The sequence below is a fragment of the Chenopodium quinoa genome, unplaced genomic scaffold (genome assembly GCF_001683475.1).
Source record: "Chenopodium quinoa cultivar QQ74 unplaced genomic scaffold, ASM168347v1, whole genome shotgun sequence".
Classification (NCBI taxonomy): Eukaryota; Viridiplantae; Streptophyta; class Magnoliopsida; order Caryophyllales; family Amaranthaceae; genus Chenopodium; species Chenopodium quinoa.
This window is the reverse complement of record NW_018744062.1, coordinates 602,978-655,637: the sequence shown is the minus strand read 5'-3', so window position 1 is coordinate 655,637 and position 52,660 is coordinate 602,978. Positions and strand designations below refer to the sequence as shown.

The window sequence follows — 52,660 nt, the reverse complement described above, 5'->3', positions numbered from 1 at the left end:
TTTGTTGTCTAGAGACTATTGAGCCTAGACACTCCATGTTTTAGCATGACTAAAAGGATCGAGAGCTTACATATCCTTATTTTCCCTCTTTGCTGTTATGCTGTGAATTGAGTTCTTTCCGTAGTTATTACCTTATATATGCATCATTATCGTCGTGAAGTTATTATAATGTGACTATTGTATAAACAGAAAGTAATTTCATAATGTGATGTTGTGGTTAAGGTTTTGTCTTTGATTTGTGATGCTGTTAGTTTAGCTTCCTTTTGAAAGAGTAGTAGTTTAGGCAGTTTCAAAGGCAATACTGATGTGATGTAGAAAATTGGAAAAAAAAAAAAGAAAAAGAAAAGAAATTTTTGTTAATGTTGATTTTTTTTTTTTTGTTTTTTTTTTTAAAAAAATATGGATGTTAGCTTTACTTCAGCAACATGTGACACACATTTTAGAAAATTCCTTCATCTTCAATCTCAAAATTTAGTTCCTGCTGTCTTAGAATATCTAATACCCTTTGCTTACCCTTTCCCCCCCCCCAGAAAAATACGTGATCTGTTTATGGTTTGGAATTTCTGTTTGCAGGTTAAGCTTGTAAAATGCCTGGTACAGAATATTGTTGTAGACATATCGTTTAATCAAATAGGAGGGTTGTGCGCGCTATGTTTTCTTGAGGAGGTCCGTTCTTCTTAACCTTTGAGATTTCTAATGTCTTATGAGTCTGGAATGCAAATTTCTGTGAAAAGAGTATATGTTGTGAAAAGAGTATACAATCTTTCAAGCCATTTTATTATATCCAATTGAAGTGCACAATTCATTTTTGGGGTTCCTTGGACATGGATACTTATGAAGCATGGAGATTCCCATGAAGGTCATGTTTCCAGTTTCCCAAACTTGGAACTCAAGGAAACTGTGGGGGTAAACATTTTCTTTGAATGAGTAGAATCGTTCAAGGATATTCAGTCGCCCAAAATGATGATTTATTTCTGAAGTCTTTTTAATTAGATTAGCTTTCATGCCCTTTGTCTCACAATATTTGTGAAAATTATACAAACCATTTTGGATTTTAATCAATTTTTTTAATTTTATTTAATGCTTTAGTTTTTGCATTTCCACGTTTATAATTGTAAGGAAATCTCGTTTCCATGTTTCTACGTTATTATTTTCATTAACTCGTCTCTGAAGTACATACCACTGGGCTGCTTAGCTCATTCTTGGGTGAAGAGCATAAGTTTGCATACGTCTTAGTATCCCACTATCAATCTATCATAAAAGGTTGCTTTGATTGGAACCTCAATGTGATGGTAGTCGGCGATACAAAATTTATGGTATCATTAGATGTATTTTGGTTCCCTTTTCTGCCAAGAAACTATAACAAATGATTATCATTTTGTTGGTTAAATCTTGAAAGATTACTTTTAAAAATCTAGAATCCTCCATTTTCTGCCAAGAAACTATAACAAATGATTATCATTTTCTGCTTTTTATACTAGAGTTGCTATTATTTTTGCATACTTCTCTGAGGACATGTCAATTAGTTATATTTAACTCAAATGTAAGGTGCTCACTTACTTGTAGGATAGTTCAACTTTTTTGTGTCGTGATTTTTATTGACATAAATTGACTTCTTGATTCGTTGTGACATTGTTTACTTCATATAAATTTATATTGATATCATTGCAGGTGGATCGATTAATTGGCAAAGATCATCTATTTAAGCGCAGTATCATTTTGATTAAGGCCTGGTGTTATTATGAGAGCCGTATACTGGGTGCACATCATGGTTTGATATCTACATATGCCTTGGAGACGCTGGTTTTGTACATTTTCCATCTCTTCCATTCATCTTTGAACGGTCCTTTGGCAGTAAGTCAATCATGGATTAAAAGTTATTTCAGGGCATTGCCTTGTGGTGCATACTAAATTAATTTGACTATTTTAGGTTCTACATAAATTCCTAGACTACTTCAGCAAATTTGACTGGGAAAACTTTTGTGTGAGCTTAAATGGTCCAGTACATGTATCCTCGTTGCCGGAAATAGTGGGTAAGAAGCTACAAATGGGTATTCTGCTAACCGTAAATGTCTTAGGTCATTAGAATGCTCATTCTTGTAGTATATTGGACTTTGCAGCTGAGAGTCCAAAAAGCAGCGGGGATGATTTATTGCTGAGTGATGATTTTTTGAAGGAGTGTGTGAAGAAATTCTCTGTCCCCTCCAGAGGAAATGAGACAAATTACAGGACATTTATGCAGAAGCATCTTAATATAGTTGACCCTCTTAAAGAAAATAACAACCTTGGCCGCAGTGTCAGTAAAGGTATATGACTTTTTTTTTTTTGTCAGTTCATTATTTTATTTCATTCTGCTGAATAATATGAAAATCAGTCCATTCTCTACAGAACCTCAACTAGAATTCATATGCTTCTGCTGATAAATTTTGCATGTAGAAATTCATGGCATCTAAAATCAGCATTTCACTTAATTTTACAATTAAAGGATTAAATCTTCTTTTGTTTTTACCTCTTCTATTTTGACTGAATTGCCTGTATTGTTTGTTTGACAAGCTCTGGAACATAAGTAGCGTTAAACTGTTGGATTCCTGGCTACTACATATTAATATGAGAAGAATATCTGTGAAACTATAGGACATTTGAGACACTTTTGGTGCATGCATGGAAGTGAAAGTGATGACTTCATATTGAGGGGCTGCCTTGACAATTCGATATATCTGGAGCTGTTGGGATACAGATTCTGAAATTGCTCTATATTGGTGTGTCTGAATTTCCTATTATGATTTTCTATAATTTGACATTGCCTGCTCAATTTGTGCAGGGAACTTCTTCCGCATAAGGAGTGCTTTCACATATGGAGCTCGTAAACTTGGTCAAATTCTGTTGCAGCCTCAGGAAAGCATAGCTGAAGAAGTCCGTAAGTTTTTTACTAACACACTGGATAGACATGGAAAAGGACAGAGACCTGATGTTCAGGATCTTGTGTTAACACCTGGGTGCAATGGGTTTGCCCCGGAGGTTTTCATATCTGTTGCTGAGTCCAGGTTAGATGATACTTGTGCTCTTGAAGAAGTACCTGTCGATTTCAATGACCAGTCCACTGGATATTGTATAGGATCTTGGGATACACGACATGGTGTAGTCAGTAAATTTAGAAGGCCTGGAACCTATATGGAGAGGATTGAAATTGAAAATCGTAGGGGTGTAAATGGAGCAGATCCTTGTAGAACTCTGCCAGCATCTCAGTCATCTGAGAATGAACTTTCTGCTTCTGCAAGCCGTCATTCTGGTGATGCCATTGATCTTGCAACATATGGGATTCAGGATCTTAGAATAGCTGATCATAGTCATAAACCTTCCCCATATACAGAAGAGGATAAAAAATCTCCTTTACCTAACATAGATCATGCATCTAATTCTAACCTAATTCCTTCACAGCCCTTTGAGAATGGAATGATGGAAAATGGATATTTAGATGATGAGCGGCCCACAGATTCTTCTCTTTCAACTATCAGTAAGAAATTTACTGGACGACCACACACATGCCATGATGGTAGAAACTTAGCATCTGGGGAGCAGGAAAATATTCATTTATGCAATAACCTGGTGTCAGACTCTAGTTATTCATCTATGAACGTGAGTGCTCACTGCTTGGGAGATTCACATTATGTTTATCGGAATAAATTTTCCTCTAAGCCTGCTGGAAGCCATGAAGCAACGATACTCCACCCTGACCTATCAGGGGACGTTGACAGTCATCTTGAAAATCTGGGATATGGACGGTGGTGGTTCGATCATGGGTTGCAAATGACCATGCAGCCCATTCATCTGACCCTGCCTCCTGTGTTCCCACCCAAAATTCCGTGGGATGTAATTCGGCATTCGGTGCATTTCAGGCGGGATGTTGTCCCACAAATGAATGCCTCCAGACCTGCCTTCTTTCCCATGAATTCTCAAGCAGTACATGGTACTTATAATGTGGATGAGATGCCAAAGGCTCGAGGGACTGGAACATATTTTCCCATAACGGTATACACAGTTTAGCTTCTGGATTATTATACTTCATATTTGTTAGTTTATTTGCTACACGGGGACATATTTCCACCGATATCAATGTCATTGTCTACTCTTTTTTCTCTGTTTGTCGAAACTGATTCTTGCTTCATCATTTTGCAGAACCATCACTCATACAGAGAAAAGCCCTTTGTAAAGGGAAGGTCTCAGGGACAATTGAAGTCTCCTAGGACCAATGGCCGTGGTCCAGCATCTCTAGATAGAAGCTCACAGGTACAATCTCCCGGTCGTCCTGGCGTTGGGAGGCCGAAGTCTTCGGATTACTTTGAAAGTTCACCTAGGGGTAAGGTCTACAAAGAAGTCAATGGATTTGTTCATGCTTCTGAGAAGGCTGTTGAATCTCTTGCTCCTGGGCACCCGCCATTGGAAGCCGCCTTCCAAGATACAGAGAGTTGTGAGCCACTCGATTCAGTCCCCTCTCCTGGAAGCCAAAATGGAGAGAGTGTGTTTATTGTGAATGGTGACAGGTACTTGAATCTCTTCCAACAAAATCAACAAACTTAGGGTGTGTTCCTTATCAATTCCCCTATTTCTATTCTTAAAACTTTTTTTTTTCTTTTTTGGAAAAGAAAAAGGTTGATTTTAGATTTTGTCATCAGTTTGTCAAGTTAACATTATAGACTAATTTCCAGCCTGTTACACAGCTAATATCATACAGCTTTTGAAATACTTAAAATCAGCAGTTATATCAAACTAGTTTGGCAAGAAAGCTCGCTGTTAATAATATTATTTTTCCTGTGTTGGAACTTGTAGGCTCACTCTGCAGTCTTACCACCTTAAAGACGATGAGGACTTCCCCCCTTTGTCTGTTTGACAGTGGCGTAGCTGAAAGCTTGAAACCTCATAGCAGAAACTAGAGGTTTTTCAGCCAGGGGTTTAATTAGAGGCATTTTTGTACATTTTACGAAATTGTGTTGCATTATGTTGAGTTTTCGTAGCTCACAGTTAAAGAGCTATATTACAGTTAGGAACCTAGTTGATGATTCTAACGCCGTTTTTGGTAATCCTTGTTGCATTTGTAAATAAATTTTGAAATGCAAATCTTGTAGATGTTTAGTGTATAACTTCATATACGAGTATCGAAGGAGTGTATTCTTTCTGAAGCTGGAATACTGCTTACAAACCCTTTGATCAATGTGCTGATAATAGTGAGTTTGGGTGCCACTTCCCTGGCTTTTACCAAAGTTTCCTTACAATTTAGATTTGAGACACTTCTATTCCAAATAAATCCCACAATTGCATTATTGTTTTTTTATCAAAGAGCATTTTCAGTAGATTTGTGACACTTCTGCTCAGATTCATGACTGAATTATAATGCTCGTGTCGCGAAAACATTGGTCGAACACTATATTAAATGTTGATCATTAATCCTTTGTATTACATACATTTTATTAAGGACTGTCAATGAATTATTGGACCAACATTATAAAATAAAATGCTTAGTAAACAGATCTTCCTTCACACAACAATTCTTTTATAGTGAAATAAAAATAATTTTTTGAGTACACATCTTCCTTCACACTACAATTCTTTTATAGAGAAATCAAAATTATTTATAAAAAACACTAATAATATACTACATTAACTTTTGAAATGTTGGGCTGAAATTCATATATTTGACCTTTGAGAATTATAATGTTTTCTCAAAAATTATTAGGAGTCTTTTTCTGGTAGAAAATATTCCTCTATTTTAATTTTAATGACATGCTTATGATCATCAATTAAAAATAGCAGGATATACTAAAAAGTCCAATCAATATAATTATAAGTTATAAAACGGCTCTTCCATAAGATATAGGACCTCTGTATGGATCGTTTTAAAGTATTCTTACTCCCATAATTGGGGGATAATTAGTATTATAATGTACAGAATATATAATATCATTATGACTAATACAAAGCTGCCATGTATATTAGTATATATACTTTCCTTGGATTAAATTAGGGTAATCATACTTACGAATATGAATTTTTCCTTATTTTTATTTTTTTGAAAACAGGTATTTTTTATTTTTATTTTTTTTAAACAACTACGATTGATAATAGAAGAGTTATAGACCAAATTTCACCTCTACCATCAATCCTATGAAGGAAGTTTAATTTTAGGGAAAATACAAGTTAATCTACCAGATAATCAAATTTTTGTTAATATATTGAAAAAGCAGGGTCATTTATTCAGTACTTTTGGTGAGCTGTTCAATCACTGTTTGCAACTTGATTTTACTGTTTGGTGAGGAAATTACACATGTACCCCTCAACTAATACATGAAAAGACGCATATACCCCTCCACTGGTACTTGAAAAGACAATTATACCCCTAGATAAACAAATTTTGTTTATCTGGGGAATTAACTGGGTACAGCTCCTAATTTTAAGATCAAATAAATATTTTAAATGATTGGCACAGCCAATGAGGTTTTTTTTTTTTTTTTTTTTTTTTTTTTTTGACAAGAGCAAAATCCTAAATTAAGGGCTTGTTTCGATTGACTGAACTCAGCTGAACTGAACTGAACTGAACTGAATTGAGCTGAACTGAACTTATTAATTAGTGATTTTTAACTACGGATTAGTGATCTTTGATTATTTATTACTATACATATGTGTATATACAAATGTACATATTATTATTAATATTATTATTATTATTAATTATTGATTATTATTATTATTATTATTATTATTATTATTTATTGATTATTATTATTATTATTGTTATTATTATTATTATCATTATTTATTGATGATTATTATTATTATTTATTGATTATTATTATTATTATCTATTGATTATTATTATTATTATTATTTATTACTTATTGATTATTATTATTATTGTTGTTGTTGTTGTTGTTGTTGTTATTATTGTTGTTGTTGTTGTTGTTGTTGTTGTTGTTGTTGTTGTTGTTGTTGTTGTCGTCGTCATTGTAATAAGAGCTTAAAAGAATGAAATTTGGCTTTATCTCATTATCAATATCATTAGACGTAAATTAAGAGCTGAGCTGAACTGAACTGAATTTCAACGGAAGAGAACATGCCCTAATTATAAACTAAATTACACATTAGAACATTAGGGATAGAAAATGAGGGATTATTTTTGTTGTTGATGTATCTTCTTGGTTGAAAGTTGAAACTAATAAATTATTTTCTTAAAAAAATTCAAATACATTCTTTATTCTATCTCAAACTATAATTACAGACTCTACACTTTTATTAAAGTACTCCATATATACTTTGTATGACAATTCTATCAGCATAATTATTATAGTAAAAAATATACACTTTTAAAAAATTTACACCTTTTTTTCACCTTTGCTCACATAAAATTGTTAGTTTTAACGTCTACAAATATATATTTGTAGAAATTTGGTGTTTAGAAAGTATACACCTAGAGACAAAACTAACAAGATTTTATATGATTATATTATTTATTTTTATATAAAATATATGTTAATATGTATCACAAACGACTTGACGAGGGTAGAGTTTGTGACCGATACAAATTACAAAATCTCAAGTATACTACTCCGTATTTGTGAAGAATAACGATTTTGTTTCTTGTATTAAAAAATAAGCCGTGAGTAAAGAAAATTTATAAGCCAAATTTTATACTCTACTTTTGCGCAGGGCCTCAAAAAAGATTGGGACGAACTTGTATATGTATCACAAACAACTTGACTAGGATACAAATTACAAAATCTCAAGTGTACTACAGTATTGTTTTGATTTTGAAACAAATAGATAAACGCTAAAATTGAATCTCTAAAAGTAAAAGGATTTTGTATTATAGGTAGAGCAATAATCCAACATGACAAATTTCACTTAGTTTTTAGATTCTCCAACCCTTAAAATCAAAAAGTTTGAAGTATTATTGGTGGTTGTCAATTTATCAAGACAAATGGGTCCAAACACAGTTAAAGTAAACCAATAAATAAGTCAAAAACATTAAGAGAATACTTTTGAAAAAAAAAAATATATAGATTTTTATAAAATGTGAAGGTTCACCTACCAAATGTATTGCAAAATTAGATGTAGGCCATATTTGGCAAATGTCACAAACAACTCGAGTGGAGAATACTATTTTTAAGTCACTTACTACGTGTTTATTCATAGTAGCATCCATGTTTATGTTCATAGATTCTTTTCAATAAAAAACATTAATTAGAAATATACCACCTGCCGGCAATTTATGCGTATAATTTATATCTATTTGTTTATTTTCGATAAGATAATGTGTATAATTTATTGCTAATGAAAGAATTTTTTTTTTTTTTTTGAAAGAGTTGATGAAAGAAATTATAAATTTGATTTAGTGATTTTGACAATTATTATTAATTTTCACAATTTTTTTAGATACCATCCTTTTCATTTAATTGAATACTAAATTGGTATGGTAATAGTGTCCAAGTGTCCAATTTTATTTTTTAAAAAATATTTTGATTTAAAAAAAAAATTAATCAAATACCCCTTAGACTTTAATTTGAAATATTATACCACCAACATTTTTTAAATCCACCATATAACCATCAGTTTAACAAGAATTTCATCACATACCATAAGTGACTAACGACGTTAGTTTCGCTAGTAATCAAGTTTAGTTATGCCATGTAGCAGTCTATGATTGGTTGTCATTAAATTATTTAACTAATTAATTATTTAATTTTTTAAGAAAAACCCCACCATCGTGCCTAGCCCTCTTCCCCACTCCGGCAGCCGACCACCGCCCTGCTCCCACACCTCCAACTCTCAGCAGGCCCCTCCCCCACTTCGGCGACCGGCCACACCAGCTTTTCACCGTTGGCTCACCCCCTGCCTTTCCTCCTTATGTCGACCCTCCCTTTCCCTCGTCGCGCCACAAGCCAAACCCTAACCTGTCACCCACGCACCCTAAAAACCACCAACTCTCCCTCCAAAAACCCTCCTCTAGCATCGGTCGACGCCTAAACCCCCCTCACCAGCGTCAGCGAACATAATTTACCCCTGCTCGTGCCATCTCCACCCCACTGAACCACCACGTATGCCAAAACCCTAAAACCGAAATTTTGGGTTTCTATTTCAATGTTTTAGGGTTTTGGGGTGATGGTTTATACTAAGTAGGCGGCGATGACGTGTGGGAGGGGGTATGGGCTACCGACGCAGGGATTTCGGCTAAGGTGGAAAGGTGAGGAGGGTTTTTTTGGGTTCAAGGGGGGAGGGAATTTAAGGAGAGGTGTGGTGGGGAGGGGGAAGGGAGAGGGCTAGGGTTCGCGGTTGTCACTGGGGGGGGAGAATGGATGGGTGCTAGCCAGCCGGGAAGTGGGCTAGGTACCGCCCTACCAGGGGTAGGAGTAGGGGACGGCTGGGCTGGCCGACTAATGATGTTTTTTTTTTTTTTATAAAAATTTGTTTATAACTTTCTATATTCGAATTATTTCTAGTTAAACAAATAATATTATTAAGAATCAATTACAAATTGTCACGTGGCATAATAAACGTTAATGACTAACTAAGTTAACGAAAATGACATGTGGTGACATTTTCGTAAAATTGATGGTTATATGGTGAATTTGAAAAATATTGATAGTATTTGATCAATTAAGTTAAAACTCATATGGTATTTGGTAAAAAAAAAAAAACGATTAATTAATTACTAATGGTTGTTGATTTAAGTTTTCAAATTCTTATATGTGGCCACTTTACATATACTTCGTAAGACAATTAAATAAATAATAGGGGTTACGGTGATGAGCAAATGGGGTTACCTTGACGTATGTGGGTTACTTAAATGAAAAAAGGGTTACTCTCTTACCTAAGTGGATTCAGTCTTTCAATTTTTTTTAGGCGTTACTCGAATGAATAAATGAGGTTACTTATTTTAAATTAGTTGATATTACTCATATAATGAATTGGAGTTACTTTAATAGACAAAATGAGGATACTCTTATGGATAAATAAGGTTACTCATATATATATAAATAAGGGTCTGTGTGGCTAGTCACATACATGACTTTTATTTTCTTGAAAAAAAAAATGTTGAAATATTATATTGCAAAAATTTGGGAAGTAGCAAGTACAAAGTAATCTAAAATTTGTAATACAACGTATGGATTGTTTGTTATTATCTAGTAAAAAAATACTTAAAAAATTCTTGAAGTAACAAATAATAATGATAAATCCCATGTCATAAGAATTTATTGCCATCGTTATTAAATTTTTCTTTCCGAATAATCCAATCTTTAGTCTTACTAGGAAAAAATATCTACAATATTGTTCATTATCGCTTTCTTATTAATGTGCAATTCACACCGAGCCAAATCTTCACAAATGGCTTGATCATCAAGTGGATCCAAACGGTTAAACATGGAAATATCGAGTCAATCTAAGTATGGCATGCTAGAATATTGATTATCTAAGGGCCTGATCTCATACGTTTATTTTCAATTCATTTCAGTTCAGCTCAGTTCACTTCAGTTCAGTTCAACTCCTAATTTCCTTCTCTTATAAAATATTCATTTTAGTTTAGTTCAGTTCAGTTCAGCTCCTAATTTCCTTCTCTTATAAAATATTCATTTTAGTTTAGTTCAGTTGAGTTCACCTGATTTCAGTCAATGAGAACAGGCCCTAAGCCATACTAGTTCGTTTAGCCCCTTTATCTAAGTGAAACTTTCTACAGAAAATGTACTCTTTCTGTTACTTATTACTTGCAACAAAGGGGTACTATTTGTGAGACATAAAATATTCCTTTGTTGCGAGTAATATGTAACGGAAAGAGTATAATAATAACATTGTCAATCAAACAAATATCTATAGATTAAGAATTGTAAGTGTAAAATTAATGTATAAGTTCCTAATGTAACTTTGTGCATCCAATCAAATGATCGCCATATCACCTAAATGCTAAAACAACTTGTTTCAAGAAAACAAGTTCAAAGTTATTTTAATAAGTTTATACTTTGTACTTGTACAAGTTTTTGTTGTCACAACGAGATTCATTCATAATTATAATAAATACTCCATATAATATAAAGTTGTGGTTTTTGAAGTGGTATCCAAAATTTTGTTTATGTGTAATGTAGTCCATTATTGTCTTACGTAGTACTTCTATTTATTTGCAATTTGTAGCTCTCTTACTCTCTAGAGTTTTGTACAAGATGTCATGTTAATATACTTTTATAACTTTTATTCCAATCAAACCCAACATTTAGGTTTTACCCTATTTATACATTAATAATTTGAAACAGACAAAGTACTTGATAGTTTAATATAATAATCTAAGCTGAGGTGTCAAAATCTGACTCGATCGACCTAAATTAAGTCTTTAAAACGGACAAAGTACTTGATAGTTTAATATAATAATCTAAGTTGAGGTGTCAAAATCTGACTCGATCGACCTAAATTAAGTCCAACCCAAAAAATATCCGATTCAGCACATGAACACAATAATTTGTATATTATGATTGAAGTTTAAAATTAGATCGAATCCAACTTTACTGAATTCCATCCGAACACCCGAATCAACTCCTCTAAATCCAAGTGGTGGGATCCCACATCCAACAAAGATTAAAATAAGGCCCCACACAATGCCAACGTAGAAAGATTACCTGCTATTTCAATCGGTTTCTATAAACACCTTCACACCGCTACTTCATTCTACTCCTTTCTCTTTTTCTGGTTGCCTCCTCTAAATTCCTATGAATCAGACAAATTTCCTGTGAAATTATTCTTCAAAATTCCAAAAAGATAAAACCTTTTCTCTGTTTTTCTTTCCACTTTTTCGGTTTTTAAGCAATCCACAAATGGCACTTTTTAATCGAGGTCGCAGATTTTTCAAGTTCAGGATTCCATGTTTTCTGAAAAATTAGTATAAACCCACAAAACCCTTTTGAATTTTGACCTTAAATTCTTGTAATTTAGAAAAAAATTCGTATTTTATCATCTGGGTTCTTTGAATTTTATGGCTTTGATTCATAAAATCAGTGCTAATAGCTACAATTACTCACCTTCAGTAGTAGAAATGGCGAGAAATTTGCTAATAATTAATTATTCGACGCTTTTCTGGTTGTGGTTGGGCGTTTTCTTCTTTGAATTTCATGAAGGAAAAACCCGGATTTTCTAGTGTTTTCTCACTTTATTTTTCTTATTAAAATTCCACTGAAAATTAATTAGATACATATATAAATACTTAGCAATTAAAAATTAGTTAAAATTGTTTGATATATAATCATGTACAATATGAGAATTAAGATTCAAAGTGGAGGAGCAAATTCTCATATGAAGTATGTTGAAGTAGATCCATCTGGTCGTTATGGACGTGTAAGTTTCTCATTTTTCCAATTTATTTCTGAGTAATTTGTGATTTATTATGTTAATTAGTCATATTGCATGTAATTGATGTTTGCACTTGATTCTTTGTAGAATTGGAACTATTTGTTTGATGTGTCTTGTTATGTTATGTTATTGGTGTATGATCTTGTGTTTTGTTCGATAGAGTAGAGGTGGCAAACGAGTTGTTTGGACATAGATAGAGTAAATTTTATAGGAAATTATTAGTTTTTCTTTCCCTTTATTTCAAGGGGATTGATTCTTGTATGGTATTCTTATGAGTTACCATGTCTTACCTTGTTCTTTGTTAAGTTTCGTAAAATCGAAAGATGGAAGTGATTAGAACTTTGTGAATTGGATGAAGATGGGAAGTGTGTAGAACTTTATGGAACGGAGGGAGTACGTTCTTGACTTAAATATTCTTCATTAGAGACAACTTGAAGTAGGTAATGAGTTTGACTTTGAGAAGATGATATGATGTATGGCTTACCATGGTTGGTGCAAGTGAGCTAACATTACAAGTTGGGATGTTAGTATCAGACTTTTTTTAGCTTAATAAAATAGGGGCTAAAACCGTTTTATATATTCTCATTATGCCTTGAAGTCGCAATCATCAATAAAATATGTATCTAGTTGTTGCTTGTTTGTTTTGCTGCTGATATGGGATTATATGACAAGGCTTTTCTGGAATGAATAATTTGGTGCAAGTGCTGGTTATTCGTATCAATGATACGGTTCTGCTATACTATTGATGTGGATCTATATGTTTGCTAATTGCTATCAATAAGTGGTGTCCTGAGAAATCAACTAGCATGATTAAACCACAAAACTTTGCAATAGCATGTCAATCTGACCTTATTTTATTGTTGTCAACCAGCAGCATAATATATTAATATCACAAGTATTGGTGGAAAGTTGGTTATTGTTGTAATAGAAGAACCCTTCCATTGTACTGCCTTTGTTTCTCAATAGATACAGCATTTTAACTTTATACGTTATTCCTACACTATATATAATAATTAATTTCGTTATTGTGGAGTTATTCAATGTATATTTTCATAATATAAATTTATTATAATTTTTATCAAAGCATAATTAAAGATGTTAATGCTCAAAGTAGTGTGTTGGAAAATGTGTACAGTTAAAGTGATGTTTCTATTGAGAAACAAAGGTGGTATGTATCTTAATGTTTCACAACTACACTTTGAATGTCAATTATGCAGTATGTTCATCTTGTGTTAATTGAGGGAGGTGAAAGTGATTATTTTGTTCTGCTTGATTCGTTGCGTACTTGTCAATTGTCATAGATGGATCCTTTGTGGGAGTCTGGGAGAGGTGGGTATTTCATTGCTAAATCTGTTGTGTGTGATTGATAAGTTATGATGATAATCTTTGTATTCAAAGCTATAGATCATACAATTGGTAGTTGTTTTTGGTTGGTTAACTGATATGTAGATGTTTGGCTGTCAAATTACCGGCAGTTCAAAGACATTCTTGGCAAAGGAGCCATGAAGACTGTCTATAGAGCATTTGATGAGGTGCTTGGAATGGAGGTAGCATGGAGCCAAGTGATGCTGAATGATGTTCTTCGTTCTCCGGATGAACTGCAACGACTCTACTCTGAAGTTCATTTGCTGAAGAACCTTAATCATGATTCTATCATACAATTTTACAACTCGTGGATAGATATTGATCGGAGAACCTTCAACTTTATAACTGAAATGTTCACCTCCGGCACTTTGAGAGAGTAATCACTAACTCTTTCCTTTGATTAATATGTGGATCTGTAGTAGGACTTATGCAGTTGTTCTCAATCTCTTTCCAATACTTTTTTAGACTTATTCATTTGAAATACGTCATTGAAGTGTATACAATAAGATAATATTTTTGAGATTAAGGAAAACTTCACTGATTCTGACAAGTAGCATTACATTCACATTACTACAGATAAGTAATTTACAATGGTTTTTTTACTTGACCAAATAAGTGTCTTAGAAATGGCATTTTTACTACATAAATCTCATGTATTAAATTACTAAAAATATTTTTGTGGCATCTTAGTGTTTCTAGATTCTTCAATATTTATGACATCAGAAAGATTATAGGCTACAATGAGATTAAGAATAATTATATAAATTAGTAATTTGATCAAGCATACTGTGATAGATACTAACCCATTCAACTCCACATCTTATATTATAGGATACCATTAATAACTAAAGCCTAAAGGCCACTAATTAATGCTTTGTGTTGTGGCACTTTGATCACAGATATAGGCAGAAGTATCAGCAAGTTGATATTCGAGCTATCAAGAATTGGGCCCGTCAAATCCTCTGTGGTCTCGTCTATCTGCACAGTCATGATCCTCCGGTGATACATAGGGATCTCAAATGTGACAACATTTTTGTCAACGGCCATCTTGGACAGGTGAAGATTGGTGATTTGGGGTTAGCAGCGATTCTTCGCTCAAAACATGCCCACAGTGTTATAGGTCAATCTCCTGCTCATATCTGTTATAACTAGCTCTGACACATGTATACAATTGGGAGGGTTTTAGGGAAGACTGCGAATGGAACTTGAACTTTCAATTGGCTTTTTGCCATCCTCTGTCTTAAGGATACTTCTCATTTTGATTTTATATGAATTTACACTAAGTTACTCAGAGGTTTTAACCTGTTAAGCTCTAATTTTAATTGATTTACTCAAACTAATGCAAAGTATAATATTTCTAACTACTCTTCTATTCTTTGTTATGTTTTAAATGACATCATTATACAACACTTCTTTTGCTAGTAATTCTGTGGACTTTAAGCTGTATTTCACTGACTTGTTTATAATTTTATTTGACAGGGACTCCAGAATTCATGGCACCAGAACTATATGAGGAGAAATATAATGAGCTTGTAGATGTATATTCTTTTGGAATGTGTGTCTTAGAGATGCTCACTTCTGAATATCCCTACAGCGAATGCTCAAACCCAGCCCAAATCTACAAGAAGGTGACATCGGTGAGTTTTCATGAGGGCTTTTCTACTGTATTTCTATATTTATTTTCCACTCCTCTGACCCATTCCCTTATTGAATATTCCAGGGAAAGAAGCCTGAAGCTTTTTACCGCATCCAAAATATTGAAGCCCAGCAGTTTGTTAGAAAATGCTTGGAAACTGTTTCAAAGAGGTTATCTGCTCAAGAGCTACTGTTGGATCCATTTCTGGCGCCTGATGAGGATCTCATGCCAGTGCCGGAGCAACCTCTTCAAATATACTCCCCAAAGGGTGTTTTAGTCGATATGCCTTTTCTGCTTGATAAACCTATTAGGAGTACTGAAATGACAATCACTGGAACTGTGAATCCAGAAGATAGTACCCTTTTCCTCAAGGTGCAAATCTCTGACAAAGATGGTATGTTTTTATCTATATTTATACTTCTCCTTGTTCAGTCCTTTGTCTATTGGGCATGGCTCCAACTAATCTTAGAGCCTGCCAATTAGGTAACCTTAGTGTCACGGTCCGGGAGTTTGGACCCCGAAACGTGCGGCGCGCTCTAGCCTTTTGGCGGCAAGAACACTAGCCTTGAGCGGAAGAGGGGCTTGTGAGCACAAAGCAACACAAGCGGGCAATAGAATCTCAGGAGCACTCACGTCTATCTGGGCGACGGAGTGCGGGTGGTCGGGGCTTGTGACGGCCGATACTTCAAAGAGGGCACAAGCGGGTCCGAACCACGAGTCCTTAGCGCATCAAGTTGGGTTGGAGGGGAGCTAATATGCAAGTAAGACGCAATATCTATAAAGGTCTAACAACAAACAAGCATAAAAGCAAGGCAACACTTGGTAGAAGACTTTAAGATTTCATTAATCATTCGCCCTCTAAAGAGCTTTAAATGACATACAAGGAGAATCCCTAGTGAACACTGATCTGACAGTAACACAATAATGAGACCTCAAGCTAAGAAAACATAACCTAAACTCTAGGAAAGCACTTAAATGGAATCTAATACATCAAAAGGAGTTGGATTCTAACATCCTCCCCCACTTAAGCTGTCGACGACCTCGTCGACTTACAAAAGTTACAATCAAAATTAGAAAACCCTAAACTATCTCAAATTTCGGATGCGCCGTTGGTGCGGCTATCTTCTGGAATCTTATAGCTGGATCTTCTTTGTTGACGAGGAGCTTGTCTCTGGAGTCGCTCGGCTCGAACATCTTGTTGAGAGCTTCATCTCTAAATTTCCTCCTGGGAGTGGAATCTGTTGAATTAAGGGGGACAGCTGCTTCCACCATCATCTGTTGGGGAGCTGCTTCCTTGAGACTGTGGTGGAGAGCTTCTAAGTTGTGGCTGGTGCCTCTTGGGTGACCATTTTCTTTGTAATCCCTTGCACGCGCCCTGCGTTGTTTGCTCAACCACTGTTTTTCCTCCCTCTTGGGAGGTTCTTCTTTGGTGTCTCCGGGCTCATCGCTCTTTGCTTCGAACCTGTGACTGATTCTGGTTTTGGCGGGTGTATATCTGGGATGTTGCCAACTCCATGGGCTTCATCTCCCGCTTCTCTGGGTTTCTGGTGCGAGCTTGTTTCTTCGATGTTGCCTTCTTCTCAGGCTCCATCACTCGCATTGCCGAAAGATATCGGACTTCTGGTTCTTCTTGAGGTGCTATCATTCTCATAGCACTCAGGCGTCGTATGGAACCCATCCTATATGTGGGCTCCTCATCGCTGCTAGTCTCTTTTGTGGCCTCCTGAACGGACATGGATGACAATCTCTTTTGGATCTTGTCAAGTTCTTCTTTATGCTCGCAATCCCACCATTTGTGTGGACCTCGACAAAGTATGCAGTTTATTGCCCTTGTGTTTGCCGAGGATGCGCCGACCCTCGAGTTTCCTGAGTTGTGGGAGGGGGTAGATGTTTGTCTCTGGGCATCACCTCCTCCACTTCTTCTATGATATGTATTAATGGTGTTGGACGATACTCGTGAGCCGTTCTCTGTACCCGTTGGAGAGCTTGGAGACGGACTGTTACAGTGTGTTGACGTCCCACTTGAATCCTTCTTGGATTGACGACCCTTCCCGACTGAGTAGTCCATCAATCTCTCAGCAGCACACATAGCAACAGCGAGGGTATCAATATTCTGCCTCAAAATCTCTCGTTGCGCCCATTCCTTTAACCCGTTGACAAAGTTGAACACACGATCTTTCTCATTCATGTCTGTGATGTCCAACATTATCGCCGAGTATTCTTTAACATAGTTGCGAAGAGAACCCTTCTGGCGGCACTCTTGCAACTTCATCCGTGCAACAAATGCTGTGTTTACGGGGTAGAATTGTTCTTTGAGTTCCTCTTTGAACTCCGCCCATGTATCAATCTTGATCCTTCCTGCTTCGATGTCTGTGTGCTTGGTGCGCCACCACAGCTTAACATCTTCGGACAAGTACATGATGGCAGTATCCACCTTCTGATCGTCATTTAGTTGACATATTCGGAAGTACTGCTCCATGTCGAAGAGGAAGTTATCAACTTCTTTCGCATCTCTAACGCCACTGTAGTCGCGAGGTTTGGGCGGCTTTATCTTCGCCGCACCAACACCCAGTGCATCTCTGCCCACAACGCGCGTTAAGGTAGCACATTTCTCAAGTGCTTCGTCGGCTTTTTTCCTTGAACAAATTGCAATTGTTCGCGGAGGGCATCTCTGTCAGCCATCAATTTCACAATTTGCTCGGCTTGCTCGTGTACAATGACTTGGAGCTCGGCCCATTTGTCCGCCTTCTCCTCGAGCCAAGCGAGCCTTTCTTCTACGAATTCCATCTTCGTGTAGCCCTCCTTGGTGCCTACACGGGTTGCTTGCGACGAGGTTTGAGCCTCGGCTCTGATACCAACTGTCACGGTCCGGGAGTTTGGACTCGAAACGTGCGGCGCGCTCTAGCCTTGAGCGGAAGAGGGGCTTGTGAGCACAAAGCAACACAAGCAGACAATAGAATCTCAGGAGCACTCACGTCTATCTGGGCGACGGAGTGCGGGTGGTCGGGGCTTGTGACGGCCGATACTTCAAAGAGGGCACAAGCGGGTCCGAACCACGAGTCCTTAGCGCATCAAGTTGGGTTGGAGGGGAGCTAATATGCAAGTAAGACGCAATATCTATAAAGGTCTAACAACAAACAAGCATAAAAGCAAGGCAACACTTGGTAGAAGACTTTAAGATTTCATTAATCATTCGCCCTCTAAAGAGCTTTAAATGACATACAAGGAGAATCCCTAGTGAACACTGATCTGACAGTAACACAATAATGAGACCTCAAGCTAAGAAAACATAACCTAAACTCTAGGAAAGCACTTAAATGGAATCTAATACATCAAAAGGAGTTGGATTCTAACACTTAGACATATTTTAGTTTACGTCGGAATAGCAAGTCAATCTTGTTAAAAATGCTTAAATCTCTTGGAATATCTTACAACTTACACTGTAATTTAAAGGTACATTAAATGATGTGGTAGTGGGATTTCATAGCTCCATGGATTATGATCTGCCATGCCTAATGTATATTGTTGTTTTCTATTCAATCTTGTACTGTGGCTAGTTGTCTATTACTTCAATATCTTAGTCAAAAATTCTAACACACCTCTTTGGTATTTTGCTTGTACTGCATTGTAAAGGTTCTGTAAGGTTTATTCACTTCCCATTTGACATCATTAATGACACGGAAATGGAAGTTGCTACTGAGATGGTGAGGGAACTGGATATAACTGATTGGGAGCCACATGAGATTGCTGATATGATCGAGGAAGAGATATCCTCTTTAGTTCCAGGATGGAAAGATTTAGATTCACCCAAAAGCCAGCAACAGCACAGTTTTGACTATAACGATGATGATGAAAATGGCCCTCCCTTCCCGTCGTCTTGTTCACCTTCCCATGGGTCTCCCATTGGTTCCACCAAGTCATGTGAAGTACTTTGCTCTCGTGAGATTCCTTTGAACATAAATCATGATTGGCTTGAAGGTACATATAAGCTCCTACTGAGATACAATATTTTTACTCACTTTGTTTCATAATAGATACAACACTTAAGACTTTTGCAGTTGCCAATGCATGACTTTAACTATTAATATCTTTAAGTATAAATGGGAAATATTAATAAAAACTGAGGATATTTCAAAATTATAAATTGAGACTAATCCAACTGCATGTTACATAAATATATATATGGTCAAATTGAGTAAATGGATAGTCCAAACTCCAAAAGTCAAAAGTATACCATCTATTTTGAAAGAAGGAAGTATTGACCCACGAGTTTGATAGAGTAGTGCTTCTTGTGTGCATTTGTATTATTGATTCATATTTGGGTTTTTCTCTAGTATCAATGAAGCTGCAATTAGTTGTAAACTAAATCTACATGTGATTGATTGAATAACAAATTGACAAATAAGGGTTGTTATTGGTTCTCCTAAGATTATACTGTAAAACAAGTCTAATTGGGTTGTTTAGTGTCTAAATAGCTCTGGCGAGCTAGTGAATAAAGTAGAATTTGTAGAAAGTAATCTTGCCCAAATCTTTTTAAACGGTACCTCTTTCTTCTTCCCACTCTAATTTGCCATATCTAATAACAGTCCATTTTTTCAGAATTAGGCTTGAGATAACCATGCTATGCATCAAATCCTAAAAATAGTAGTAGTAGTACTGTGGGAAAGTTCATAATTTAAGTTAAACTAATTTGTAGATTGGCATAATATTTTCGGACGTGATGTCCCAAGTTAGAAATGTGGTCTTATTGAAGTGGAACAGAGAGAATAATATGTACGTACTTGGGACTTTAGAAGGATTAGAGCTTTCTCAGTGGGTAATTGTACTTGTGTAAATTCTTTTTGGTAACAGGACATTTGGTTAATGCTGAAGATGCATATTCAGAAAGCTCATGTAGCTCAAGCTCTTGCTCTGATTTTGAGTACACTTCGCTGAAGAGTCCAGAAGCAAGGGATGTCATTTCGGATTTGAAAGTAGAGGAGCATTCTAGGTTTTGTCCTCGTGAAAGCACGACTTTCAAGCATGATGATAAGTACAATGGATTATCTGGTACTCTCAAGAGTATGAGCTCAAGTGGGCAGAAGAAGTTTAGCAGGATACGTTCGTTCATGGACATCCGTAGCCAGTTGCTGAATCGGGCCTTGATGCAGTCCCTGAACAAGCGTCGTGCAGCCAAGACTGTTGGTGCTGTGGAAAATATCGGGTTCCATGATCCTTGCTGACCTTTTCTAGGAGGGGGATGCTTTATGGTATTTACTTGTGGTGTTTCCATTTCCTAAATACTTGAACTCCTTTGGATATTGTAAACTATTGAGTGTAATTTGCCGCGTCCAACCAAACGAGTATACTCGTATATAAATTTGGTTTGTTATCTTTTATGCGAGACTGCCCTTTACCTTGAAGAAAATACAGAAAATCTCAAATAGTGTGGACTGAGGACTGAAGACTGAAGATGATGCATTCTGTAATAAAAAAAGAATGAAATAGCTAATCTTGTAAATAATGGCAAAAATAATCACCAAAAAAGTTATATTAGTAACCTTTACATACTAGTATATTGGTTGATCAATATATACAAGTTTACAATTGATGTACAATATTTATTATATATAAAAAAAATTGTGTAATTAAATTTTTTCATAGGAGAAAAAAGAGAGTACATAGTTACACACTTATACGAGGTACTTCTTTTTCGGTTTCCCATAGAAGCGCAGTGACAAACTTTTGAAAACTCATCAGATTCCTTTACCTGTATGCACCTCTTACAAATACTTTTTGAATAACATTGGATAATATATTTTATAAACAATTAACAAATGTGGGGATTTTTAAGGGTCTAATTTGAATATACTTAAAAGTATATACATATCAAAGTACTTGAGAACCATAGATATACGACCAATACGGATGTGTATTATGTGTCAAGTACAGGTATGATGATCAATACAAGTCTTCATACTTGTACTTAGCAAGCAATAAGCACCCGTGAAGAGAGAAAGACAGACAGAGGAGGAGGATCAAAAAGAAAATTGAAATAGAAAGAGGGATATAGAGAAGAGAAATAAGATAGAGAAAGGATAGGATCAAAATAGAGAGAGAGAGAGAGAGAGAGAGAGAGAGAGAGAGAGAGAGAGAGAGAGAGAGAGAGAGAGAGAGAGAGAGAGAGAGAGAGAGAGAGAGAGAGAGAGAGAGAGGCCACTTTAGAAAGATCGATCATTCAAAAAGAGAGAAATATCACTTAGGTTAGAGAGAGATAGACTACTTAATTAAGAAATCGCTTAAGAAAATCAATTCAATTAGTTTAGGGGGAGAGAGAGACTACTTAAGAAAGGTCACTTATGAAAATTAGGGTAATTAGCTTTGGAGAGAGAAAGACCACTTAAGAAAAATCAGCCGGGCAATTAGCTTTGGAAAAGTTTACTAAAATGCTTAAGAAATAGAAAGAACACTTATGAAAATAATAGCAATCATTTAAAAACACAAATGACCATCTAATCTTATACGTCCTTAGCCCTTTTGCCATTAGCTATAACAAACTTTTCAAAATTGTCTATATATTATTCTACAGCTTTAAGTCAACCTGTATTTTTGCCAAAGCATAACTAAATAACATCACATAAATTCATAATTCATGACAAACAAATAACTAATCAAATTTAGCATACTTTTAGATTACTTTTTTCTAATATAATGATTTGAGTTACTTCTTTCTAATAAGATGATTTAAGTTACATATTTCTAATATGATAATTTAGATTTCAATATTTCCCTTCTGCATTGACTTTAATAATTTAAATGCATACAACATTTAAACACTACGCAAACATAATTAACATGTAACAATAGTTACAATACAACCGTATACATAATTGAGGACCACGCGCGTAGGGGCCACTACTAGTATTGGTAAAATACCCCGTTCTAATTTCCAACTTCAATGGGCAAAATTGTAAAATCATCTATCATTATAATTTTCCCACCTCATTTGTGATTTGCATTTCCCTCCTCTTCTTCGTCTTCACTTTCTGATTGTTACACCATTAGTTCTCAATTGTAATTCATTCAGAAATAAGATTCCCAGCTACTTCTCTCTCTAGTTTTTCTCTCTCTACTTCTTCCTTCTTCTTCTATTTTTCTCTCAATATCTCTCTATCTTTTACTCAAGTTCATCCTATCATGTCTGAGCAGGTCAGTTCATCTTTGATGATTTTGCCGTGATTTTATTATTCGATTGCAGTTATTTCTTGGAGAAATTGATATTTATTTGATTGAATTAGTTATTTGATAGTTATTTAATAGCTATTTGCTGAAGTTGATCGATTAGGGCTATTTGTTAGAATTTTGTTAATGGAATTTCTTGCATTTCAGACTTTTTAATTGTTTCAATATCGTATTAGACTAGGTCAGTTCATCTTTGATGATTTTGCTTGATTTAATTGTTGGATTGCAAATTTTAATTAAAGAAATTGATAGTTATTCGTATTGTGATTTAAGCTCGTGCTCCTCCAATGGATTCCGATCGTTTCCTCGCCGACAATGTTGCGTCGCGGTACGCAGCATTATCGAGAACGAAATGACTCCGTATTAGTAATAGTAATAGTAGTAATATGTTAGGAAAGATTAGGAGAGTATTATTCATTATTATCATATAATTTAGTTTCCTTAATTATAGCCTTAATTCACTCAAGATAATTCTAAGAATATCTTGTGATGTTATCTTAGGAAACTATGTACTCTACATATATGATTTGAGATCATTCAAGCTTTGAGCCCTAATTACTTTGACATAATATGAAGCCTCCGAAACGTCTCCTGGTGATAAACCGGAGCGTTTCGGGGACGCTTCATCGAGCATCAATGATATTTTGTTAATGTAATTTCTTGCGTTTTGGAGAAAGTATGTTGATGAATCTGTAAAATTTTAATTATGCTCTCAGTCATTTATAGTTTGCTGATTGTTAGTTTATAGCATCCTTGATGACATAATTTTAGTCATCCTTGATTTTATGATTTCAGTTTGCTGTTTGTAAGCTTATAGCATCTTTGTTAACACATTTGCTGAATTGCTGTGTGCTGGACTCTTTCTATCGATCTGCTTATGATTGTTTCAATATAGTATTAGAGTAGGTCAGTTCATCTCTGATGATTTTGCTGTTGATTTTGATGATTGTTTCAGTTTGCAATGCAATGATCACTAGCTAGATTCTGTATTCTGTTGATAGTACTATAGCTAGGAGTGTTTTATATTTCACTTCTGCAAGGGAGATCGGTTGTACACTACAACTATCTTTAAATGATTTAGCTCAAGATGCAACTCCTATTGCTAAATTTGAATATAGTAAAGAAATGGATCCTTCAGAATGATACATTTAGGAACAAGTCCAAAGTTGTATTTGGAAAGGCACATACAGAATTTCATATTTTTAGTTGTCCTTACTTGTGTATATATATAGTGAAATCTAACATCTTTGCAACTTAGAAACCTCATATGTGTTGAAGACTCAAAGGCAGTAAACTAGTGCTGAGAGCATACAAAGTAAATCTGTTATGTGTAATTTTGTGATACATACATATTCATGGCATCTATAAGAATACTTGAAGCTACTTAGTAAGCAGAAATTATGTGGCATCTAGTTAACCTTGAATAAACTTTAATTGCTTCATCATGTTTAGTTAGGATTTTGTATCTCATCAAAGTAAATCCCCTCTGCAAGGTTAAGCCATGTGTATGCTGAACATACACTTTGTTGTCACTTCTTTTCAAAGTTAGTGTAACTTGTTTTCTTTTCGCTTCAAATAAGATAAAAGAACGGACACTTACAATGCAAAAAGGCTCCATTGTCAGAGGAGATATTTGGAGCAGAGTGGACAGGTCCTTGGTTATATGATGCATAATACCAGTGTGCTGGTGGGGAATGACTTGGCACTTCCCTTTGAATTTCTTTTTAAGCAATATGACCTTAATAGTGAGGATGTGTATGGAGGCTATTACTTGGTGTTGTTAGGGGTACTTAATATGTGTGCATTGTATTTATTTTATTTATTTTCTTTTCATATGTATCAAGGATCATGCATATACATCCATACTATTATTTTGAGTATCGGATATGTTTGACTCAGGTATATTATGTTCTACAGTTTCTCATCTTTTCTTTCCTTTGTTAGAAACTTAGACGCAAATAGTGTTCTCACATTATAAAATTGTAGCTTATGGCTGTACTAGGGTAAATGATTTCCAATTGCTTTGCCACTGTAACCTTTGTTAGCCCCCAAGTTCATTTACTGCTCCTCCCTCCTTTTCTTTTTGGTGTGCACACTTTATGCATGTTTTTTCGGTGCTTGAGATTCATGAGATGTTATGTAAATGGTAGGGAAATGTATGACCTATCAATTCTAGATGATTTTCTCAACTTGTACTCTTTCTCTTAGACATAGCAGGGACCTTAGCTTTCAACACCTTAATTCTTTCCTTTTTATGCAACCTTACCTGGAAGGTCTAGACACCAAGTTTCGTCCTAAGATTTGAGCTTAAATTTGACTTGTTTCCTTTGAATTGTTAATTCGGAGTACACAGACATACAATTTTAGGTATCTCAGTGTTGGGAATTTAGAGGAAGAAATTAATCAACGGTAACACACATTATCACAAACAATGGTTGTGGACAATTTTAATTAACCTTATCCCTTAATTACTATTTCTCCTATTAGTGGTCTTCTCTCTTTCTCTCTTGATATGAGACTTGTTCAATCATGATGACAATCCTTCCCTGAATGGCCTTATATATAGGGCTATTAATTTAATCCTTCCTCCAATCCAAAGTAGATGACTTGTTTATTTTTAAGGAATCAGAATTTAACCAAAGGTAGTAATTTACTTTTAGTATTTCTGTAAAGCAGCAATAGGATTTAAAGAAATAACTAAGTCACTTCTACGAGTTAAATTGAAGAAGATGAAAGTTGACCTTTAATCTTTTTAAATAATTTCCGTAGCTTATCATATTTTGAATTTAATGTAGTTCAATAAGTGAGCTGTCAATGAAAGATGCTCTCGGTGTGCATTTATGACTAGTGTTAAAGCAGGTTTTGGTTGTATGATATAGGACACTTTTTATTTAGTACTGCTGAAAAAGGGTATTGCTTTCCTTTTTATTTGGTTAATATTTTGGTCCTAGTATCAGGTAAAAGCTTTGTTGATGATTCTGTGAAAATTATTGTGGTGCAAATCTATTTGCACAAAGCACCAATAGTTTCAGAGTACTAACACTTTTATATTGGCCTTTTATTATGCAGTGAGTTCAAGGAAATTGAACCTGTCCTATCCGCGGCAGTGATTGAAAGCCCATTGGAGCCATCACCTGGGATATCATCAGCTTCCATTAATGCCTCTGGTGTTACTGAGATTAATTCTATCTCAAACTTTCTGTGTGTGTGTGCTAGTATGAGCTTTGTGACTTGCTTTGTCTCTAGCATGTTAAATGTTGATGTGAGATGTTGAGCTCATCATTATTTGTTCTTGTTATGTTCTTTCTTTCCTTTTTATTTTTATTTTTTTTTATTTTTTATAAATCAGATGGTTCCTTCTAACATTTCATGTAAGCCGACCCCACATCATTATGAGACTAAGGCTTTGTTGTTGTTGTATGGTCTCCATCCTTATCTATGTGTTGGATGAGTCCATGCTTCATGAGCAAACAAGGATTGGTTTTTGCTGTAACTGGCTGTACCCGTTTCATTGGTTTTTAAGGTTATAGGCTTGTGTCATTAGACTTGCCTTCTGTGTGTGTAAGTCCTTTAACAGACACTTCCGCTGCCCTTGTGTTTCAGCCTTTATTGAGCTGTCTGTCCCGCCTAGCGACTGTTTTGCTTCAGCCCATCGCCTCTTCTATGGGCTTGTATATCTGATACATTTATCACTTACCCCCTGCTTATGACATCCAGGCTTTGGAAAAAGAGTTCCCTCTTATATCTCAAGTAGCTCTAAATTAAGCTGTTTTTTTTTTAATTTTTTTTTTTTTTTTTTTTTTATGCTATATATTTTGAATCATCTATGCTTCGTCCTTTTTTTTTTTTTCTTTTCATTGATTGAGCTTTTCCTTATCTTCAAAGAAAATATTTCAGATACTGTGACTTTAAATATGTGAAATACCTTGAAACTTATCCTCCATTGAGCCTGTAACTTAGTTTACTTGCTAGTTGCTACTGAGGTGCTTTGCATAATATATGACTTTTGGTTGCATGAGTTTTTACGTAATCCTTCAAATATAACGAGCTTGACCGTATATGATCGGCAAAATATACGGATCTGTCAAAGATGTTTTTATTTAGTATTTTGCATAATGATTTTAAAATGCTGTAATACTGCATCACTCTATGTGTGCCATCCTAAGAAATCCCAAAGAATGAAATAATACTCTTCGTATTAAGTTGTATTACACTACTCAAATAGAAACACACATGTTTATTCCTAAAAATAAAACACAAAATATTAACCTAAAACCTTAGTATAAGAAGCCATGACCCAGTTATTTCATAAGAGCTTAAATACAAGGGACATAAGGAGTATTAAAGCAGGTTAAAATGAGTCTTCCTCGTCAGTATAAGAAGCCAGCCAGTCGTCATAGGAACCCCAGTGGTAAGTTGGGGAGTCACCAGAACCTATGGAATCATCATTGGTTGGGGAATCACAAGAACCGAGCCACAGTATGGGTTGATGACTGTGTAGATCAATTTCAAGCTTCCTTAATTGATGACTGTGTAGATCAAACCAAAATGAGCCTTGATTAATCTTCCTATACCTACTAGGATTTCCCGTCCATCCTTTGAATACGCGTAAGGCCTTGAGAATATAAAATCCTTTGATACACATTTTGGTATTTGTTCGTATGACAAGTGAATCAATTTAGTCCATGATTCTTTCACACGATACACTCCCATGATCCATATGTCTATCTCGTACGGATTTTCAATATAAGATATTAAATGAAGACATCCCCTTATATCGACTAGATCCCACATTATCAAATCACGACTAGGCAAGGGTAACTCAAAGAGCATTTCATTTTCAAGGCCAATACCTATTATTGGAGCATATTCTTTGTTAAATTGAGGTACCAAATGAAACCCATTATTAGAGAAAACTAATGTTTTCTTAATATTTTTATGATAGTCAAACGGATAGAGTTTAATATATTTCCATGAACTAGACTTGAAGCTAAAGATGGCATAATAATAACAACCATGACGTTTATCATAGTATAAACATAAGATTTTATAATCATGGCTCATGCACTCATAACCAAATCCAAAAATATCATTCTCTTCAAAGTGATGGCGTATCACTCTAATATCATCGCTACTTTGGTTGTAAACCAAAATTTGAACCAAACTCAAATTTAGGATGCAAACCAAGCCATTGCAACAACCAACGGGTTTGAATTTGTGTTTTGGGTTTGGGTCGTGATGATTCGAGTGACCTAGCCTTTTCACTAAAGAGGATGACTTGGGTACTAAAATTGGCCTTATTATTCATAATTTTAAGCGAGTGTAATTTTGTAAAATTTGGGTTCTTAATTAAATTATGCAAAAACTTGGAAACACATTGGCAACGGACAAGAGGTTTGATAGGTAGCCGTAGGAGGATGTTACACTGCAGGTCCAACGGAAGCTCAGCTAGTCGGTTTTTTGTAAAAGAAGAATCGTTTTCGTTTATATCATCTGAATGCTCAATTTCACCCAACTTTATACCTCCTTTTTGGGACAATATCGGCTCCTCCCTTGTATCTTCAACAATAGCCACAGTCGTATTATTCTTTGACTTCTTCATAATTGTTCACCTGAAATTTTTTGATATGTATGAAATTCTTCATAATATAACCTAAACAATGCTATGTACAGAATTCTACCACATGTAATCTTTCTCAATCCTACACAATATCAAATTAACACATATATATCTTATGCCAACTAATCAAATCTCAGTCCCGTTTCTGTACAAAATTCTACCACACGTAAACTTTCCTAATCCTACACAATACCAAATTAACACGAATCTATCTTATGCCAACTAATCAACTCTTAGTCCCGTTACAAATCACCTTTTACTTACCAAAGATCTAAGTAATTTTTTGGAAATTTTGTGAACAACTACCATTTAAATGACCACTTTTGAAAACAACTACCATACCATTTAAAATTTTCTTTTGCAAAAACTACCACAAAAACACAAAAAGTTTGAGTAGCACTACCACATTTTTTTTTTCCGGCAAGAATCTCCGTTTTGGGGACATATTTTATAAAATTTCCATTTAAAAACCCAAATTAAATGACAATATTGCACTACATCAACCCTTAATTGGATTATAACTTCAATTGCCCCAAATCATCCAATTTTGTAAAGCCCTTAATTCAAGTTTTTGACCATAAACTCTAATTTTAAGATTTAAGTGAGAAATTAAATAAACTATAATGCAAAATTAATTATGATTGACCTATAATTGTGTTCTACTATCGAAATTTCTTGTAGTCTATACCACAATTGATTGAAATTTTATTAACTAAGCTATCTTAACCGGAAATTCTTACCGGAAATTTAAACGTGGTAGTGCTATTCAAAGTTTTTGTGACTTTGTGATAGTTTTTTGTAAAAGAGAATTTTAAATGGAAGTTGTTCTCAAAAGGGGTCATTTAAATGGTATTTGTTCGCAAAATTTCGTATTTTTTTTTTTTTTTGGTTAACAAACCAAAGAACAAGTATTAATACAATTAAAATCTACTCCTTATTCAATAACCTAATTCTTTGTCAAAAGATACTACTCGTACGAATCAGCCTCAACACTTTATTATATACTGCTTATATACACTCAAAAAAGAGAGCGATTTTCATAGATAATGTTGGAAGATATTAAAATTCCCTAAATACGCTACAAATTATTAAAATTCCGGATGTACCGTCCACATCATCTACATATATTAAATTTTTTTGCCCTGTTTAAAAGGAAACCGCTAATTGAATTAGCGGTTTCATATAATATAAAACCACTAATTCAATTAGCGGTTTGAAGAAACAAGTAATAAAAAAAAAAAAAAAAAACAAAGAAACAGCGAATCAATACTAATCATGATTCATGAAGTTTAACAATGTCACACAGACCTAAAATAATATCAATTTTGAATCCAATTAGCATTTACAACATCAAATTATACATTTATTTTTAAAAAATCAAATTAGGCCAAAACTAACCTCTTTATTGCAGAAACTGATTGTCGCTGTTGTGGATGCCACGGTTGGAAGCCGACGCTGAGTGGTGGTGGCCGGTAGTTGCTAACGTTGAGCTGTGGTGGCGTTACTCTGCGCACCACAAGAGTAGCAGAGCGTTTTTTTTTTGCCCTTTTTAACAGCTTTGTTTTTGCTCTTGTACTTCTTATCTACCACAAAATCTTTTTTTTTTTTTTTTTGAGGAATACCACAAAATCTTATTGATTACGAGAAATTTAAGATGTCAAAAAAAAATTTTTAAAAAAAAAGCAAAAAAAAAAATCTATGATAACAATTCCGCGGAACTCAAGGCAATCTATGATATTTATTTTTATTATTTATCAATTTATTTTTGTTATAAAAATTATACAATCTACTTCGTCACATATTAGGAAACATGCACATTTGTAAATGTTAATAAAAACTTTACATAAATAAATAAATACTATCCTAGAAATATTTCCTAAAATATAAACTCATTATAATTATATCTATAAACAAAAATACTTATGTGCACCCGAGGTTTATACACTCGCAACTGACATTATATTAAACATAGTGACCCTTATTTTTGACATAGTAACCTTATTTTTAACATATTAACGTTTATTAAAAGTTGTATAACATTTAATACTATTGTGAACTTGAAGTACGACGTTATGACCCTAATTTTAACACTGTGACCTTTATTATTTATTTTGACCTTATAAAATATTTCATTAAAAAAATTAACCTCTTAATATTACCAAAATGACTTTTATTTTCAACATAGTGACCTTCATTTTATTATAGTGACTTTTTTTTTATTAATAAAACAAGCATAGTGTCTCTAATGTTAGTGGTCCTAAATAAATTACTGTGAACCAGGTCTATTTAAGAATTTGTAATCTATAAATTGACCATCATCAATTTCAGCTAGGAAGGAAGTTAGAGTCACAGAATAAGATCGATGGATCATTATGAGATACTTGGTCTGTCTTTTGTAGAATCACTCGACTGTACGAAGCTAGCTAACCGAAGCTGAGATCAAGAAGGCTTATCGAAAGAAGGCACTTGAGTTACATCCTGATAAAATCTCTAAGAAGAGGAAAAGAGATGGTATTGCAGATGACAGTGATACTGTCAGTTCTATGACTGCGGCTTTTCAGCAGCTTCAGTCTTCGTACGAGGTGTTACTTGATAAGGAAGCCAGGAGGAGGTTTGATGTGGTGTGGTTACGACGAAGGCAGGGAAAAGTAAGGACAGGGAAGGAGAAAGGATGGAAGGAGAGGATGAAGCGCGAATGGGAGATGAATTTTAGGAAGGGAAAGGAAGAAACGGAGAAGATGGAACGCGAAAGGGAGATGAATGTGAAGAGGGAAATGGAACGGAGGATGGAGATGGCACGCGAATGGATAAAGAATGTGAGGAAGGAAAAGGCAAGGCAGATGAAGATGATGCGCGAATGGGAGGAGAATGAGAGGAACAAAAGAGAGTTGAGGAAGAGGGTTGAGCGCGAAAGGGGTAAGAATAAGAGGAGGGAAAACGAGGCGATGAAGAAGGTGGAAGAAGAGGAAAGATTAGTGTATGCTTATTAAGAAATGTCTCGATTTATGTGTTCACATTTTAACACACAAAACGAGACATTTACGTTATTTTTTTGTCAAATCTAAGCTCAATTTGGAATCCTAAGGGCCAAAATAGCCCCTCGAAACCTTTGACGGAATAGCAATTCATTAAGAGAAATATTAATGGGCCCCACTAACGGAATTTTTTAACGGCAGGATAACGACAAGGTTACCAGATGGAAATAAAAAGTATATTTGGGTTACAGTGTAGAAAGTCATATATGATGGGGCACAACGTTGAAAAGTGAAAAAAAAACAGGGTTACTGTATAGAAAAACCCCTTTTTTTTAATACGGTAAGATACAGGGGTCCCCACCTTATCACCGTAACCCTAGAATCGACCTTATGGAAATATTTTGGAATTAATAATAATATTTTTATTAAAAAAAATAAGAACGATTTGCCCAATTGGTGTTGAAAAATAAATAAATTACAAAAATAGTGTTCACTTAAAAATATTTCTCAAAGTAGTGTTCATGTAGGTTCGGAAATTACAAAGCTAGGAATTAAAAAATAATGGCTAATATAATCCAAATATATGTATGTATACCATTAAATTCTTTACGGTAATGTATATGAGTATATCTTTACGGAGTACTACTTAATCCTATCCCTAGCTGACAAAGACTATTGGACACATTATAATGGACCAAAAGTTGTTGCTGATGCTAGTCTCAAGCGTAGTCCCGGACGACCTCCTTCCCAAAGATTACGAAATGAGACGGATGAAGGTAATCGAGCAAAGGTGACATGTAGTGTTTGTCGACAAAGGGACACAATAAAAAAAATTGTTCGTCAAGGTTAGCTAATTTTTTAAGATTATTAAGTGTCTTATATGTTTATATAGTTGTTCAAATGGAATTACTTTATAATGTTGCATGTCTACTTTTTAATGGATCAAATGGAGCTTCCAACTCTACTTCTTGGCCAACATGACTCTTCAAATTTTCATTTGAAGCATGAGCACACATCTGTACTTTGAAGGTTGTTCAATCATCATCTCCAAATTCATAAAAAATGGTGCTAAATTGAATTTTTAATTTTATTTAGCTAGTATGACATGTTTTGAGTTATTTTGTAATAAAGTAATACCATCTCCGATCCAAATTGATTGCATTGTAGACCTAGCAGTTGGTTTCAAGAATAGTGATTGAGTTCCCTTTGATAATTTAAATCCGTCTAAATAATGCATTATATATCATGTTATATATAAGTTTTTTGACAAGGTTATGTCCATAACAAAAATGCTAGAAATTTTTAAACATTTATATTACTTCGAAATTCATAATCCATACACTGGTCAAGATATCGTAAGCGTTAAAAATAAAGAATTTGATGGTATACATATATATATTTGGATTGTATTAGCCATTAATTTTTAATTCCTGGCTTTGTAATTTCCGAACCTACATAAACACTACTTTGAGAAATATTTTTAAGTGAACCCATTTTAGTAATTTATTTATTTTTTAACACCAATTGGGCAAATTATTCAAAAATAAATAAATAAACATTGTAACAAAATAATTTAAGACATTAAATAGAATTGAAATTAATATTGAGATTAGACGTGGCAACCCACTTTGCTTCCTCAACGTCTTCTCTATTATAGTATTGTAAAATAACAGAATACACCGTAAGACCACCTCCAAACCCTCTGTTCTTTCTCTCTCTTTCACCAAAAATGTCATCACACAATAATAACCAACAACACCATTACATGACCCCTTCAACACCCCGTGAGAGACGATCATCGTTGTCATTATCGTCGTCGTCGAAAATGATGAAATCCTTCGCAATGCCACCGTCTCCGATACCGAATGCGAAAGGGTCTCGATCAGCAGCAATAGATGATCGTAAGCTAACTGATTACTTTACAAATAATCTACAAATACCTTACTTACGTCTACCTGATCCTTACAACTTGTCTCACACGACCCAGGTTCGAATCCCGGCTCAGATAGACTACAGGCTGTTGGTCTCGAGGGTTGGGAACTCTATCGAGAGGCTGGTTCGGTCGGCGAGGGAGTTTGGGGTGGTTCGGATCGTTGGGCATGGGATCGAGAGGCAGGAGATTCGGTTGGTTAAAGCGGAGGTCGAGCTGTTCTTCAAAAGTCTTGATGAGAGGAAGACTAAGTTTAGGAAGAGTTTCGTTGATAGGGTTGGTAATCGAGAGGAGTTTGTTTGGTTTCAATCTGATAAGGCCATGTTGCTTTGGGCTCGGGAGGTCATGGGCTCAGATCGATACCTTGATTTCAGGTAAAATATGTAGTATACTGTATAATAGTGTTATATATATGTATATGGTCTTGTATGTGAAAGAATATTAGTATTAAATCCGATCCGATTTAGTACTACCTCCGTTTCATAATGATTTTACGAGTCATGCTGTATAATCCAAGTTCAATGGGTGTAATGGTCTTTCAAATGGTTAGAATGGTATTTTGGTTAGACAGATGTGACCAAATTTGGTATCTTGATTGCTAGGATTAATACATTATAATTAGTCATTTATGTAAACCGGCCAATTATGTGTTGGACCAACTCAACCAATTAAGAGATTATTAGGCGTGGTGGATGGTTATGTTAGTTGAAAGCCCAAAATTGGTTTATATACACTATCAATCTAGTATATTCGGGTTTGTAAGGTGCATCGCTTACTAAATTCATGTCACCCTTGCATATTATTAAGTCTACGTATGTTTTTTTAGTTTTTCATTTAACCTCAAGTACTCGTGTCAGTTGAGATCCAATGCTCAAGTTGAAACTTTATTAAGTTAAAATGCATACAATAGATTTGGAGGGCCTTATCTTCAAAATTTGGATATCAATATTTTGCGTTATTTTAATTTAAATATAACTAATCATAGCTTATGCAACATCTTGAATTACAAATTAAATTTATGGTACATTTGGTGTTTAATTTGCAGCCGTAAGATGGAAGGTGTAGTGAGCAAACTTGACAGAATCTCAGAGGAATTAGCAGAAGTACTGTCAAAATTCTCAGATAAGCGATTTGAAAAGGTGATCGAGGAGAGGGAATCCATAATAAGCTTATATAGGTACAATGACACGCACCCTAGCCTGCTCGTATCAAACGAGGACATCCACGAGTCTTATGATCATGCTTTGAGTCTGCATATGGCTATGGAACGCGGCGAATTCTATGTGCATACAGATAAAGGCCCTTTGTCCTTTAGCACTGACCCTGATACCATTGTTGTCACTGTTGGAGAACAACTCAAGGTACGTCTTTCTCTTATTTATAGCCGTCTTATACTCTTAATTAAGGGTTCGTTTGGCATCACTGTGGTTTTCTGTTTTTTGGTTTTTTGTTTTTCAAAATCATATAATTAAGGGTTCATTTAACTTCACTGACAATAGAAAAGTAGAATCATCTTTTTTTTTTGTTTCTTGTTTTAAAAAAAAAAAAAAAAAAAAAAAAAAAAAAAAAAACTGAAAACAAAAAACTAACGCCAAACAAGCCTTAAGTTAATTAATTAGTAGTAATAAGGCGTTGTACGTGTCTAAGGGCTTGTTCTCATACGTTGAAATTCAGTTCAGTTCAGCTCTGTCCTAATTTCCTTCTCTTATAAAATATTCATTTCAGTTCAGTTCAATTCAGCTCAATTCAGTTCAGTTCAGTCAATGAGAACATGCCCTAAGTTGCAATAAACATAGATGACTTCTTATACGTAGTAGGTTCTAATAATTCAAGTACGTAAATTACTTCTTTTGTATCTAAATAATACGTTCACACATTACTAATGCAGTACTCTATGGAATTAGGGCGAACCCTATACACAATCAATTGAAATAGTACACTTTTATTTTTATTTCGAAGTATCATGTTTAGGATTTGTAATTTGATATGAACTTGCTTAATTATATGTGATGACAGGAATGGAGTGCTGGAGACTTCAAAGCTGTTTTAGGGGAATTGATATTCGATCCAAATTTGCATGGAACTGAAGCATCATACTCATTAGAGCTCAAATGTTCACCTTTAAATCTTAATTTGGGTCATACCAAAAAAGTAATTAAGACCATTTCCTTGCTTGATCAATTATTAATTATACTATTCTTAAGCTTTTTTTACAAGATAATTTTGTACACTTTGTCTAGGCCATCTTTAGGAACATACTTGTATTAGAAAAATATACTTAATTACCATTATTTGGATTTATTTTTCTTTTGGAATTCGTTTTTAACTCCCTCTTGATCTTTACTTACGTATAATTAGATTTATTTCATGTGTTCGTTTTTTTTTTTTTTTTTTTGTGCGTTTAGATTTAGTGTAAGTAGTTAAATCCATTGGAATGTTGATAATTTGATTATTGTTGTTACTAGCTAGCTAGAGATTATATATATATATATATATATATATATATATATATATATATATATATATATATATATATAATGAATTTTAAAATTAACTAGGTTTGTTTCACAATGTTTTTTGTTTTTAGTTTTCAGTTTTTTAGAAAATAAAAACCAAAAATAGGAAACAAGAAAAATGTGTTTCCACTAAACTATTGTCCTTTTCAAAATTATCAGGAGTTTAATAAATTTGACTAATTTTTTATTCATTATATGACATATATCATATGATTTTAAATGGTGTTCGATTTTGCTATCTACGAGTATAACTTAATTAATACTTAGGGCCTGTTCACATTTACTGAATTGAGCTGAACTGAACTGAACTGAACTAATTGGAGCTGAACTGGACTAAACTGAACTGAACTAAGCTGAAATGAATATTTTATGAGAGAGGGAAATTAAGAGCTGAAATGAACTGAACTAAGCTGAAATGAATATTTTATGAGAGAGGGAAATTAAGAGCTAAACTGAACTGAACTGAACTGAACTGATTGGAGCTGAACTGCACTGAACTGAACTGAAATTAAGTAAATGTGAACAGGCCCTTAGTCACAAATTAAAAATCTGAAAAGGTAATTTCTTATAATATACAACTTTTTTAGAAAGATGATCTAATGATTTCTCGTAATTGGATGGATGATTTTCATCTATTGATTTGAATGTGTTTGGAAATTTAATTTGACAGTTGTTGCTATCCCTTAGGAATTTTTTTATTTTAAACCCTAACCCACATTAATCGCCTAATTTAAGGAAAATGTATTTAATAAATAATATTCCTCCTGTCCTAAAATAATTGATGAGTTTGAATTTTTATTTATTATTTATATACTCCATATTAACTTTGATAATATAGTTTTAGTCTAGTAAAAATAAGTTTGTTTCAGTAAAAAAATAAGTTTAGTTTGGTTAAAATAATTTCACTTTAATAAAATTATTTCAGTTCAGTATGTAAAAATCAGTAACTAGCTATTACATTATTTATATTATCTTACTTTACTTACATTTTCTCATTAAAAAAAAAAATTGAATAAGATAAAGTGTCGTGTCACAAAACACAACACGCCATATCATAATAGATTAATAGGACATGGTCCGAGACATATCGTCGTATGTCCAACAAGTGTCGGTGTCTAACACGGACACAACAGTTAGGTAAAGTGTCTATGTATCCTAGCTCTATTCTAGATTGGAGTTTTATATCTTTTTTTTTTTTTAATTATTATTAAGAGAAGCATTATTTGCGAATTCATTATATAATTGACTATTGTGTTACATCTCTCTAAAACTTTTATAATTCAATTATCAATAATTTATACTACGTAAAAACTAACATGGCTCGGCAATCATCTAATTGTTGCAATATTAGGGAAACGGAGGAAGAAATAGAAAAAAAAAATATTGTTTGTTCCTATGATATAATTTTCCTACTGTATATCTTACCATTGCGATTATTACGAAATTAAGGAAGTATAACGTAGTCATATTGGGCAAATTTGCAATGTGCCACTCAAATTGGACACTAAATAAAAAACAAAAAAATTAAAAAAAAAAAAAAAAAGCGAGGGAGAACTTCCCCTTTGTAGCTTACAGAGAGTATCACTTTTACGCTGCTTCTCCATTGAAGCGTGTACTCTGAAATCTCCATTGAAGAGCCTTCTTAGCTTTCCCTGATTTTCTCCTCCATTGAAGCGGCTTCTGAGTTCTGAGGTACTTGTTTTTTATTTATTTCTTGAAAATTAATCATCGAATATCTACAATTTAGTTTCACATTTTCTTTGATTTAATTGTCAGTATAGTCAATTTAGGGTTCGGATTCTTCAACTATTAGTTACACTGATTCCATTTTTTTGCTGTAATTTTTCTGGGTATTCTGAAGCCAAAGAATTTAATGTAATTTTCCTATCTTAATTTGGTAATTTTGTCAAATTTGGTTGCTAATGTGTTGCAAGTTTTAAGCCAAATTTATAGTTTAGATTGATGATTAATTAGGCCTTAATACCATTGAACCATTGCAATTATTCAGCTTAATTTAACAGTTTTATTTTAAAAAAAAAAAAAAAAAAAAAGTTTATGTGTGATCATTACTTGTTAAGTTGTTAATACTAGGAAATTGAACATGGTGAGACTATCATTTGGAGAAAAGAACTTCATTAGAGGTGGTATTGCTCAAAATCTTCGTTGTGATGGTCGGAAACGCTTATCGTATCGACCTATTCATGTTGATACCGGGGTCATTCCATAGGTCTTGCTCCTCCCTTGAGCCCCTTCAATTCTTATTATCACAATTTGAGTGGAAATTTAGATGATGATTGTTGTTAATTATAGGCAAATGGTTCAGCAAGAGTGTGAATTGGGGGAACCGAGGTCATTGCTAGTGTCAAGGTAGATTATTTTGGATACCGTCTTTTGGAATGTAATGATTTAGGTTCTCATCCATAGTTAGTTTTGGTTGTAATGAGTGTGTTTGATCGAGTGCAGGCAGAATTAGGGAGACCCAATTTGTCTCAACCCGATAAAGGAAAGGTTTCAATACACATTGATTGTAGTGCTACGGCTGCACCTATCTTTCAGGTTTTCTTTCTCTTTGTATTGTTCTATCTATTAATTCATTGCCTATTAAGTATGAACTCCCTTTGTCGGAATATAAATAAAGGATTAAGAATACGACTTTGAGATGTTCATGGGTAGCAAAGTCATGTTTAATCCTTGATTGTTAGGGACTTGGACAGGCTACAGATTAAGTGTTCATTCCCTAGAATTTATTTTTAATTCTAATGACCTGTTAGATATGGAAAGTAGTCTTTCATTCCAACCTCCTATGATTTTGTATGGATTGTTGAAAACCATAGCTCAAATTTGTTGCTGTCTATCATTTGAAGTGCTATTTTTTGCTCAAAAAGTGAGAATGTAGATAGCTTTTTGTAGTCAAATACTCATTAGCTCCTGACTTATATGTAATGTATTTTTGTGCTTTCTTACTTGAGTTTTATTCTGTATGAACTCCATCTTTTGATAATTTTATTGCCCTGTATACTAGGACAAGCAAATATACAAGTCGTTGTTTATTGTTATTGACCAGGGATTACTTTACATGTCTCAAGTCACAGGGCAAAGGGGGTGAGGCATTATCAACAGAACTTGCTGCTGATCTTCAGTGTTGCCTCTTGGATGGTAAAAGTGGAGCAGGTAGGGACTTTTGTATGAACATGCATATACTTAATATTCACGTATTATATCAAGGTGAAAGAGTTGTGGATAATGTATGATGCACTTTATTTTAGGAGCTGGAATTGACCTTTCATCCCTATCTATTGTGGAAGGGAAGGTTTGTTGGGATCTTTATATTGATGGCCTTGTGGTTAGTTCAGATGGGAATATGCTGGATACCTTAGGTGCTGCAATCAAGGTATTACCTAATTTTATTGTGCTGCTGCAACCTTTTTCTTAATTTGTTCATGAAATTAGCTTGGCCTGTTATAAACTTACCCTATTCCCTCTGTGATCTGTCAGCCAAAACTTTGAGAGCTTGTTGATTGTTAAGAGTCAAATCATACAAGAAAGTTGAGGAATTACATCTTCCTCTCCACATTTAGGTGAAGAGAATTTACTCTTCTGTTCCCAATTCCCCATTGTGTAGTCCTCCTGTTACTCCTTTACAACTTTCAACTTTGTTTAATGGATATACTGTACTTACATGAGGTGCTTAGCTCAAGCAACCTATTAATGGAGCTATATGTCCTTTGGGTTATCAGAAACTTAGCATCTTAACTTCTATAAACAGAAATGCAGGGTTTTGAAATTAAGAATCATTTTTTGAGTATAAGGGAGTGGAATTTGTTCAGAATCCAAGGACATGTATGCTGCTGCTATAGCTTTGACATTCATGCTGACATTCGTCTAAAAGCACTTTATTTTATACTTGATGGTCTATTGATAATGTTTACTGATCCCACTTCTTGAACAGGCTACTTTAAGTGATACCGGCATTCCAAAAGTTAATGTCATTGCTGCTGATTCAACATCTGCTGGTGATCAACCTGAAGTTGATGTTAGCGATGAAGAATTTTTACAGTTTAACACTTCTGCAGTACCTGTGATTGTTACAGTAACCAAGGTTCCGCACCATTCATCACAACTTCTTTTGTAAAGCATAAATGGTTTTATTTGCCTTGTTTTATATTCTCATCTAATAAACCATTATGCACAAGACACTAATACCTATCTTCAAAATTGAAAAGAGTTTTATGCTCTATTTGTGACAACTCTGTGCATTATTCAGGTAGGAAAACATTACATAGTAGATGCAACAGAAGAGGAGGAATCTCAAATGAGTTCCGCAATGTCTGTCTCTATCAATAGGAAAGGCCTTATATGTGGTCTTTCCAAGCGTGGGGGTGCAGGTGTAGATCCAAGTATAGTCCTTGATATGATCTCAGTAACAAAACACGTGAGCGAGAATTTTGTTAACAAATTAGACTCTGAGATAGCTGCTGCAGAAGCTCCTGAGGAAGAATCATGAAAACTGATTTACTTTTTTGAAATAAGCTCCAATGTTTTTGCAGAACAGTGAATTTTGATCTAGGAAATTATGTTTCATACAGGTAGATTCTAGATTGTATCAAGTGTCAAGATATAGTGATATATTATAATTATTGATGGCTCAAATTTTATTCCAGAATTATAAATCACCTCGTTAACCAACTGTGAATTTTTTGCTATGCGGAAAGGCCTGAAACTACTTCGTCGACTGCTCTTCAAATGATCAGATTATGCAGCTGTGCACCTGTATGTATCTTTTGCCAAAAATTGCTTTCCTGTGCCTCTGTATCACGAAAATGGTATTATTTGGGTGATCATTATTATTTTGCATCTTATATCAAAGGATTATGTACAACAAACCTGTACTAGCATTTAATATATCGTATTCCATTCATTCTTGAAAGGTCAGAGATATACTTGGAATCTGGATATTCACTTGTTTGAAGAAATGAGAAGCTTTTCTGCTGTTTGATGGCATAGAATTTATTTGTAATTGTGATAGAATTGTCCAAATTTAGAGATGTTTTTTTGATAATTTTGCATGGATAGATATTAAATTGCTTTTAGTTTCCAATTTATAATTTGGTGGTGTTGGAAATGGGTTGTGAAAATCGATATATTTAAGTAATGCATGGTTTTTATTAGACGGATTGTACACAGGCGAATCAATGCTGTAACAGTTACGCGAGTAAAGGAGTAAAGGAGATGCAATGCTACAGAGGGGTAAGGCACATTCAGAGTTTGCCTTGCCGCAGACAACAAACCAAGAACAACTGCAGGACTCTGAAGAGGGGAAAAAGAGTTCAAGTTGCTGGCAAGAAGAAGCCCTCAGGTCTGAAATAGTCGAACTGGTTTGCCTCATTTCTCTTCCTGTAATTGGGTGCAATATGGGCATTCAGCTCTTCTAATTGTAGTTGCTCAGTATGTATTGCTTGTAATTTTTTGTATTATTGACATCTCCAGCTGTTATGGCTTCGAAGTTCGAATTCCCTTACTACTAATTTCTTATGTTCCTTCCCCTGATATACATCTGTTTAATGCTCGTACCGTGCCAGTTGTGTCCTGTTTAACCATTCTGTATGATATGCATTTGTAAATGTTCTCATTAGAAGGCCATAAATAGTATCAAAAGAGGTAAACGTGTAAAATAAATACTCCGTAGTATTTTATTTTTGGAAAGTTTAAACATGTAACCATAGTGAAATGACGGAGAGAATAACAATGATAAATTTATCTTATTAAGAACTACGAAGTATTTTTTAAATGTCTTTTCAGTTCGTGAAGGGAAAAGCAAAATAGTTACACACGTACGATTATTATAAATGTGAAAAATCTTATAACCGCACAAGAAGAAAGATCATTTGTTTGAAATTTCAGGAAAAAAAAAAAGTCATAACTTGCTAAGATTGCAAATTATTCTAATTGTACCAAACGAAGGAAATGAGGTGCAACAACTTATTAACTTAATAATTCATGGGTTTTCCATGTATGACGTTTAGTTAATGATAATTGCACTGATTAATAAGTTTGATATGACCACATTAGTGCACCATAACGTTAATGATTAGTTGAGAAATTGTCTAAATTAAATAATTGAGAGAAAATTTTCAGCACTTTTACTAATGATTAGGTTAGAATTTTTTTCTAATTAATTATATGATTAAGACTAATTCACACATCCTTATCACAGTATCACATAGCGAGCTGTAAGCTCAACTGCCAAATCTTCCTAAAATAGGTCATGTTGGGTTCACCTTAATTACTTCATTTCATATGCTCTAAATTTTGCCAAAATAAACAATTCTAATTTTATCTAAATTGATGTTAACCTTCATAACATATAAAAAGATGATAGTGATTATTATTGTTGTTATTGGTATTCAGCATTGAATGTAAGTATTAATTTCGAGCAGGCATCATAATATAACAAAAAAAAAATCCCTCTGAAAATCCAAGTAATTGTTTGGCACATATAAGAAAATTTTGTTGCGTATTTATGAAAGGGTAATGCTATATGTAGGCATAAGAGATATATATAAGCATTAAATACACTCTTGTAAATTGTATAAAATTAGGAATTCATGACAAAAACCCGCATAAATCAGTGTAACTGTGTAATTAGCTTAGTGTATATATTTTTATGATTTCTTAACTTTTTACAATTTTCAAGTGTAAATTTAATGCGCTATGTGAACAGGCCCTTAGTATTAAAATGGTCATGTACTCATATGTAGTTTGTAAATAACAATATTGCATGCTCTTCCTTATCCAAAACAAAATTTGCTATTTAAAAGCAGAATTTAGCAAGAAAAGATAAGCAAACAATATAAGATGTTATTTGAACTTATTTTTAAGTTTTTACTTCGCATATTGCTCTTATATGGCCCTGCTATCTTACTTTTGTTGTAATTCAATTCAATTGTTTTCCGTTCAATATAATTAATCCAAAATAATATGAAGTAGTAGGGTTTTTTTTTTATAGTCAATTTAGAAATTGAATCTCTTACGTATACTCCATATAGAAATCATTGTTCCTTTTGTTGCAACTTGATAAAGCATCCCACTCATTAGCAAACATGTCTGGCTAATAAAGCTAATTAATCACACAAATCATAGTATTAGTGACATACCGACAATAGCCATAAAACACCGGTCTATATTTAGCTTTTGAGGCCACAAAATTCTACCACTATATATTTTGTGATAATTAAATTTTCTGTCAAACAAACAAACAAAAAAAAAAAAAAAAAAAAAAAAAAAACACTTTTGCTTCTGTACTGTATAATCTAGCATTAGACTTTAGTTAATGAGTTAATAATTTAGTTAAAATGTCACCATTAATGGCCCGCCCAATCTAGAGACAAGATAAATAAAGATTCGGTTAATAATTCATTAATATAAGTTAAAATGACAAGTTACTCATTTTTTTTTATTTAATTATAATTCATTACATAAATTAGAATGAGAAGTGACTTAAATCATCAAATAAAAGTCACATCAATTTAAACTCTTGCTGGCTGGCAGAGTACCTATCAAAAATTAATTAGTTATGTACAATCTTACAAATACATTTAATTAAAAAGTAGAGTAATAATGTTGGGTAAGCCCCCAAATAAGCCAAGTCTTTTTAGCCTATCAAACAAGAAATTATTATAACTATGACTTTAGATAATCGAATCATCAATTATATTATAAGATATACTATCTTACTTAGTACTCCGTAATATGTACGTTGTTTTGGTCAAATAATATCACAAACATTATAATGGTGATCTTTGACCTTTGCTCATTATGAAAAGAAAAGTGATTTTGGATTGAGAAATTAGTTATTTTTAATGTGAGTAAATTAGGTAATTTTGTTATGTTTTCTGTTTTTTGGTTTTTTGTTCTTTTAAATCATATGATATATATCATGTAATGAATAAAAAAAATTAGGCAAATTTATTAAAATTATGATAATTTTGAAAACTGACAACCAAAAAGTAGAAACACCTTTTTTCTTGTATCCTGTTTTTGGTTTTTAGTTTTCAAAAAAACAAAAAACAATGTCAAACAAGCCCTAAGTTACTAGATCTTATTTGCTAATTAAGACCATAAACTGTACTTAAGCATATATATGCTAATTTGCTAGCTAATATATATCAATAGCATAACTAGTTGGGAGGACAAATGATAACAAATTAAAAACCTACAAGTAATACTCCCTAGGATTTGATTTACTTGTACAAGATTTATGCAAGTAGATAAAAAAAAATAAAAAAAAAAGGTGATTGGTGGTAGAATTTACGGGCCTGTTCTTTTTAGCTTATTTTCAGTTTAGTTTAGTTCAGTTCAGTTTTTAATTTCCTTCTCTCATAAAATATTCAATTCAGTTCAGTTTAACCCAGTTCAATTCAGTTCAGTTTAACCCAGTTCAGTCAATCAGAACAGGCCTTTAGTTCAAGAGAAAAAGGAGTATAACATACATGTATATGTTTAACTTCTTGGCTTGTAGAGCAAATGACTTAACTAATATGAGTAGTATATATAAGTCGAATAGTATAATGTTTTATTTATAAGTATTTTTAGCGTATTTTATGAGAGTTTTGATATGTTAATTTTGATTTAAAATCACCTTTTAGTAACATAAATTGAACTCTCAGTTTTTTTTTTATTCTTTTTTACAAAACAATCAAACTTTCAACCTCTAAACAAACACAATGATTCAATCGAAACGAGAACATCTCTTATTTCTGTAAAAACAAGACTCATTTAAGTAATGCTTATTGTTTTCTAGTTAGCTCTTGGGTCCTTCCTTTAAAGACAAAAAATCTCATTGACTTATATTTTATAATCGCAAACAACGCCCATCTTTTTCATAGCATCTTTTTTTTTTTTTTTTTTTGAAAATATAGTTTTTTTTTTTTTTAAAAAAAAAAAAAAAAAAAAAAAAAAAAAAAAAAAAGAGGCAAAAGACAGAGAGAGAGATACCCGCATGAAATTCAGCTCAAAAAGACTGATCCAACCGTGTGCAACTCTTTTTCTTCCTTTGTCTTTGTGTGGGATCCTTCTAGATTTTCTTGTCTACTTAATTACACTAATTGCAGGTTCATTTCTCCTTCACAATTTGGTTTTTTCTACTCCATATTGAAGTATGAGTAATACATCTTCCGCCCAACCGCCCAATATATTTGAGTTGTTCGGCTCTGCTCTGCTCGATTAAATCCTATTCTACTCTATTTTGCTAATTCAATTTGTTTTTTGCGTAATACTTTGTTGACACCTGCTCTGCTTGTTCAGATTCTCATATATTCTCTTTTAATCGCAGTATAATTATATATAAAAAAAAATAATACATAATTAAAATTTTAAAAAGTATTATACTCAATCTATTTTTTTTTTTGGTTGTGGAAACAAATTAAGATAGAAGATAAAGGAGAGTTAATGAAAAAAAACGGATCTTTTATTTGCACGTACTCTTGGATAATAAAAGGAAAAAGTTATGTAAAAGCATTATTCTATCCATTAGTCCATTACTCATCATTCTGTTCCCTTAAAAAGTTCAAAGTATATATATCCCAGTTATTGTTATAAAATTTTAATGTTATGAAGTTTATAAAAGACAAGGTTAATACTTTCTCTATTTATTTAATCGTATCATTAGGGTCTATACACTTATTAATGCAATTTTTATAACATTAATATATTTAGTAAAAACTATAAAAAAAAAAGTAATATTTTAAAAGTATATGTTAAGACGATTTTAAAAACAAGACATCAGAGCAACTAGCACGCTTATATGATTATATTTTTCCTAACGTATTACTTCGTAATTATAAAGGACGCCAAAAAAAAGTGATGTGAATAGTTAGTACTGTCAAAAACCGAACCGAACCGGGGAAACCGAACCGATTCAAACCGATCCGAATGAGAACCGAACCGTTTAGAAACCGCTTTTTTTAAACCGAAAACCGACCCGAACCGCATTTTAGTGAACCCGAAACCGAACCGATTCGAGTAACGTTAAACCGTTTAAGAACCGAACCAAAATCTAAACCGAACTGAAAGGAAACCGAACCGAAAATGAACCGAACCGTTTCTAACCCGAAACCGTTTGAACTGCCATAAAAACCGTTATAAACCGAACCGTTTATAAACCGAACCGTTTATAAACCGAACTGATTATAAACCGAACTGTTTATAAACCGAACCGTTTATAAACCGAACTGATTATTAACCGAACCGTTTATAAACCGAACCGCTTATAAACCAAAATGTTTATGAACCGAATCGCTTATAAATCAAACCATTTACAAACCACTTACTACTAGGAGTGGTTATTGGGCGGGTCAATGCGGGTCATTAGCGGGGCGAGTACGTTGCGGGTAAAGGTCAAGTCAGGGTCAAGATAAAAGTGAAACGGGCTATTAACTTCTACTTTCTTTTATCAGTTCCTGTGTTGCCAGTGAGAATGCTCTTAATATTTGTCAAGCAAATCGTTACTACTTTTTTTTAGTTTGATGACTCTCATTACAGTAGAATTATATAACTACAACAAAAATAATAACCAATAATTCAAGACAAATAAGGAACAAAATATCAATAATGTAATGTGATTAAAACTATTAATATTTGTTCTATGAGATTAAAACATTTTAGCAAAAGCCTGAACCACAATTCCATATCTTAACTAGATGCAAAACTTTCATCTATCACTTCTTTACCAATGTCAAGGACGTCTTCTTCAATATCACAATCATAACCACGTAACCAATTTTGTGTTGTAACCAACGCCTCAACATTCTTAGGCAAAAGCGCACTCCTATACTTGTTTAAAATACGACCACCCATGCTAAAAGAAGACTCAGAGGCTACCGATGTAATAGGAATGGCCAAAACATCCCTAGCCATAACAGCTAATATGGGGTACACACTAATTTGAGATTCCCAATACTTGAGAACATCATATTTCTGCCCTTCATAAATTGGTTGCCGAGGAGTACACAAATAAGAATCAATCTCCATCGATGGCCGATTTGATGGGCCATCCTCATCATCATCATCATCAACATACTAGAAAAGTTCAAACAAAATGCTTTATTAAATAATAAAAATTAAAACATACAATTATTAATTTTGTAAACCACAATAAACAGAAATTGATTACCTTGAATATGTCATCATCCAAGTGACTATTTGATTTATCGATAACAGCTGGGATGGAGGGTGGAACAATTGTACTTGATGTAACACCGAAAGACATAGAATAATAAAAGTTGTACAACTCCAAAAGAGCATCTTTAATTACCTTCGCCTTTTCAACACATGCCTCATCAACATAAAGCACTTTTAACATCTTCGTCACTCGAACAAGCTTATAGCGTGGATCAAGAACAATAGCAATTGAAAGGATCAAACTATATTCATCCCAATAGCCCTCAAACTTTTCAAGCATAACTTTTGCCATGGGTGCAAGTTTAGGGTCTATATGCGCTTTACTTATTGTGTGCTCAATTTTTAAAACACTAGCGAAATACAAATTTGCAGTAGGATATTCTGAACCAGAAAATAACACAGTGATTTCATAAAATGGCTTTAAGAAATTACATATTTTAGTAAGGGTATCCCATTCATCATCCGAAAGTTTGAATTCATAACCCATAAACCTATCGATAACCAATTTCAAGGCTTCCTTTGCTTCTAAAGCTTTTCGGAGCATCGTATAGGTGGCATTCCAACGAGTCACAACATCAAGACGTAACTTTCCATTAAACACACAGTTAACCTCATGAAGAGCATGCTCAAATTGAGTGAGTCTAGAGTCTGAAGAATCAATATATTTACAAACCTCACGCAATTTTTGAACACTACTATCAACTTCTTTTAAACCTCTTTGAACAATAATGTTCAAGACATGAGCTGAACATCGAATATGAAAAAATTTACCATTACAAGGAAGAGGAGAAGTCAACATTAAATCTTTCTTCAAAAGGTTAACCATAACATCCATGGATCGAGCATTATCAACAGTCATTGCAAAAGCTTTACCCTGAAGGTTCCACTCCCCAATAAGTTTTAACACAAATTTTTCTACCTCAACACCAGTATGAGGAGGACCACAATAACGAAAATTCAGAATTTTAGACCTAAGACACCAATCTTTATCAACATAATGTGCCGTTAAAGTGAGATAACCTCGATTAGTGCATGCTGTCCACAAGTCACAAGTGAAGCTAACTCTACCTTCAATTCCAGATAAAGATTGCAACAACAAAGACTTAAACTTATCATGCTCAGCAATACAATATTTCAAAATAGTGTTTCTACACACATGGTTCACGTTGGGATTCAGATTCGTAAAAACTTCCCTAAGGCCATGATGCTCCACAATACTTAAAGGATAAGAATGCAAAATTATAGCTCTAGCAAGCAATTGTAAATGACGAGTTTGATTAAACGGGAGCTCAACACCAATTTCATGATTTCCTGGATGGTGTGGATTTTTATCCATGCATGTCTTAGTATGAGCTTTACAAGTTGAAGTACCAGCCTTACCTGGTGTTTTATATTCATTACCGCAAACATTGCATCGAGCATATTTTATCGGCGCAAGACCAACCATCTTATCAAAAAAGGTGTAATACCTCCAAACATCTGATGTTCGTCCACGCTTACTACCACTAGTGGTATGTTGAGTAGAATCTTGATTCTGAATAGTAGAATCCTCATCAAAACCGATAAACTCTTGCTCCATTGCTGAAAAAACAGAAACACAACAGCCTAAATCCAAATATGCCCCAAGAAGACAAAGTACAACTGTTAAGTTAGCCAATAAGGCACTATTACTAAAATCAATTGGCAAGCAAATTACTTTCACATATACTGTAACTTAAAATAACTCTATTAATTAACCATTAATATTTAATACCATGCACCCAAAACTAAACCAGCTAATCTGAACCAAATTAGTGTTGACTATTTCACACTAAAATTTCCAACCAATCATACTATTTAGTAGTGATACACTACCAGATTTATAAATTACTAAAATTAGTAGTAGTTGCTTTATCTAATTTACTTCAATAAGTCAAAACAATGGATTAAAATGACAAGATTCTCTTTCTATTGGAAACAAACCAACTTGCATTAAACTATAATTAGCACACAAAAATTCTTTAGTGTTTATACCTGATCATAACATTAGAATGATATTTTAAACTGAAATAGTGTAATGATTTATTGGGTTCCCTACCATACAAAAATTCTAATGCTTTTATAACCACAAGATTTGTCTCCCACTGTCCCTTAGATATTCATAATAGAGGGTGATTAGTATATGCCATCCTGGTCTATAGTTCAGGAATTATATGAACAACAAAAAACAAAAACAAAACAATTAAGTGAAAATTACCTGGAGCTGTGACGGCTTGAAGGAGAAGAAGAATTGAAGATGGAGAACTGGAGATCGAACAAAAAAAACGACAATAGAGAACTCGAGATCGAAAATAAACCGAAATAAAAAAAAAAAAATTTAACTGAAAAATTACCTTGAGCTGTGACGGCTTGAAGGAGAAGAAGAATTGAAGATGGAGAACTGGAAATCGAAAAAAAAACTAATTACATTTGGAGAAATTGAGATCGAACAAAAAACCGAAATAAAAACAAAAAAAAATTAAGTGAAAATTACCTGGAGCTGTGACGGCTTGAAGGAGAAGAAGAATTGAAGATGGAGAACTGGAGATCGAACAAAAAAAACGACAATGGAGAACTCGAGATCGAAAAAAAAACCGAAAAAAAAAAAAAATTAACTGAAAATTACCTTGAGCTGTGACGGCTTGAAGGAGAGGAAGAATTGAAGATGGAGAACTGGAGAACTTCAGAGTGAGTAAGGATTCAGCGCTTGAGGATGAAGAAGAAGAACCGAAGAATCAGTGTTTGATGTGGAGCAAAACGGCGAATTGAAGATGATGAATGAAGAGGAGATGACCTAACCAGGCTAATTCAATTCACGTTTCACCACTGTTTTTTTTTTTTTTTTTTTTTTCCTCTTTTGCAATATATTATTTAATTATTTAACAACCAAAATATCTAAATTCTAAATTTAAAATTTGTTTTTCCTTTTAGTTTTGGAGGGAAATTTCCCACCTTTCATATTTTGATGAAATTGTCAACCAAAAAAATGAAATCAATTTTCCACTTTGTAAAAATCAAAATTTTTAATTTTATTTTAATAACATTAAACGAAATTTTATACAATTAATTAATTACATGGCTTCAAAAAAAACTAATTACATTTCTCGAATCCCGATAAAACGAAATATGCCTTCATAATATCAGCTTTTATAATTTTTTTTAACACACACATTAAAATATTAAGTTCTTTAAATTATAAAATGTGAATCGGTTAGCGTGTAAATGTCTAGCGTTGCGATTAATAAAAAATCGAACACTGTTTAATAATATAATGACGTCATATATCTTAGAGAGTAAGAAGTACTACGGATTAGTTATATGGTTATTTTATATCAGTTTAGTTGTACCTATAAGCAAATACACTTGTAATCGTGTAAACTTATAAATTGTATAATTGACTAGTATATTAGTACATAAATACAAATTACTTATTTAGATATGAGTTATGACTACATGAGTGATTGACTAATATGACTATATCAGCAATTGTCAATTTAGCATAGTTGCATAACAGATTAGCAGTGTACTAGACTATCCTACTAGGTAATATACTAATACCATTTCAGTATTTGATCTATTAGACTCAAGTTAAACGCTACTCTTTCTTATTAACTTGTTAGTCTAATTAAGTAATTACTAATTACTAATTAGTAATTAGTGACATAAGCCTTAGGGGTAAACCAATAAAGGATATAGAAAAATATAATAATCTTATGATTCTCATCCCTTTATACTAATAATATTTAACTATGAGAATATGAGATGGTTATATGTTATTTATATGTTAATATGTATAATCGGTTGAAAGAGTCAATATTACCTTCTTCTTCATTAATGTGTTATTTGATTATACAAATCAAACTACTTTGTAATATATAACTTTATGCAAATATATAATGATAAACAAGTCTTAATTATCAGTCTTGTTGACTAATTAAGTATCGAATACCAAATTGAAAATTTCGATGTCACAATTACTCATCAAATCATGATTATGACATTATTAATTAACTAAATGATCAAATAAGAAGCAGATAATAATCTGATAGTAAAACAATAATACATTAATGCACTAAACTTTTATAATCTACTTCCTAATAAACTAGTAAGATCAGTATGGCTAAACTAAATACATAACATGATATGTATTTATAAAATTAATGAGAATTTGCATATAATATGATGCCTCAATATGAAGTGATGAAGTCTCGACTTGATATAAAACTTGTTAACTAGCAAAAAGTTAGAAAGTAGTATAAAATTTCAAACCAAAACTGTTTGATTGCCCAAATCCAAACGACTCGATAAAAAACCGGTTTTTTGAATCAAAACCAGACTCGAACTGTAATTTAGTAAAGCTGAAATAAAACCTATCCAAGTAATGTTAAATCGTAGAAGAACCGAACCCGTTAACGAACCGAACCAGTTATAAACCGAACTAAAATGAAACTGAACCAAAAAAGAACCGAATCGTTTCTAAACCGAAACTGTTTGAACCGGGATAAAAACCGTTTACACCGAACCGTTAACAAACCGCAACCTGTCTGCACCGAACCGTTTACTACCCGGACTGTTTACAACCCGGACCGTTTACAACCCGAACCGAATTTAAACCGGGATAAAAACCGTTTACACCGAACCGTTATCAAACCGCAACCCGTCTGCACCGAACCGTTTACTACCCGGACCGTTTACAACCCGGACCGTTTACAACCCGAACCGAATTTAAACCGGGTTAAAAACCGTTTACACCGAACCGTTAACAAACCGCAACCCGTTTGCACCGAACCGTTTACTAACCGAACCGTTTAGAACCCGAACCGAATTTAAACCGTTCAAGAATAAACCGAAACCGAACCGAACCGATAATTATTTAAACCGAACCGAAACCGACCCGTAAGACATTTGAACCGATTTCAAACCGACCCGATTTCAAACCGAACCGATTTCAAACCGAACCAAAACCGAACTGTCAAACCGTTTTGACAGTGTCATGAATAGTGTAAAATTTTAAATGTTGCAATAGGTAAACTGAGAAATTACTTTGTAAGATAGACCAAAACTGTGTATAAACTGTATATGCATGTGAAAGTAAAGTACTAGCATTGTTTTACTATGGTAAAAAGTAAAGTTGTGCCAAAAGCAATCGTGGCAATCAAATTAGTTAAAAAAAAAAAAAAAAAAAAAAAGGTACACCCTCATTTTGCATAGATATACGCCTTTTAATTTCAAAAAGAAGATTTAAATTCTAACTTGAAAGTGGTTATGTTAATTACTTTTGAGCACCAATTTTAAATTCCTTTATAATTCAATCACTATTATTATAAAATGGCAAAAATTGCATTGCATTGCATAATAATATCACACCTTGCACACGACTATTAATTGATTAAAATTGTTTTCTCCTTGGTTTTAAAGTTCATGGGTTGAGTATATACTTTTTTTTTCCTTTGGATACTAATGATATAATTTATACAATACATATAAAGTTAAGTAGACAAAGTAGTCATGCCTCTAATAACATGTGCACGTGCACATGAACATGCACATATGTTATTAATATATTATATTGTTGTTCAAATGCGTATCAAATTGTATCCACTAAAATTTGATTTTAGAAAAATTATAATCGTTAAATAGAGTTTATTTTACAGTTATTGATAAAATGTCGTATAAGCACAAAAAGAAAGTTTTAATTTAATAGTATAATATGTACATCTTCAAATAATTTATTCATCGATTTTTCTTTTTTCTTTTATTATTTTATTTTTTTTCAATATCAATGAATGAAGACGGATCCTTGATAAGATGAACGCATTCCCT

At 33.6% G+C, this 52,660-nt stretch overlaps 4 protein-coding genes across 5 annotated transcripts in view; all 4 read left to right on the top strand.

Moving 5' to 3' along the window:
* LOC110690659 overlaps window positions 1-5,281 on the top strand; it is a 12,588-nt gene extending 7,307 nt beyond the window's left edge. The window contains exons 3-9 of one of the 2 annotated variants that reach the window (XM_021867514.1): window positions 574-666; window positions 1,672-1,854; window positions 1,931-2,033; window positions 2,121-2,306; window positions 2,822-4,029; window positions 4,177-4,579; window positions 4,828-5,281. In XM_021867514.1, the coding sequence (XP_021723206.1) occupies window positions 574-666; window positions 1,672-1,854; window positions 1,931-2,033; window positions 2,121-2,306; window positions 2,822-4,029; window positions 4,177-4,578 (2,175 nt within the window). In that variant the 3' untranslated portion in view covers window position 4,579; window positions 4,828-5,281. The remainder of the gene's footprint in view (window positions 1-573; window positions 667-1,671; window positions 1,855-1,930; window positions 2,034-2,120; window positions 2,307-2,821; window positions 4,030-4,176; window positions 4,580-4,827) is intronic. The other variant, XM_021867513.1, reaches the window with a different exon arrangement.
* A 6,394-nt stretch (window positions 5,282-11,675) lies between these two features.
* On the top strand, window positions 11,676-21,011 carry LOC110690658 (probable serine/threonine-protein kinase WNK5). Its single transcript, XM_021867512.1, has 7 exons — window positions 11,676-12,363; window positions 13,854-14,119; window positions 14,643-14,863; window positions 15,223-15,380; window positions 15,464-15,773; window positions 19,013-19,357; window positions 20,231-21,011. Exons 1-7 carry the CDS (start codon window positions 12,274-12,276, stop codon window positions 20,599-20,601), a joined length of 1,761 nt encoding a protein of 586 aa, XP_021723204.1. The 5' UTR covers window positions 11,676-12,273; the 3' UTR covers window positions 20,602-21,011.
* An 11,718-nt stretch (window positions 21,012-32,729) lies between these two features.
* On the top strand, window positions 32,730-35,601 carry LOC110690812. Its single transcript, XM_021867698.1, has 3 exons — window positions 32,730-33,499; window positions 34,171-34,486; window positions 35,142-35,601. The coding sequence occupies exons 1-3, from the start codon at window positions 32,925-32,927 to the stop codon at window positions 35,391-35,393; spliced, it is 1,143 nt and encodes a 380-aa protein (XP_021723390.1). The 5' UTR covers window positions 32,730-32,924; the 3' UTR covers window positions 35,394-35,601.
* A 2,141-nt stretch (window positions 35,602-37,742) lies between these two features.
* Window positions 37,743-40,278, top strand: LOC110690772 (exosome complex component RRP42-like). The gene is made up of 7 exons (XM_021867663.1): window positions 37,743-37,828; window positions 38,002-38,008; window positions 38,105-38,197; window positions 38,728-38,812; window positions 38,908-39,032; window positions 39,591-39,740; window positions 39,906-40,278. Exons 1-7 carry the CDS (start codon window positions 37,743-37,745, stop codon window positions 40,143-40,145), a joined length of 786 nt encoding a protein of 261 aa, XP_021723355.1. The 3' UTR covers window positions 40,146-40,278.
* The last annotated feature ends 12,382 nt before the right edge of the window (window positions 40,279-52,660 follow it).

What these genes read in the sequence shown, in the direction of transcription:
- LOC110690812 (XM_021867698.1), top strand. Translation starts at nt 32,925, where the DNA reads ATGTCATCACACAATAATAACCAACAACACCATTACATGACCCCTTCA. An exon ending in GATCGATACCTTGATTTCAG is followed by an intron (nt 33,500 to 34,170) that starts GTAAAATATGTA and finishes TTTAATTTGCAG; the next exon opens with CCGTAAGATGGAAGGTGTAG. An exon ending in CTGTTGGAGAACAACTCAAG is followed by an intron (nt 34,487 to 35,141) that starts GTACGTCTTTCT and finishes ATGTGATGACAG; the next exon opens with GAATGGAGTGCTGGAGACTT.
- LOC110690658 (XM_021867512.1), top strand. Translation starts at nt 12,274, where the DNA reads ATGTACAATATGAGAATTAAGATTCAAAGTGGAGGAGCAAATTCTCAT. An exon ending in CATCTGGTCGTTATGGACGT is followed by an intron (nt 12,364 to 13,853) that starts GTAAGTTTCTCA and finishes AATTACCGGCAG; the next exon opens with TTCAAAGACATTCTTGGCAA. An exon ending in TCTACAAGAAGGTGACATCG is followed by an intron (nt 15,381 to 15,463) that starts GTGAGTTTTCAT and finishes TGAATATTCCAG; the next exon opens with GGAAAGAAGCCTGAAGCTTT.
- LOC110690772 (XM_021867663.1), top strand. Translation starts at nt 37,743, where the DNA reads ATGGTGAGACTATCATTTGGAGAAAAGAACTTCATTAGAGGTGGTATT. An exon ending in CGGCTGCACCTATCTTTCAG is followed by an intron (nt 38,198 to 38,727) that starts GTTTTCTTTCTC and finishes ACATGTCTCAAG; the next exon opens with TCACAGGGCAAAGGGGGTGA. An exon ending in GGATGGTAAAAGTGGAGCAG is followed by an intron (nt 38,813 to 38,907) that starts GTAGGGACTTTT and finishes ACTTTATTTTAG; the next exon opens with GAGCTGGAATTGACCTTTCA.